Here is a 72,089-nt window from a genome sequence, read left to right on the forward strand (position 1 = left end):
GAACCTATTAAGTCCAACTGCACTCTACTGCACTGTAACTTGCAGAGTTCTTAAACACTGAAAACATCAAGAGATTAAAACATAACCTAAACCAAATGAGTTGTGATGAATTCTAAAAGTGTTTCGTTTTCAAAAACTCCCAAATATACTTTATAACCATGTCATAATGAGGTTGAACAGATTTTTTAGCACTGCAAACTTTACCTTACTTTATGTGGGGCCTTCAAAATAAAAGCCTCTCATCTTGATGCCCCAAAAACAACTAAAAATGCCATCAAATGTGATTTTTTTGGTGACCTCTGGTATATACTATATTAATGACAACAGTCATGCTATATCCTCTACATCGTCACACTCTTGTCCCCAGACCCACCCCTACCACTGACCCCATCACCATGAACCTCTCAGGGCCTTGATGTGGTCCTGCCCTGAAAGATGAATGATGTGACTGAGGATCCTCTGTCTACCGAGGGCTTATTGGAGTTGATGGGGTCTAATCCTGAGATTGTTGAAACTCTACATGTTCAAGCATGTGTGTGCATGCGAACGTTGTATGTACAAATGTAAGGGCATTTGTGACCTCTGAGCGTGGCATCAGAAGGCGTGGTCCACTTGGTCTTAGCAGTTTGGTGTTAGCAGAGGGTTGTTGTGTGGTGCTGGTTCAGAGGACAGGAGCCTAGAGGCTCCATAAGAGATAGCTGTGAGGAGTAACAACTGCAACCCACAGTGCTTATTGTTCCTGACAGGAACCACACTGGGGCTGTGAGTTTGGTCACAGCCGCTGAGAACATCACCACATCACGATATGGTTTTGTTATTTTGACCGCTGCAACTGGCGACTGGAGCCTGGAAGCCTTTTTCTGGTCGGGGTCAGAAGTCTTGACTGGATATCAGCGGTAACTGTGGATCAACTATGACTGCAGGCATTCATAAAAGATTTGTGGTCATATGACCATGAGAATAGCTTTGCTAAGAGAAGAGATGGTTCGATGTGTGTTATGTTGGAGTGAGAGATGGAGGCCTTGTTAAGAAAGACAACCACGTATGACTTAAAATCAAAATATAATTTGAAAACATTTTCTAACTATGGAAGATTGAGAAGATATATACGTACAAAGATGCAGAATCCAAAGAATCCTAAAGGAATCACTGAAATAACCAACAGATATGCCTTGAGACAGTGTAAACTCATGTTATTAAAGGTCAGCGTAGCATTCACAGTATCAGATGATCTGTACAGACCATCAAGGGCCGTTCACACCAACAATGATGAACCATAACAATAACAATGTGAGCATCCATACTGATAACATTGTGTAAACTGTGCTAACAAGCACATGCTGCACGTTCCAGCTGTGTCGGCAGCTTAGGAATATGGATACCGATAACAAAAAGAAAAACAGAAGGATATAGGTTTACAAAATTCTTCAAGGATGAGAGGAGTTAGAAAAATCCAACACTGTTATAAGAGTTTTCATCATGAGACAAGGTCAGTTTGATGTTATCCTTGCAATCATCAAAGAGAACATCAGTAAGAACACACTAGAGTTCAGAGACCCCATCAGCACATAAGACCATTTGACAGTATGTCTCAGGTAGAAGGACATTTTTTATGTGTAATTTAATTTGCAGCCTAATATTATGATATACAAGTGTTAAGTCAGTCAAAGGCTATACCCTGTAAATTAAGGTGGATTTTGATTGTCTGTCAGTGTTTCATCACATTGCTCTGATAGTGATCTCAATGATATGGTCACCAACTGTTGTTATTGTTATAGTTGAATGATTTTTAAAACTATATATTTATTGTTAAATTTATCATAATTGTTGTAGACAGCCTCTTCGCTCCAGCGTCACAGCCAGAATTGTCTTGCCATGTATGGAATCATATATGTCCAATAATCTTCCATTTTGGGATGTCAGACTACAGAACTCGAGGAACACTGACTTCAACTGATGCAGCACAAATCATTACAGATTGAAAAAGGGATTCTGCACTATAGGGTGCAAACCAGTGACCCTGAGATGCAAAGTCTTGAAATTAATCTTTGCTTTAGATGCCAAGAGAAGATGATGTGGCGAAAGTGTCTCATCTGTGAGTGATTCATTTCTCACAGCAATCATTTGTAACAGGTCTGAAGAAATCTTTTTATCTACATAGATTTGTAAAAATAAATGAATAAATAAATAAATACCAGAGCAAGACCAGAGCATTTTACCAGGGTTTTATCAAGACATGAAAGCTTATAAAGTGGACTTGATATATGCGTGTGTGTGTGTGTGTGTGTGTGTGTGTGCGTATGCGTATGCGTGTGTGTGTGTGTGTGTATGTGTGGCCAGTTGAGGTTCCAGTCAGTGTCCAGAGCTGAGGGGAGATTTGGAGGTGCTGCTGCAGCAGACAGACTGGTGGAGATTAAAGAACTTAAGATAGACAGACATTCATAGAAGTTCAAAGGCAGGTTTTTATGAGAGGATGTCTGAAGATTGCCACCCTCAGCACCACTTAACAGACACATAATTGCAAAAATAAAGTCATTATCTTAACATGCTATGCAGCCTCATTTACAGTGTTGAAAAAATGAGCAAGTTAATTAAGGTAACCCCACTTTGTTCCATAACAAATCAATATATTTCAAGATTCTGTTTTAGAAATTCCGTTGTTTTCTTTATGTGATCATTTTTATTCTGTCTGAGTTAGATTTCTTAATTCACTGGAGAAACGTAGAAGAGTTTTTTGTTCTGTTCAGAGAATTTTTTAACTTGATTGCTAAAATGAGCGAGATCGAGATTTCTACAGCACAAATATCTCATATCTCAATATCTATTCCTAGCGAGGTGCATGTGAAGCCAAATCCGCTGTGTGTTGTTGTACCTCTATCTTTTTGTTTACTGTAGCAGATGTTAAAACATTTCAACCGACATAGGGTCATGCACCAAGTTACTCACACAACACTAGAGGAATAAAAGCCACAAAACAGAGACATTATGGGCATGAAACACAGCCTAAATGCTGCTTGTCATGACCTATATTTAGTTTCAAAGGGTAACTCTGTCCCCTCTTATCTCCCCCACTACATGGTGACTGCATGCGAGCCCTGAGTGCTTTCTGAGAACGGCCCTAGAGCCCCGAGAGCCTCCTCTTAAGTGACTATCTCCATGCTCTTGACCCAGCCGTACAGCAACATGTAGATAAAACTATGGCAACTGAAGCATGGAGGCAAAATGTGTCTCTTGGAAAAATCTTCCAAACTCTTCACAAAGTACAGTGAAAGGTTTTCAAGTGGTTTGTTTTGGTTTCTGTTGAGGTTTGAATGATCAATTTTATTGATGTAATTGTGCTACAAAACAGGATGCAAAATATAGCCCATGAAAAAAACCTTTTACAAAATGCACAAAAGCACTGAAACGAACAGATAGATGACGTGCATTACATCTGGACACTGTTAAACACCCACATCAGCACCTTTGGGTGATGTTGATGCTCCCGCTGTCATTTCAAGGGAGCAGAACAGCAGGAGATGCAACTCTCAACTGCGTATATTCATTAATTTCATACCATTTCTTCTTGCACACAATCCTGATATTGTGTCTTTCTATGACGTATAAACTTAATTTTATTCTGTTGCCCTTTGACATGACATCGTAGAGTAAATGCAGGTGTTACCAATTATACTAATTGAGGTTCTGTTCCATTCAGGCCAAACAGAGTTAGGGTGCTGCTATTGTGAATGTTGGCTCAGTGGAAAGGCTCGGCTACACTAAATGGAACAGGATCTGAATTAGTATCATTGCTAATGCCCATGTTTACCCTACTATATCAATATGGCTGCTGTGAAAGTTGTATTATACCGTTAAACAGCACATGATGACGCTCCCCCTGACATCTTTGCGTGCGCCACCTGACTGTACTGTGCAAGATGTCACTATTCAAGCATCATGAGTTTGAGGTTCTCACAAAACTTAGAGGATTTACCTTCCCACTGGATCTGCAAATTTGCCTATTGGGGAATCTTACAATCATTAGTCCATATTTAAGAAACTTCCCCAAAAAGTTAGAAGTCTGATTCCAGTCTCCAGCTTGTCTGCTTTTGAAAATGAATGAAAAAGATCACATATACTCTCAAAAATGAATAGAAAACTGCTCTGAAGGTTTGACAGCCCTATTTCAGCTATATGGAGACCTTGCCAATACCTGTATCAGATTTTATTTAAAAATTTTACCAGAAATGATACACCATTAGTTATCAGAATAGGCCAGGGTGGTTTGCACTGCCTCTTGTTATTGTATGTAGGACTTATCTGTATTAATTTAATTTATTTTTCTGACTACTACCTACTGATTTTGAGTAAGATCCTCTTCTAGTTTGTGTGGGGGCAAAACAGGGAGGGGATTTAAAGGCATGCTTTTGTGAGTTATAATGAGTTGTGTTTATTCTGCAAGTCTTGTTAAATCTGAAATTTGAAAATAAATATTACATAAAATAATTATTATATAATTATTACTTTTGGACAGGGAGTCATGATCTGGGGGCAAGTCTGAAACCTGCTCTGACAGCACTTATTGCTGCATCATATTGAAGCTAAAGGCCATATATTCATGATTAATTTCTCTTCATCGCATTGACCTGCACCCATATCATAGATTTATATACCAATTCTGCTCCCTCTGACCTACAATTATCCTTAATGAAACCAGGAAGACACACAGCCTTTTGTGTTTCTATGTGTCTCTTAAGTGCGCGTGTGCATGCACATGCATGCATGTATGTTTTTCCACATTCTCTCCCTCCCCTCTCTTTTCTTTTTAGCTCCTCCATGTTACTTTTCAGCAATTGAAATCAAGGTAATGACTGGGCAAGGAAAAAGAATGTTCTTTCAATAGATAATTAGGGAGATTGGTTTACCAGGGCCACTCAAAGCCTTTTCAAATGCAGGGCTGAGGCCAGGCCTTGTTGTCTGCTGAGCCCAAAAGGCTCCCAAGAGAGGCATTCGCCTTGGCTTCATTTCTCAGAGCAGGTGCCTGGCAGGTAGTCAATGGAGACGGCCAGTTGAGATATATAAGAGACCCATCCCCCTGAACACGGGGTCAACATCACAGGTCAGGGGTCATGAGCAGAGGTCACAAGGTCAATGTTTAGCACACAGGACTGGCCAGATGACTGGAAATGCAGTCAGCTATCAGTTCTGTGACTGGATGTGTGCAGGAAGTGGAGGTACACTACAGCCGATATCTCTAAAACTCAGAAACTCACACCAAAATGATCTAGATGGATAAATACCACTAAAGGCCAGAGAAAAATACCTATTTTTGATTTGGGGGTGAACTGTCCCTTTAACAGCTACAGTGTTTTGTTCCATTTATTACAGTTCAAAGCACATGAATGAGTTTGAATGAATGTTTCATTAAGCTTGTAAACTGGCTGAAGCTTGACTGAATTTTGGTATTTGTGACAAAACTGTGCCATGGAGCCGTGTTGAAATCTCAAAAAGTCAGGGAGAAAGATTTAGTCTGAATATTGAAGGATTATAAGACTTAAAAGTGGATTTGTTTTGATTGTACAAATCCATTTGACTCGTCAAACACTGGCCTTGATTTAATGTGCTCAGAATGGCTTTTTGGTAAAATAAAAAGTAATGCAGCAAACTAATCATGTTTTGTTATGCTTACTTTATTTATCTAGGGCAATCAGTTGGTAACACCCACAAAGAACAAGTAAATTTCACTTGACATTTTTAAGTTGGATCAACTTCATTTTTAAATAGGAGTCACTAACTTTTAGGTAACTTAACAAATGTGCTGCAAAAAAAAAAATGAGACAACTCCCAATTCCAAGTGAACTTACTGCAATAGATTTGTTTTAGATTTTGCCTGAAATCAAATGGAATGTAATTAGTTGCCTTAAAATTTTTCTCAACTTTTTTGTTTTTATAGTGTAAATAGAAAGTAAACATAACTCAAGACTTATAGTTATATTTATATACCTTCTCCCATGCTCGGTTTCCTAGATAATATCAACTTGTCAGATTTTAGAGTGTACTGTTGTTGATTGACAGTTACCTTGTCTTTCATCTCTATCTGAGTATCTTATATGAATTTGGGAAGAGCACATTGATTTAAAAGAAAACACACTTCACTTATTGTGGTGTGTCTTGTAATTTCGCTTTAGATGTCTTAACTGACATTAAGAAATAAGAGAAAAAAATAATTTCTCAAAAAGATGAAGGATTTAAAAAATTGCAGAGTAGTTTTTCAATTAATCAAGTGACCTTGCTGTACTCCTACTGTACAACTCATAAAATGAATTTGATTTATAAATATTTTTTTATTACTTAAACTTCTTCTTTTTTTTCTTTTTTTTTTTTACAGTATTTTGTATAAACTAAAGTGCAGCCAGAATTGATTGATTCTTACCATCGTTGACGTTCCCACAGATTCCCATGTCATAACAACAGCTCCGACAGCTTCAGGGGAGCTTTTTTTATTTTACATTAGATGGGGTCTAGTGGTCCCAGTTCACAAATATGCCCAGAATTCTTCCTCATGACAAGAGCGCTGCAGGACTGAAGGTCAAAGGTGACGTGCACTCTAATTTCTAATTAAATCTCAGTGTGGAAAAGTGATCTGTCATTGCCCATAGGCTTCTATTGACAAGGGCTCAGCCTCTATGGCTTCACACGTAAAGGAATCAACCCCCTCCCACCTTAATGCCCCCAACCAACCACCACCGCCCCTGGACTCCAGCCACCTTGGGCTCCCTGGCTGCACCCCAAGGGAAACACTATATAAATGTCAATGTACTGAGAGACTGCTACTGAAGGAGTCACAGCCATCACATAGACAGGGGAGGCTCTGTCACTCTAGTGGTGGTTCCTGGAAATGCAGCAGTGATTTAGGGTCAGATCTTCTTACATAGCAGTAGACCTGAGCTTCTGCGATATGTAACTGAAACTCTGTTGGGTTGGCAAAATGTGCACACCCTATCTCTGCTTGGTGTGCATGTACCCATACACATGTAAGGGAATGATTACAGATAGTACTACACTATACAAAGACATTTCCCTGTTCAGGTATCTACAAGCCATTCTCCATTTGCATTTGTGCCAATAAGCAGAGCAACATATCCGATATGCATGTCAATTTTTCCCTTTCTAATCAAATAGAAAGCCTGTGAAGTAAATATCTATTTTCTTACAGCCTGCCTGTTTACAACTTGGGGGAGCGGCTATATAAACAGTGTGTGGCAAATGAGGAATTTCTTTTAACATATCGGACTGGCCAGCATATGCTAGATATAGGAAACCCATAGCGTCAGTGGCTCCATATTGGCTGCAGAGGTCAAAGGCTAGGGAAGGTCAAAGGTGTCATCCTCCTTTCTCATCATGAAGTGCATTAACATCTTCTCCCTGTCCCGTCTTATCCAGATGGCTGACCAGGCCACAGGACAGATGCCCCCATTTTAAAATATCTCAGGGATCCAAAACGCACCATCGAGAATAAATATGGCTCCATTTTTAGGACATCATATTTCAAAGGAATATGGATATGGATACGGGTGGATGTAGGGTGCATAAGCCCAGGCTGCGTTAAAGCATGCCTTAATTGATTCTTGGTCCAACTATAACAGCTTGCTCTCTGTAATTTGTGTTTTAACTATTAAAGATGGGGTAAGCAGTGTGTCTTTTTTTTAAACTTTTTTCTTTCTTTTTTCACCATGTAGCCTGATGCAGGAGCTTCATGTGGCGCTGAACTGAAACAGAAGAATGAATCATCAAATCTTCCAAACAGCCAGAACTGATTCAACTGATAAAATTCAGAGTTGGGCACAGGTCGGGCATAATGTAATTCTAGATTGCAAGGAAACTAGATTTTTTTGTTCTTCTAACAGTCTAACAGTGAGCTTGTAGATAGCAAACACTTTATCTCATTCTCCCCCTCCAAACATGTGGGAGAAACTATGTTGGTTGTGAAACTCGTCTGAAACTGCGTCCTCTGTACGTATAAACAGTTCATTTTAAGGTAACGAAAACACTTGATTATACACTAATGAAAAAATACTTCTGAAAATTGTATACCATTTCTGTCATATTTTGCTATAATTCTTACACACAAACTGTTTTCCCCAAGGATAAATAAAAAAATAAACATCAAAGAACATAAATTTGAAAAAATGTCTGAACATTACCATGGTCGTCACATAGTGTGCAAATGTTAAACATTTTTTGGCTATGATACTGTTGTACCACTGTTGAAATCAGCAGACTAATTAGGCCAGGTTGTTGTTGTTGGCAGTAGACCATGATCCGTGTTCAGAAAAAGGACCTTACCAGGGGGAAGTGACCTCACTTGTGTGCCTAAGTAATTAAATCACAGGATCTTGGAGTGCATGTATGGCATTCTTCCACTTTTTGTGTGACTGTGTCACATGATAGCCAAACCCACATGATTGATGTTGTAGAAAATTTGGCCAACTGGTTGCTTTAAAAACTGAGCAAAAAAAATCTAAAACTTAGTCCATCATCACCACTCATCATTTAGTGTCCCTCTTCAACCAATCAGCTCAGTTTGTAAATGGACGACTCCGCCTCTCAGAGCCTGTCATTATTTTTACAGCACGAAAAGTCTTCCAGGCATGCTCGCAGTCAAACGAATGGAGCCCCTCCAAGCCAAATAGACCGAGGCACCCTGCTGGGAGCTTTGGCTTGGCCCACATGCAGCTTCTCAGACACACACACACACACACACACACACACACACACATTTGTGTTTGCAGAGAGTGACAGTGACTCATACACACTGTCTCATACACACATCCAAACACACACACAAACATATATGGCACGCTACCCTGCCCGGAGACCTCTGACTTGAACCTGCTGCTCTCACTCAGCAATACATAAATCACTGGGCTCTCAGCAGCACTGCTGGCCCTCAGTGCCATGCTGAACTTGACTCCACGGGAATAAAAGTCCGTAACTGGATACAAAAACTAATCCAGGCCAGAGACAATTGCTGGCATACGGAGGCCCTGGAGGTGCTGATACCCCCCTGTGACGATACGCCATCTCTGTCATGAGACCTCTGACTCCTGCACTAAGGCGATGCAGGCCTGCTAGGTGCTACTGGGCAGAGATCAGAGAGACAGTGGAGAATGAGTGAGGACATGAGGGAACGGGGCTGATGAAGACATAACCTGTCAAGTCGCCCTCATTCTTGGTCTCGCCATCTGGTTCTCTAAATATGCCTCCTCTCCCAATCCCCACTGTGTCAGGTATAATGGAGAAGTTACAAAACTAAAAGGCTTATTCAACTATTTGTCATTTATGTCCCCCACCCCCCCACAGACACACACACATCCTTGTTTTACTATCTTTGTGGGGCTCATTGGCCTAACGCGTTTCTTAGCCCCTTACCTTAGCCCTAACCATCACAACTAAGTGCCTAACCCTAACACTTATCCTATTCTAAACCTAAACCTAAAAACCTTCAAGCAGTCTGAACCTTCAAGCAGCCCTTTAAACACAAGAGTAGTGGACGCCTGTTTTTTGGACCCCACTTACTTATTTACTTATGATACTTACTTACTTTCTTACTTATAGTACTTACTCACTTACTTACTTATTTACAGTACTTACAGTACTTACATTACTTATTTAGAGTACTTACTTTCCTCTTTACACAGTATTTTTACACTTCAGTGATGTCTTCCACCACTGCACACAAGGGGCTACCCTGTACAATGAGTACTTTTACTTACTTACTCATTTACTCACTCACTTACTTACTTATTTATATTTACTTGTTTACTTACTTGCTTACGCACTTGATTGTATTTTCACACTGTGGTATTGGTTGGCTTTCTCATGTAAATAATCAGAGTTTGTCATCCACCACTGAACACAGATAATTCCTGTTTGTTGTTGTTGCTGTTGTTTGTTTTTTTAAACACTGCTAAGAACTTTGGGATAATATTATTGGGAGCTAATGTCAGAGAATTTGAACAACATGAAATCACATAAATAGCTGCTAAAACACATCACAAGTAAGTATATACACCTGAAACATTCTCCATGAAAATATCAAGGTCACTGCAGAAACAACTAAAAAAATTACTGAAAACAAACAGTGTGTGTGCTGTTTTGGGAATAGGTATTGTGTTTCCGAGACACTGGAATACACTGTTAAGCTTTCTGGAGGTGTTGCTTAATTTAACAAAATATCAAAGAAAGCGTGTCAATTTGATAAACCCAATTGCTCGCAGTGATTTATGGGCATCTGAGTAAGTAAGGAGTGGTGCTTTTGTTTCTGTCCACGAGATTTATGAGGCTATACTGAAACACAAAACTTCATTTGGACCTCTCAGTTTCCTTTTGTTGCCCTGTTAGTCCAGTTAAGCTATTGACAAGCCAGCACAACAAAGCCCTAACAACACCCTGCTGTAAATAATCCAGCAGGATGGCCTGTAATGTGGCAACCTCCCACACCACTCCCTAACCGTCTAACTGGGTCCTGCATCACGCTCTAAGCCTCTGTCCCAGTCCACACTCACAGCTACAGACAGGCCTGACACCAGCTCTAGTAATACAGGAATGCCTCTGTACTCTTCTGTCCTGATAGAGTGGCCACTGTTTCACTGTGATAACATCAGGCACCAGGGCCTGCACAGCCACGGGGCTCCAAGACACACTTTTATGACTTGAGTATCTGGGACTGATATCTGCAGCCATCAGCTCAATACACCTTCATCACATACTTACACAGACACTTAGACACACTCTCTCTCTGTCTCACAGAGTACACACACACACGCTCATACACTTATGTCTATACTGCACACATAACCTCCCTCACTCTTACTATTTACTCAACCTCCCTTTATTTTCTGTGCAGACAGACTCATGTACACAACTGAATGTTTGTATTCTGTAGAACAAATTCAATCTTCAGTCAACTTGTACTTAATTTGCCACAAACTGTGAAATTACTCCTAATTCTAACCACTTAAACCTAACCTTGTAACTTAGATTTACTCATCAACTTGACCCAAGCTCTAATGCCTAAATGTAATAGCGGAACAAATGCTGTATTTAAGACCAGTAACCCCAAACTAGTGCTGTGTGATATGGTAAAAAAGATCATATTTCAATAATTTTTGACAGATATTGCAATTGCAATATGATTCAGAATTAGAGGGAATTAAAGATTCATGATATTGGATTCTTGCCAAGATCCAATATGCTGATATTTTCCTTCCAATACAGATATATGCAGATTTTTTTTTAATTGCAGACACATCAAGTTTGTCCTGTGGTGACTTAACATATTATTCTGTCTACTCTTACCATGATGACCCACTGACAGATGCAGACATATACATACAATACAATGCTTTTCAAAATAATGTACAATACTTTTCGAAATTAAATACAGTGCTTTTCAAAATAAAATACAATGCTTTCCAAAATGGACAAAATATGAAAACTGCTGCTGACAGAAATATCGTCATTTCAAGCCTTAAAGGCTTTAAAGTCTTTATCTGCTGAAACTGAGGATGCAATGATTAAAATGTGCATCTCAAATGGAACGATCATTTTTGTATCACAAGTTTCATTTTCACTGCAGAGACATTTGTTGGGTTCTGTTACAAACGAACATGTTTTCTTACATCTGGAGAACAAGATTTGTAGGACAGGACTTTTCTGCAGCACTATAGTGTTTTATTATAATGCGGTTTTGTCACACATTTTACTCTTATCAAAAAATTTGCAGCTCCTGAAGTTTGGATATTGTACTCACTCATACTGATATTTCAGACAACTTTGTTGATGCAGGACCACAAAAAAAAAAACAAAAAAGGTCTTTCCTCATATCCATCATATTATCAGTGTGAAGGTATTTGGTCCTCACATAGATAACATATCAAAGCACACACAACGTGGCCAGACTAAGTCAAATAGACTTCAAACTGAGCTAAACTGAGTGTAGCAGAGCCATATCACATGGAGACAGAAAAAAACAGCAGGGACACTCCTGATAAAACTGACTTTATGTCCACCTGGTTAGGGGCCATGTTAACTGAATTACAGTAAAATAATAAAGTTCTTCATTCAGTGTTATTTACTGCTGTGTTTGAAGAACTTCTATCACATTAGCACCACTGTTGAAATGTAATATAATCCAATACTGCGCTTTTGTACAATTCTGTGGTACTTTCTACATTGAGCACTTTTACTTTAATACTTGAAGTATATTTGTCTGATCACTGATCACTTATGTTCTTTTACTTAAGTAGTATTTTCAATGCAGGACGTTTACTTGTAACAGAGTATTTTTACTGTGTGGTATTAGTACCTTAACTGAATTAAAGGTTGCATAACCATTGTGTTTGTCCTTTTATTAATAAGGGTTTCAGAAGTGTGTATCTATTCACATTTAATTTTATCAAACAGAATTGTATTGTAAAACAAAAAAGATTTTGAGGGTGATGGAAGAGTTTAGCTGCTAGAATAGAGTCATAAAAATGAGGAGAGCATTAGAAGAGAAGGTCAGCGTTGAAGAACCTGATCAGCCGACATCATAAAGCAACAACAATCAGAAGAAGATGATAAACTATCTGAGGAGAACATAGCTACAGTTGAACTCAGTCTTACACTGGGACCAGGTGATCTTCAGACCGGTGAATTGTGCTGGATAAAGTATTCAGATCCTTTAGTTCAGTAAAAACACTAATACACACTGTGAAAATACTCCACTACAAGTAAAGTCCTGCATTTAAAACCTTACTTGAGAAGAAGTATGTAAATATTATCAGCTGATATCAGTATGAAAAGTTTAAGTAACCACTGTGCAGTAAAATGGTCCCATTTCAGTAAAAAGTAACTGGACCTGCCAGGTAAATGTAGCGAAGTAAAAAACTTAAATACAACTATAGAGTAATATAATATGTATGTCATTTGAAAGTGGACTAAGTAAAGTACTTGAGTAAATGTACTTAGTTACATTCCACCTACTGGAGATGACAGAAGCTGAATGTGTGGTTTTGGTCTTTTACAAACTTTTAAATAGTTGCTGTTTTGTGAAGAAAAGTGGGTGACACACCTTAAAGTAGGTACTTTATATAAATCTGTCAAAGACAATTAAACACAGAGTCACTGAGACATTTATATACAAAAAGTAAATTTTAAGGCACAAGATGGCAATTTTTAATTAATTAATTTATTTATTCTATTCTTATTTTCTAATAGGTTATAGTGTGTTTATAATTTTCCTCTATTGCCTGAAGGTTTGTGGTATCAGATTTCTTTCATACTTATTGAGGTACTTTTTGCTTACTTTAGTCTTTCAGCATAAATTGTAAAATGAAATATATTTTTAGAAAGGATTTGCACAAATTGAAGTAACTTAACTTACCTTAACTTAACTTTTCATATATTAAAAGACACTGGTCGGATACCTTATGATTTTTGCCTGATTTTTACTATAACTTCTCCAGGAAAAGAATTTAACCAGCCGTCAACTGTCTGTGATAAAACATTCTAAACTCAAGGTCCACTTAAAAGTGTTTTCAAGAGCTTCAGACCGTAACAACCATGGTCTCTTTCAGTGAATGATCAAGAAAAAAAAACTCCTTGCTTACATTTTTCTGAATTTTTCAGTAAAGAGTTACAAAAAAGTACACTTATTTTTCTTTAAGGTATGCCCTTGCAGGTGTTTATTTAAAATCGCTGCTTTTGGGACGTATCCTCAGTACTGCAGGTCTGTACCAGTGTACATTTGAGCCTCCTGCTTGCTGTGGATGACATTTAATAATCTGTCTGACTGTTTAAGCCACATGTCCAAGCGAACTACCCCATATACCTACTTGAGGGATCATGAGATGATGAAAACAATGCATTATCTAGATGTGTATATGAGTCCGTTTTATGTACAGTATATCCTCTTTGTTGATGCTGCACATGGGATTTCCAGATGCTTAGTATGCTGGCAGACCTACACTTGTAACTGTTAGTAAAAAGCATCCAAAATGAGATTTAAGTCAGAAACTAGACATTATATGATGGCTGGATTTGGGGAAAATGGACTTCATACAACAGCTGCCATAAAAATATCTATAAAGACAAGTATGAATTTTGAACACTTTCATCTTGTACACAATTCTGACAAGTTTATTGCATGGACGTCATTTTCTAATATGCTTGGCTTTTGGAAATATATCTATCATGGAAAAGGCTCTGCAGTGGTTGCACCACATGATATTTGGTCGCACAACATGATATTTTCAAGTTCAGTGAAAATTTAACAACTAACAGTTTTTGAAAGGTTAAAGTGAGTACAGAGGTTGCAAAAGTATATTCATTATTTACTCAAGTCAAAGTACAGATACTAGAAAGTAGAAATACTGATCCAACTTCTTTACTCAAGTAAAAGTGAAAAAGTACAGGCTCTGAAATGTACTTAAACTATAAAAGTAAAAAGTAGCCCTCTGAAGGGGGCTGTTTCTGTGCAAAGTTAATTGAACCTCACCTTTTCTTCATGGTTGAGTCTGCCTCCTTGTCCGTTTTGTCTTGTTATGCCATTTTCATCTTGCTACATCTCTTAGGTTATTTTTAGATCTGTCGCACTTGTGCTGAGTAGCACTGATGGATACACCAGGGAATCGCTTTTCTATGTGTCTATGATGTTGGTATGGTGCAAAATCATTGAAACAAAAGTAATGAGCCTGTTTTGAAAATGTAAGAAAACTGGAGAAAGGAGTAGAAAGTAAAGTTAAAAAGTTGCCAGAAATATAAATACTCAAGTAAAGTGCAGATACATAAAAACTCTACTGAAGTACAGTAACAAAGTATTTGTTCTTTATTACTTCCCACACACAAACTAAGCCTTCGTATAATAATGCTTGGCTTGTAAATCGGTTGCATCCAGTGGATGAAAAATGTAAGTTCAACCTCCGTCACTATACCGTCTGTGTGGAGACACCACAGATACCCTTTACTCCTCTTTGACCCAGGAAAAGGCAGCGTTTGTGCGTTTTGATGGACAGCGCCACTCCAGTCTTTCACATTGATGGCCAGTCACACAAACAAAAAGAGGGATGAGATGAGTTTCTCAGGGGAGTGAGGATAATAAAATCAGGGTGTCTGTGTGTCCTGAGCGGGGGCCATATTTGATGCTCTAACAGAATGAAGGTCTTTGGCGGCCCAGCCTGACAGTCTTTTAGCTAAAGCAAGCAGATTTCTTTGAAGCCTGGCCACCTTGGCTGAAGAGCCATTACTCCCGGGTTTTTCTTTACATTAACCATGCTACAGCAGCGGCACAAGTGCATTACAGGCTGCCGCCCCAGCAGGGCCCAATTGTACTCCCGCTTGTTAAATATTACCCCAACAGAGCTTTTGATTTTATTGTCATTTTTTTCTCCCCATGCCGCTTATCCTCCTCCCCTCCCCCCGATCAGATTAGGATCGATTGCTGCATGGCAGAGCTGGCCCAGACATGAGGACCAGAACAACGCTACAGCGTGATTGTGCTCCTCAGGCCCCGCCTTGGAGACTATTCAGGCGACTAAATAGAATGATTTGCCCTTAGATGTCAAATTTCCTCCGAGACAAGGATGTCAATACCAATTAGATTGTCTGCAGTTGCCTTAGTTACGCCAGCCAGCCCCACGCCACCGCCGCCGCCACCCCAACCTCTTTTCCTCTAAAGATACACTGGCTCTCTTTTAACATCTCACTCACATCTCTCTTTTTTGTAGGCAGAGTGGTGGTCTCGGCACCAAGCCTTTAGCCTCAAATCAGTTTTATGGCTGGCGCTGTGCAGACATTAGGCTAACTCCATTAGCCTCTCTGAAGGAGATGGCCTGAGGGGATACTGAGGGGCCAAGATGTGACTGGGTAGGGGTGTGTGTGTTTGTGTGCGCGTCTGTGTGTGTGTGTGTCTGCATGGTGAAAGGGTGAAGGGGTAACATTGTCTTACACAGTCTTTTGGCATCTCCTTAAAGGTCACTGTCTGCTGGTCCGAGGAGGCAAAAGCCCACTGGAGCAAGAACATAAACAAGAAAGAGAAGTGGGCAGAAAATGGATTAATGAACAAATGTAATTAGGAGAAAGGGAGGATGGAGAGAGTGGGAGAGAGGACTCTGTCTCCACTTAGGATTGTGGCTCCTGCAGGCGCTTAAGTGCTAACATGACAAACAGATGTGGCCATGGCCAGACATAGGGCTGCACACTCAAGCACACACACATACACAAGCATACAAATACACCTACACATACACAGATACATGTGTGTGTGTCTATACATATACATATATTTTCTTTTCATAACAGCAAAGTACTGTTGTTGTCCAAAAAGGTTGGAAACTGATGTAGACTTTAACAATGTGTCTTTTGAAAGCTTGTTATATTATCCATTGTGTCAAATCATTTTTTCTCCTTAGGCCTGGTCCTACAGTGGCACTTGAAGCTTACAAATAAATGCAATGGAGTAGAAAGTGTATTATTTCCCTCTGAAATGTAGTCGGGTGGAAGTTTGAATGGAAATACTCACGTAAAGAAAGAGTAAGTGAACACTGTACTTACAAGCTCGAACTGAACAGGGCAACCTAGTGAAAGCAAGAAATACAGCAGCAAAGGGAAAGTTGATAAAGCCACAACTGTTCCAGCATGTACAGAAGTAAACACACATTCTTACGGACCATTAGATGTAATTACAGGTAGCTTTTGGAACTCAAAAGGTTGCTCTTACTAATTTCCTACGCAGCTTGCTTTCTGTTTTTGTAAAATAAAATTAAACAGATACAAGTCTACATTTAAAGTCGCTATAATCAACAAATTTGTCATGTTTAAGGTACAAGAAAACATTTATAAAATTCTGAACAGATGGTCACAAATAGATTCAGAGACACTTTGCTATACACCAGAACCTGTGAGCTTATGTTTTCAGCCTTTGATCTGTCTGTATGATGATAAGAGCTCTGTGTACTCAGCTGTCCACTAGTTACAGCTTAAGTGTCTTTGTGAAGTCACCTCGTCTGCATTTCAGCATGAAACTGCTGCTGGTGTGTTGTTAAGAGCATCCTTGGTGCGTGGATTATTTTGCTTCAATTGATATTCACTCAGACATTTTCTCAGCTCTCACAGCAGTTGTTACATTAAATATTTGTGTCTGGGGGCAGCATTGATTGTTTAATAAGTGTGTAACTTCCATATGTTTAGTTTACATCGTTGTTGCTACAGGAATATGAAATCCTATACGTTCTTTTCCAGGTTTCAATTAGCATCTACAGTCACCATTAACTACTGCAACTGACTAAATCAATACCTTCCCAGAAAGCATCCAAATCAGCGCAAGATAAAGTCATCAGCTCTGTTTTCACTTCTCTGCCATTAATTAGGGTAGACTGGGGATGGTTGCAACAGGGGATGGTTGCAAAATGTCTTATTTAACCAGTCAAAAACATGCTAGAGTGATGGATCTCATATTGCACATGTCCAGTTAGATCCTCTCCCCACCAGGAAGACAGACAACACATTGAACATCTGCTGCTGCATTAAAAAAAACAACAATAACCTTGTTTTAGAAGTGTGAAAGTCATTTTTTTCATGTTTGTTTTGCCATAATGTCCTGTCCTTTTTGACATGTTAGCATGTGTTACAGTGACAAGGATAGGTGGGATAGGTGCAACAAGTTGCTGCAGCTGTCCCAAGGCTCAGCAGCCATATCAAAATTATACCTCACAACAGTTTTCAACATAAACTGGTCATTGTTGCAGTTTCAAACACTAAATATATCTTCAATAAAAGTTTGTTGCATTGCAAATAATTCCATTCTTCCTGTTTTATAGTGAAACATAGAGAGATTGAATAGCATCTGCAATATCTGCAGATTGACTCAACGTAGGCCTATGTTCTACACATAAACCAAAAAACCTCGGTAACTCTTATTTAATAAATATTACTAAATAAAGTAGTAGGAGAGTATTACTGTAAGTGTATTGAGACAAAAAGCAAAAGTTAAAGCTACTACAAGGAACTTTCATATTGTGTTGATTTTGGAGGTCCCTGTGGACAAAAGCACTAGTGTTACTACCATCATAAGCACAAAACATGACAGCAAAAATAAAATAATCTGAGTAAAAATGTCCTCCTGCTTCTTTTTAACATACTAGTCACTTTAATATTGGCAAACGTAAACATGGGCTTGTTTCATCTGATTTCAAGGGGAATCTGACCTAGTGGCAACCAAAACCATCAATACAGAAATAGATTCTCTTTGATTGACTTTTTAACTTATGTCAGTCATATAGAGTCATCAATAATAGACTGAGAGTGTTTAATAACCAGTTAAAATCTCCTTGTAATAGTTTTAATTAGTGGAATTTAATGTATCTTAACATGTTGCAACTGTCCCCTGGGTTAGAACATCTGATTTCTTCCATTCAAATAAATATTGTGAAAGATGTGTCATATGAAATCGTCTTTGAATGGTAAGGGTAAGCAGACGAATTTAAGTTACATAATATATAAAGATTTGGTTGGTCTAGTCCAAATAGTCTCTGAGTAACTGAGAAAAATGCAAAAAGTGTTGCAACTGTTCCCAGCCTCCCTCTACAGTTAACCATAAAAATGTTTTTTCAGAGTATGCCTTACAATCTTAGAATACTTCTATTTATATGTATGTTAGATTATTAGATACTGTTACAAGGTTTCAGGCAGTATACTTCAACCTGAATCACTGGTTGAAATGTTTAAGAAAAAATGAACTTCCAATTTATAACACAAGCCGTTTTTCTCAATGTAATGCACATGCTTGTCCGTCTACTTCTTGTCAAAGGCATACTGTGTACAACCAGCAGACACCGGCAAACTAATGGCTGTGAATCTGCTTCTCTCAATACCTTTTCTCCTCCCTTTATCCAAGGGCATGCATCGCCACACAATCAATCCAGCAGCGAGGAATGGAAACAGGACTTTTTTAAGTTGGTTTAACCTTGCAGTGACACCTATTGTAGATGCTTTGAAATGGTTGAGAAGAATAGTTTCCGCATGGTGGGATCTGCAATTAGGCGGCACATCTGCACCGGCAGCAGCCACCCCGGCATCCCCTCAACCTCCAGATCTGGCATGCTCAGAGCTCGGTGTTGGTTGGCAGCCAACACAAACAGTTCCCACTGCATAACTGTGAATAATTTCATGAGATGAACTTCAACTGGGCAATTAGATGGATCTCAGCTGTGAATATTTCAAGAGCGCCATTGCATTTGACTTTCCGATCGATAAGAAAAGGGACAGATTGAGGCAACAAGAGAGATACAGACAGAGGTTGGCAAAAGCACACGCAATCTTTACTCAGTTAGAAGTAATGATATTTGTGTTATAAAAAAGAGATTCTGGTAAAAGTAGAAGTACTGATTCAACAATCTTTTTATGTAACTGCATCTTTTTTTGTCTTGTTTTGTCTTTTTTGTCTTATTTTTATCTTGTTATATCTATTTTGTCTTTTCCATCTTGTTCAGTCTTGTTCAGTCTTTTTCATGTTTTTCACCTTATTGCATCTTTTTTGTCTTGTCACGTATTCTATAATTTGTTATGCCTTTTACTTAATTTTTAATCGTTACAACATTTTCATATGGTTACGTCTGTCATGATATGCACTGATGGATACACCAAAGAACAGTCTTTTCTGTGTGTTACTTTCACATCCATTTAGGTTGAAATGGGTCTTGATTTTGTGAAGGTGGCATGCAAAGATGCAAAATAAAACTATTCAGTAATTCCTCTCAAATGCATTAAAGATGGTCAATGTAATTCTGGAGAGAGATTGTTTATATTTCAACTCAACAGCCAAATAGATCCTCCTTCGTTGCTCCTTCAGAAGATTTACTGTACGTTTTGCTCGCTCTCCCCTTCCCTTTGTTCTGTGCAAAGGCACAGAAGCGCGACCTGTTGCTGATCGGCTGGAATAGTGTTATGTGACTCAGTCCAAGCCACTTTTTGTTTCCCATTTACAGTGCCAGAGCTGGAAACATCTGATTTTTTATTTTTATTTTTTTCAGAACATACACAGAACGGCGAGCTACAGAGCCATGAGGAGAAATCTGCTCAATTTGATCAAAAAGGAAATGCAAAATGTAAGGAGTAAAAGTACAAAAGTTGACAGAAAAACAGATTCTCATGTAACGCACAGATACGTGAAAACTTTACTTAAATACAGTAACAAAGTATTTGTACTTTCCACCTCTGGATCCAGATACAAGTCACAGAACGGGAGGAGCAAAGAGGTGGAAGAAGTGAAGAGACAAAGAAGGATAAACAGGGAGGACGATGAAAGGAGGGGAGGGGAGACAGTGACAGCCATGAGACAGAAATTTACAACCAGATCATCAATTAACCACTCCAATCACAATGGATCAAGCCATTAAATGTGCATTTCTTCTAAACGACCTCCTGACTGACAACGACTGCAGATCATGAGCTTGTATTGATGGCTGTTGGAACACTGTGCAGTCCCAAAGTCTGAGAAGTTCACTGTTTGTCAGTTAATTCGGCACATGCGGTCAGGAACAAAACAAATGTCTGCCCTCTCAACTTACATACGTCTCATTAAATGCAATCCCGTTATTTCAAGCTACAAGACTAATGTCTTGTGCTCTCAAGTTGGCATGTTTACCTTGCTCTCCTTTTTCGTGTGCTGAATAAGCACAGAATGTGACCATTAAATATATTGCTGATGGAGAGACAAGGGGAGGGAAACATCAATATTAAAGTGAACTGGAGTTACTGCTGGCTGTGTTACGTGATAGGCTATCCCTGGATGATGTCATCTCCAGGTTAGATAAAGAATATGGGATGAATTTACACCAGTAAATTTTAAAGGGATAGTCTGTATTTTTTTTACATAAGGTTGATTGAGGTACAATAGTACCAATAGTTAATGTATGTAAAGTGTATTTCAGCCACCTACAAAAAATCTCTTTAAAGGTATAATATGTAACATTTCTGCATTAAAATGTCTAAAAGCCACACATAGGTTCTATATTATGTTGAGTTGTGTGCATTATTACAAATGTTTCTAACAATAATTATATGCATAGAAATCCATAATTTATTCAAGGTAATGTCAACATTTCTGGCTAGCTGTTGCTAGCTAGTTGCTAGCTGCTAAAATTATGGGAAAATACAGGATATGTTTGATATCTCAGAGAGTGAAGACAGAAGATAACAAATCCTATGATTCAATTCTACTTTACAATGCCATCAAACTATGCCTTTTTTCACCACTTTTCCATGCTGTCAGACAGCCTTTTTTGATGCACAATTGCCAAATATTACTCTCTCCAAACCAACCAGACTCCTTTGGCAAAAACAGTAATTTTACCTTGCAGAATACAGGAGGTCCTTGTCTACTTCCTTGATCAGTCAGTGGTAGTTTGTGTTATTTTGTGACTTTGGGTGAAGTTCAGATTGACCAAAGTCACACAATAAAACAAACTAACAGACCAGCGGCTCCTGTGTTTTACGAGGTAAAATTACTAATTTTGCCAATGCAGTTGGAAAATGATATTTGGATTATTTATTATTAAGGCAGTTTCCCACCAGAAAAGGTTGTCTGACAGCCAGGTAAAATGATGAAAACATTACAGATTTAGCAGACACTTAAACTGATATTACTTAGCTTCTTACACCAGTACTCCTGATGCTTCTCCAAACTCAGGGTGTGCTGGCCACCATCTACACTATGTACCTCATACAACCCCACTTTAGAAAAATCAGAACTATCCCTTTAAGCTAATCTAATCATGTGATTAAACAATGTTTCTGTGACTTAACAATGTATATTTGAACAACCACTAATGCTCAAATACAGTGATTGTGATTTTTACACTTATCTCCCTAAATCTCTTCAAAATTCGAAACAGAAAACAGATATTCACATACTAATTATCATTGCAGTTAGCCTCTGTGTTAACAAAAAGAACCTTAAGACATGGCATACTCCATAAAATCCTACTTTCAGCACCTCTGAAATTAGACCTAAAGTCCCCCCAGAGGGGCTATTAGACGATAAATCCCCACCATTGACCAGGTTCTGCCCTCTGCTTGCTCATGACTGACGTCCAAACCTCTTTGAAGTCCCTCGCCACAACAACACCAGCACCACTTCCTCTCCACTGGAGAGACAAAATGTCAATTGCCCCTTTTAGGACACCAGAAAAGGGCAGGAGGAGAAGGTTTAGAGGAGGAAAAGAGGACCCACACAACATTCAAAACAAGCCAGATGTTTTTGCGTCCCATGCTAACATGTGGAGACATGCGCTTGCCGTGGGCCTGCATTAATGAAGGTAGAGATCCATCTGGGGTGGTTGATAGGTATAAGGGGATGCTGTGTGATAGGCCGTGGCACATACACACACTCACCCGGTCACATGTGCTAGCAATAAGTTAGCCTCACTGCCACTCTGGACAGACAAACAGATGGAACTGGGCTGAGGTTGCACTGCTGGGACGGGAATATTCCTCATTTTGGCAACAAAAGAAACAGAAGAAAAAGCCTTAGAAAAGAAATGCTGCTGTTGGGTTACAAGAGTGTACTTTTGCTACTTTTTAAAGCAACAGAGCTTTTCTTTTTTATGCTTTTCATAAAGGTTGTAGAGATGGGCAGAATTCAATCAAATGTCTCTAAAATATGTGTTTAATTACTTTGGAGTATTTTATAATTTGTATTTGCTTGGTAGAAAAAAATAAGAGGCAATTTGTAACAAACACTTTACAAGTTTGTATTTGTATTTTATATTATTAAAGTAATTTATTTTAATATGTCATTTTATTCCGTTTAAAACATACACAAAATTGAATGTTATTGTCCAACATAATGTCAATAGATGAAGTAGGAAATTTAGGCTTGTGTTGTGCTGTGTGTTTGTCATTTGTTGATGTTAGCGGACTTCGTTTCTGAGTTAACGTTTGCCAGCGTTGCACACTGTTGGTGTTATACTGGAGCTGAAGAGAGGTAAGGCACTCAGGAGCGACTATGTGCACAAACGTCACAAAGTCCTTTATATAAAAATGAGTCTGTAGGCTGTTGTATTCAACAGAGAAAGTCATGGAGCATCTCGTTTTTCAAGCTACATCAAAATTCAGTCACACATTGGCAATACAAAGTGATTAATACATGTCAGTTGCTTCACATAGTATATTTAAGGTTAGACCCATATTGAGGTTTCTAAATGCCTAAAATGTGATAAAAGTTTGTATGGAATGTATTTTCACATGTTCAAATCATAAATTACTTGCATTTTATTTAAATACATTTTCTCATGTCAGCCTTTTGTATTTTATGTTGATGCATTTGCTGTGAAAGTATTTGTAATTTGTAACAAGAAACCTGTTTTTTATGTATTTGTGCTCTGGGTTGAATCTGGTGATGTGATACATAACCTTTAATATTATGATTATGTTTTACCTCAGGTTTTTAAGAAAACGCACAGTATAGTGTTTTACTGTTGCTCCGAGGACATTTTATCTGAGAATTGACACTTCTAGTTAAAAAAATCACTGGGCTTTGAACAGATTACAGTTATTATCTCCATAAATTCTGTTGGTTTCACTTTTAAAATAATTAATAGTATTATATAATGAATTTTCTCATTCCAGTTGCAAAAATAGAATAAAGTAGCAGTAATTATAATTTAAACCTCTTTTAGCACTTACAACTTGTAATAGAGTAGAATCATATCAAATACTATTAAATATAGCTATATATACATATAGTTTAATTGGATAATTAATTTAAGTTAATTTATCTTAAAATGATTCAGACATACATTTCATGGTTACTGTGTGCCATTAAGTATCATTACCACAGTGCTTAAAACCTACTATCATTTTTTGTCTGCTCGTTGAGTACTATTAATGATGGGTACTTCAAGGTTAATATTTAACTTACTCAGATATCTTTAAAAAGGGCTGCCTATTAAATCATAATGCTATTTTTATGGACATGAATTATGGTGATTTAAAATTCATTATGCAATTCTCAGCAAAGAAGGTGTCCCACTTCAACCAATAGAGTTTGTGTCACGTCAGCCCAACATTATTTTTTTTAGTGTACTATTAATATTGTCCTCTCTGTATTATCACATCATCACATTTCCATTGAGTAAAAAAATAAATTAGTAAGTATTAAGCTAAAAAGTTAAAGCACAATTTTAATGGTAATTATGTGCTAAAAGCATTAATTATTATTAACTATTATTAGTTGTCTTAACAACTGACTTTACTTGCCTACCTGCACGTCTGTCTGACCGAGTCTCTGTTTTCTTTGTTGGACTTGTTGATTTCTGAAACATTCAAGTCACAGAAGTGTTAAGAAGGGGATTACTGGGCTGCGCTGGTATTACATTGGCTGTCAGAGTTTGTGTGTTTGGCTGTATGTTTTGGTTAGCAGTGCATTTCACAGACACTTAGAGTAATTAGGGATCAGTACACAGAAGTTACAGTACGTCCATTGTAGTGTGACTCACATCTCCGTCATGACACTTCCGCTCCCGGGCATTCAGCAAAGCGTGCAGAATATATGTCAAAGCTCTTCACATTTTCGACTGAAAAGCAAAGGATGTAAATAGTGAAGGATTAAGCGTTCATAGATATTAGCATTTCAAAAACAAAAAGAGGAGAAAGAAGTGTGTGATAAGCGGAGGAGTGGAGGAGAGGAAGGGGGAAGAGAGTAAGTGAGGGTGAATGGAAATGTAAAGATTGCGTGGAATGCTCTTGGGTGAACTGTAAATGAACCCCTAAACCCCAGTCTCCACCTGACGAAATCTGTTCTTTGCCCCGACACACAACCACAAAGAGCTTGCAGCCAGCGTGCAGGAACGCCATGCTAAGATCACAATTACCTCTCCATGGGCTTTAAAAATAAATGTTTCCATCCCAGGAGAGGCAACGGAAGTATTGTACAAACTGAGAAACTTAATATGTTTGGTATTTTATTGTCTTGTTGATTGCTTTTAGAGAATATTTGCAACCATGATACCTGAAACATACACTATGGTTTCAGAAGGTTAGTGTTGACAAGTTGAGATTAATGTACGTGCATATTTTGGAAAACAACAAGAGGATAGAAATATCACTCAATAACAAAGAGATAAACATTACTCTTTTGGGATACCCCTCATAATGTAAGAAAACATACATGAATTTAGTGGAATCAACTTATCATTTCTCATTATCTTAATGTAAATGTGCAAGTTTTATTTTTTCAATTTAATTAACCCAAAATTTCTAGAATTTATGTTCAGGACACTTAAGAACATGAATTCTTCTAACTTCTAGTCTAAGAAATACCAATAGTTGTAACATTTCTCGATGGTCTAATGACATTATGTTTAACACCTCTATGGTGTGTTACTACGTTGTCGACTTTATGATCTCTCCCCAGCTGTCATCAGTGACACACATTGCATTAAAAGTGCGACTGAACCGCAGTAATGATAACCACAGTTGCATGGTTAGAATGGTATTTAAGCACGCTAATGCCCTGTTTGTTTTCCTATGTGCTCTCCCAGTGGTGCTCTCAATCCAGTGAGAGTGTGTTGAGTGCTGTGATTGGTGTGTTTTTGTCTGTGGGTGTATGTTCAGAGACACTCCCTCTCCTATGCTGGGCAGGTCTTTTTCTCTCCGTGTGTGTGTGTGTGTGTGTGTCTGTCTCCCTCCTTCATTCAGTCACTCACTTTCCCTCACTCACTCTTTTCTTTCCCTTTTTACTTCCCCTCTTAATGTCTGCTTGTTTCCTCCTCCTCCTTTCTTCTCCCTCTCTCCTCCCACAGGGAGCTGTGTGCATTCCTGCCAGGAGGGGCGGAGGTGTCTGTGATCCGGGCTCGATAAGGACCAGGCCTCCCCTTCCAACACTACCCTCCCTCGTGTTCACCCTCGCCCTCACCCCCTCCCTGGGAAAATGGGTGCACCCTCCTCCCTGGCAGGGCACCGGCTCCCCTTTGAGTGTGCTGCCAGCCGTGGCAGCAGAGACTTAACATGATTTGTTTGTCTGCTGCTGCGTGTTTGCACCAAACCCTAGCGCCAACCCCCATTATTCCTGCCGGAGATCCAGAGGTCTGGTTAGCTGGTACAGATCTGGAGTGAGGCTCCTGGAGGCGGGGAGGGGGTGGAGGGTTAAAGGGGTGTTAAAGAGGGTGAGGTAGGGGAGGTGGGGAGAGATCAGGGTTAAAATGAGTTTGGAATATGATCCACAGGCTGGAAACATTCAACATTTCTTGAAAAAGTCTGGCTGCAAAGAGCCAGACTCAGCATATATGAGATAACAGGAAAACACACACACGCACACACGAAACTCTTTCACTAATCACTCAGTTCGCTTTCGCTAAAGATGGAGGGTTTTCCCATTCTTCTTTTTTTTTTTCCTGGTGTTTTGTAATTGGCTCGCTTCCTGGTGCAGTGGCGGACAGCAGGCACAGCAGCGGCTGCCCAGTCGGCCCATTGATCTTTCATCAGCCCATAGAGTTAAAGCTGAAGGCATGAGGGAGAGGCTGGAGAAGGCAGCCCTCTCTTTTTATGGCAGCCCACTGGAGCCTGCCTAGGATTGTTCCCCGTTTCCTCAGATTGTTTTTCATTTAGCCAGGGTGCAGCGCTGTGCCGCTCTGAGGAGTTGAGGTGAAGTGTCGCAGACATTTAGAGGAGCACGTAACAGCTACAGTCTGGGTAGGTGGATACAATGGTATAGCAGGCCTCGTTTGCTGATAACATTTTAGTTTCTGTGTGTGTTTGGCTGTGTATGAGTGTATGGGGTGTGTGACTTCTCGATGGCATATGTCTCCCGGTTCCAAAGCACGGATTAAATGACTTACAGGACTGTGATTAGGGAGATGTTGATGGCAGTTGATCTGTAAGGCGACCACTCAGCTAATCAAGAGAGAGATTCATGGTTGGTAATAAACTAAAGTCAAGGATTGTCAGTGGTGCTGCACAAAATTCTGGGCCCTATACATAAGCACAGTAAAAAAAAAAAAAAAAACATCCAGGAATTTAGTGGAATCAACTACTCTTTTCTCCTTTACTTAACATAAATATACAAGTTTTATTTATTCAAGATAATTAAACTTAAAATTTATAGTATTTATTTCCAGAACACTCCAATACTTATAAACATGGGTTATTTTAACTTGAAGTGATGAGTAGAATGAATCTATTGTACAATGTTCAATCATCTCATTAAATTAAGTTTCTAAAGAAACCTGATCAGCATATTGTCTACCAGTGCTGAGACAAAGTAACTCCAGCAGGAGCAGCTGCACCTGTAAGTTCTTTGTGTGAAATCAGGAAATGACTTTTAAAAAAAATGTCAAAGGAAATCATGTGTGTTTGTAATGTTTATCGGTGTGACTGAAGAGTTGTTGATTCAACTTAATTTCTTAAGCTTACTGAACGTATTTGAATTCATATCAAATGCATTTAACTGGAAAAGTTGCAGCTTGTTTTTGCAAAATCAGTTACCTTAAATTTTAGTGTTGACCTCCTTCTTCTCTTCATCTATGTCTCTCATTGTACCTTTTGTTTTTTTTCCCAGATTAAATTGAGCCTGCAACTGTACGCATGAATCTGTAGTGGTTATTAGAGTAGTCACTAATGAACTGAAGCTAAAATAAACAATGTGTACACTCATATAAACATAATCCCTCTTAATTATCACTTATGATGCACTAAAAGTGTGTGGTGGTTGCTGTATCCGCAGAGATCCTGCCCTCTGTCTGTATTTTCCTGTTTTCTTATCATTTTCCTGTGCTCGTGACATTTTACCAACTCAAATCATTGGCATTTAACATCCTCGGAATGAGACTCAGCAATTACCTATCTTTCTGGTGCATTTATGAACAGCTTGGATATATAATACTGATGTTTAAAGTAATAATAATTTATTAAAATAATAATAATCTGTGATATGTACCATATTTTAGTAGCCATCTTATGAGCTCACTGTATTAGATGTGCTCACCTAACCTATTCAGTTTCCTTTCTTTCTGTCCCCTTTCTTTTCTTTTTTAGTACGCCAAATTTCCTTTCTTGGGGGAAGACCTGACTTTGCAGTGCACGCTGATGCCCCACCATCAGCAGTCATTCAGCTTGATTAGCTGCGTTTAGAGATTAATCCTTGTGTGGGGACAGACTAAACCATTTTGCACCTTTTGTAAGGGGTGAGAAGGGCCTCAGGCAACCTCCAGCTTCTCTTCAGATGCAAAGTTCAATCTCTCAACCAATTTATTCATCTAATTTGAACTTGATTATTATACTAATAACTTCAAAATTAGAAATCGCTAACAAAACAAACTTTTCATCCCAGGCTTCTCAAGGGCCCTCCTCCCTTTGGTGCCCAAGATAGTCAGTCCACCCCCCCGCCCCCCCCTCCACCAACCCCACACAGTGACGCCCCTCAGGATAGTTGTCATTTAGAAGTATATTTTGCAGTGCGAGTATATTGAAGAAATAAGCTATTTCTGGCCTAAAAGACTGGCAATAAACTCATGAGAAACAGCAGCACCACTAATTTAGTGGAAGAGATACATTAGACTGTTATACTTGATAATATTTCTCCACGGACTCCCAGACTATTAATCAAAACCACTTCACATTAAGAAAAAGTAGCAAGAGCTCTTAACACAAATCAAATTTCACTTAAGGGACTAAAATTACCTTCATCAATTTGCATGAAAGCCATGGCAGTAGTCAAGACATCCATGTGATATCCAATCAGAGGCTCTGATCAGTATGTGGGTGTGGTCCGTTGTTATTCCCAACAGTATTCCATTGATCGGAGCTCCAGCAGCGCTGAGCTGCAGCAGTCATGCAGGCCCTGAACTTGGTCATCTAACTGATATGTGATATTAGGATCCTTCTTCGATGCAGCTCCACAGGGATCTGGTCAGAGGGAGAGGGAGAGAGAAACAGACTTCATTTCAGCAGATCAATTTTCACTGGACTTTGAATATTTCATGTAAGGAGTCTTGCAGCAGACACACAGATGGGCTACATAACTGGCCAACAAGCATGTCCAGTCATACATACAACTGATTGTGCATGCTCACAAATATGCACACACACACAACTTGATGACACTGGAAGTTTTCCTTTATTTGTGCAAAAAAAATCATGTTTTCCATCTGGGTTTAAATAAGCAACATTTTCCAAAAAAATAAGTAAGTACAATATATAGAGTCAAATACATATAATGCTTTTCAATCATCATTGTGACCGACTAGGAGTGTTTGGTGGTGGACAGAAGTGGACCACCTTAGCATAGAAAGTGTGACCATAATCATGACTCTAATATCATTCATATGAAAATACAAATTCATTGTAATGCTACAAAAAAATAAGACATGTACCGTTTGCTGTGTATGACCGTGAGAAGATGTTGCACAGACACACACACTCACATGGCCATTTCACCCAAAGGGCCGGGTTAGGGGAATTGCGTCTGGATCATGTTTCTAGTCCAAGTGAACATGTGGTCGATGTAAGGCTGTGATACAGACTGAACCTTGGTCCTAGAAGTGGCACACACACACACAAACATGCTCAAAAAGCTTGTTTCTCCACATGGTAGAGCTATACCTGAAATTATTTGTTCAGTTGTGTATTTTATGCATTAGATTGATGTGTCCTTTGTCATTTAATTCCCACTAAATGGCACAAGATCATAAAAATTTAGGGGTATAAATGTCAGGTAATTCTAAAGAAAAATTTAAATTATACCCTGTGTAAAATGGACAGTAAATCTATCAGAGTATCAGCAGAAACAATACAGCAATAACCCATGCCTGACCCCTAAACCTTCACCCACAGAAAGGATGTTGTTTCACCGACTGTCTTCAAATACTTTCCTCTCGGAAAGACATCAGTGGAACCAGAGCTTGTCAGGCCCTGTATTTGTTTATTAAGTATGCTCTTGGACTGGCTTACTCCCAAGATGGCTGTAACTGAGAGATTTGTTCATGTAGGCATTAGGGCTGGCTATCAGTGGTGAATTATTTATTGAAAAAAATCTCCCCTTCCTTGACGGATGAGAGAATATGTAGAGCTGCTGCTCACTGACTCTGCCATGTATCAGAGGAGAGATGAAAACATGATTAAGCGTTCCACACTGACAATGAATTTAGGGGAGAAAATGGGCAAAATGTCTATTTCTGGAAACTGGAAATCCCAAAATACTGAGAGTGAAAATGCGGTTATAGAAATACAATGACATGACAGTGAGGGAGGCACCCAAATCCAAATACGTTTTAGAAAAAGTCAGCTCCATTATTACCTCAACAGACTGAAAAAAAGGTTGCATCTGCCTTAATCAAATGCTGATTTAATGCACCAAGACTGTTCAACAGAAAAATATCTTTACTGAGTTTCTATTTCAGAACAGAATCTTTCTATTTATTAAGCTTTTTTTTCAGTTTTGATTTTTTCAGATAGATGAAAAGTGAAGTTTGAGGAAATGCATTAATATTTTTCATAGTTAATTATATGCCAATATTCAATTATTTTGCTTTGTAGGCACAACAATTGGATTTCCAATGAAAATTAGGTTAAAAAAATAAAACATTTTCCCAATTTAAGGTGACTTCTAGTATGAACCATACCCACATCTGGTCCTCTATCTTAATACAGAAACAGAGACAAATAATTTTGTTGGCTGAACGTCTTTGTGCAGCTCCAACGGCATTATGTTTGCCACTGATAATCCGTTGTTGAGTATCGTAATGTTCTGTGAAAATCAGTGAAGACAGGATTTAAGACACATTTTGATGAATATTAAATGATTTTATGTATAAGCATTAAATATTCAAATTGTTAAGTTATGATGTTCATTAGATATCATGTTCTGTTCAGCTCATTACAGTATTTCTGAACTCTCCCGAAGCTGTGTCAGCCTGTCAATGCCTCCTTAAAACGTTTCAATGTTATATTTCTAGAATAAATGTATTAAACTTCAGTGTGTATATTCCACTGACAGGAATGTCAGGGACTCCAGGGGGAAGAGGCAGTGGCTGCAAAACATGTGCTGATCCTGTAGGACCCACTCCTGATTTTGACTATGATAAAATGCAGAAAATAAAAATAAAAACGGACACAAGTCGCCCAAAATCAGACAACTAGAAATCCAGTTACCGTGGATATCTCTGCTGCCAGATTTAAATCACAAATGATTTGCTCAAATCAGAATAAATCACATTTGGTAATTTTCTCTGCCCTCTTTATTATGTTAGTTTTTTGTAGTCTGCGGCAGTGAAAGGAAGGGAGACAGGCAGAGGGGCCTGGCTATTGTCATTCAATAGCCAAGCCATTTTGGAAATCACCGCTCTCGATTTGCTCCCGCTGCCTCCCGCTCTGTATTCCCTTATGGCTGCACTAGATGGAAGGCTTCCTTTTATAATTTCCAAGTTGCACATACGCCACCACCGACCTCCCTCCTCCTTCTTCTCAGAATAACATACACATGTCAAAGGCTCGAGCTGAATGATTGAATGAGTCAGTGATAGACCTACGTAAAAAACGGAGCGATGGACTGACTTTGGATAGAATCTGCAACAGCAGGATGTATCTATATTGATCAAACTATTTAACCTTATTTAAAATTTTACAACAAAATAGAAGTTGGGATCTTTCTGGATAATTTACAGCTAGAGACGTCTATATATTGGTGTTTAAGCTAAAAGCTGCTCCATCACCAGACGGGACTAATAATTGTGATCTATGCCTGCTCACTCAGCAAATAATCAATCATGCTAATTTAGTGTGTTTAAACAGGGATTTTGTTAAGGATTTACTGAGAAGCCATTGTCTTACATATAGAGGAGTACCTCTTAAACCAATATATTCAGGTGACTTTATCTGAAATAAACTATAGTTTACAGGGGCCTTTGGCAGTTCCAGACCTAATTTGAATAAAATCACTCTGGCCCTGTGACCTAAACTCATCCAAATGCTCTCACATTGTCACACAAAGAGCCGCTAAAACGGGGCCCGTGACCCATTTTGTGTCTTGGCCCATATTTCAAGAATAAAGTAAACTATCAGTGAGTCAGCATCCGCACTAAAAAGAAAAAAAAAAAGCTGATTTCAGAGAAAAAGACCACAGTGCAACACAAGACAGCTGAACAGACACAAAGACTCTACATAAAATCCAGGATATTCACGAAGGAGATAAGTATGTAGATGCTGACAGCCTGATGACTTGAGAAATCGCAGACCTGTTTTACAGCAACCCGCATGTTAGGATTTTAATTTGCAGGAATCAGGCAGAATCTCCACACTGTCAGTCTCACACAGCGAGAGGGATTATTCTCATCAACAGGGCATGAAATCTACTGGCTGACCACTGGACACACTACCTGCTTCAAGCAAACAAAGTGACCACCGAAGTAATGTGCCGGTGACTGTGAGTGTGCATGTTAACTATATATCACTGCGTGAGTCACAAGAAAAGGCAAAAAAGACGACAAAGGCATGTGTGTTCCTCGCAGTGTGTTTTTTTTAACCCCATATGAAATGGAGCAAACAGCCAGTCACATGTATTTGCTGAAAAATATACATTTTGTTACGTCATTCATATTCTGCTAAATATTTCCCACACATTTTCTCTTGATTTGAACTTTTAAAATGAAAGCAGGGACTATTTTAACTATTGTGCTATTTCTCCTCAAATGGACTGTCCACCCTATAATTAAAAATACATAATTCTTGAAGGAAATACTTTCTTTACACCACAGAAAGAAAATGAAACCACAGAAAGAAAGTAGTTCCTCATGAAAGTGCTCACAACAACATCTGTGCATTATTTTGATTAACCGGGTCTGGACAGACATATTGCTTTTGAGTTCTTTCAGTGTATGTTTTTTGGTGCTTTGACCTCCACAAGCCAAGTGCCATCTAGTTCAGGGCTTTTCAGTTTTGTAACTTAAACCCCACCTCTGATTGCAAAAAAGTTTCCATCCTAAATAAATGTGAAAAAAACTTGACATGACAAAAAAGGAGAGGGGGGTGACAAACTGAGTTGTGACAGGATTTCAACACATTTAACACACTGCATGTGGTTTCAGCTCAGCATCACTGCCTGTCATTATCAATAAGCAAACTATGCAGGATTTTTTCCCAAAACAATACAATAATAGTACCTCTCAGTCATCACCCACGAGTGTGTGACGCCCTCTGCCCGATGCTTTAAAGATGTCTGTATTTGACACTCTGAGAATGACACTCAGCAATCAACTATCTTTCTCCTGCGTTTACAAACAGCAACTGACAAATCTCACTAATTCTGAGCCTGCGTCAGGGCCATGCGTCCTCACCACATGCATCGTTTCATTTTGCGTCACTGTATCCGAGAGAACACTAATAACACTGAAAAAACAGGTTAGCCTCTACCATTGACAAATATAGAAACAGACAACATCGAAGCCCCCCAAAAGTGAAGTCAAAACGTCTTTTTCGCCCCCTGGTGGTTGGCTGCAGTATACGTCATAAATCCTGCCCCCTCCACTTTAATAGATAGGACATGGTCCAAACTAAAACATCAAAGTACACATCATATTCATTATTCCAAAAGATGGTTGTATTTAAAGAGATGTCACATTAACACTTGTATGTATTTTGCAGTATATCTCATCACTGATACAATTAGTCTCATGTCTTGATCAGAGTTGTGAGTTGTGGGCCACAGAAGATTTTCAGATTGGGCTGTGGCAATCTTAAGTTTGAGAATGGCTCATCTAGATGGATAAATAGTGCTTCAGGCAAGAGATAAATATATTTTTGGGATTTTGAGGTAAATTAACCCTTTAAATGGGATACTATCTACAACAAGCTGACACAAAAGTAACCTGTTGAAACACAGCCTTCAGTAACTGTTGTTAACGTGCATGTGAACAACCATCAGGTGTCTCCAGTGATGATATTCAGAGAAAGTACAGACATGTCAACCTTGTAGGACGGTGCTTAACAGCACTGTAGAGAATGCTGGAGGACAGGACTGAAAATCGAGATCTCTGCGCTGATTACCATGAAGTAATGCACTAATGATGACACTGCTTGCACTCGAATGTGATGAATTGATTTCACCAGGTTGAGAGGTTTGGGAGCAGACCTGTACACGCACCTTATACTTCAGCCAAAGGAGTATTTTAAGGATACTTGAACATGTTGTAACACCATACAGTAATTATAGCAGAGTGTGTAGTCCTATAGGTAGACAACCCTCATCACTTCTGAGAAGGAACGTTGCAACAGGTAAAACAGGGGTCAAAGGAAGCTGGTGTATTGCTGATTTGTGGTGTTGCTCAGTGGTTTTTAAAACTGAAGTTTGAGGATGGACAGAGGTCCTTGAGTGGGCTGTAGGGGCTCCCCAGCAAAAGGAGGAATAGAATAATTCTAGAATAATCTTTTATCACATTTTTTGGAAGTTAGAGATCTTCTGACATCATTTTTTTTCCTTCCTGAAACCAATTCCAATACCTGAACTTTGTATATCAGTCAAAACCAATTTGATACAAGTGCATATACATACATACATACATATACACACATATATATATATATATATATATATATATTTATTTTATTGTATTTTTTTTTTTTTTTTAGCATTTTAGGTGGTATCAGAGGTCGCTACCAGAATGTCAACAGAAGAAATAAGGTTGGCTATTTTTAATACACAGTAATTCTCTAGTTTGATCATTGATTGACTATGAAGTTTTCATTATCTTTAAACCTAAAAAGAAAAAGAAAAACTTACTCAGAGGGAATTCCTTAAGATAAAATCCTCTCAAATTGGGCGTCCGTGATCTAATGTGCATTTACTGTGGGGATCCTTCGCATGAAAAAGTTTGGGAACCCCTGATGTTGCTCATGACTGGAGCTCCAAAGATTAGTCGAAAAATTGATGAGTTGTCAATTAAGTTATCAATTAATTGTTTGAGTCATTTTTTCAGTAAAAGTAGTAAAAACTCTCAGATTCCAGCCTCTTAAATGTGAATATTTCCTGGTTCCTTTGCTCTCAAACTTTGGTTTATGGACAAAACAAGAAATTTAAGGTCATCACTTTGGAAAACATTACATTTTTCACTATTTTCTGGTATTTTACCAAACAGGTACTCATCAAGAAAATAATCAAACAATGAAAACAATCGTCAGTTGCAGTACTATTACAGACTTCTTAAGTGAGCTATCTGAATTATGGGAGAATGAATAGACAAATATATTTTAAACAAGCTCTCCTGTTGCATGTCTGAAAGCTCTGGAAGAAGGAGCTCTGCGGAGAAATGTGACTCTTCATCTAGTAACTAATGTCCCTCAGCAGCCTCCCAAGAGTCATCCATAGCCGCAGCCATGACATCAAACGCTCGTCAGTATTTACATGACCGGGAAGTGTCCAGAGGAGTGTGTGTAAAAAATAAAAAAAAGAAAAAGAGAGAGAGAGAGAGAAAAGGATGACCAAGCAGAGCCACGCTCGCTGCTGCAGCACATGACTGCAGGACGCGTCCTCTGCCTTCGGCGTGGAGTTTGTGCGCCAGGCGCCGAGGAGAATAATCTGTTTACAGTGTGCGCGTTGATGGTCATTTTTTATGATGTTGTTTAATCCACAGTGGACGAGGAGGGGGTGGCGGGCTGTCTAGCACAGCCCCAGACAAGCTGGCTCCAGTGGCCATCTCTGTAGGCTATAGGCTTCTCCATTTGAGCAGAGAGACAGGTGTAAATCTCTCCTGCGATCTTTACTCTGCACTCTCTGCGACACTCACCTGAAGGTAAATAAATGGTTTATGACCAAGTAAATGAACCACCTCTCTGGGGCTTGTGGGTTTGTGCACAGGAAGAAAACGCCCCCGGGGTAGTTGTCATTGTCATGCTCTGAGTTGTGCCAGCATATGTATAGCAGCTTTTAAAGTTTAAAGCTTAGGAAATACAATCGTATCTTGCATAATTTAAGAACAAATGGAAAACCACGTGCTTAATAACAAGTTTATAAATTCGCTGGTTATTTTGAATAAACATTTTAACTAAAGTGACTTAAAAATATGTGAAAACAGCAGAGTATTACTGCCACGCCAGAAAAAAAGGAAAGATCAGTATCACGATTTAAAGTGATAAGTTTTTTTTTTTAACAAGATATTTTCAGATTATTATGACATACAAACATATCACGTTCTAACGTGATATAAAGAAACGTTTCTTTATTGTCACAAGAACAGTTTCTTGATATTTTTATATGTTATAATAAAGTGAAAATATATTGTTATGACGTGAAAACACATCTTGCCAAAAAAAAAATAAACTTTTCACTTTATAACTGATACTGATTGGTGTTTTTCTTTCTGGCGTACGCCAGTAGTGTCCATAATTATAAGCTTTTCTTCTAAATTAAAAATAGAGTGGGATGTGCAGAAATTTACATTTTAACGTTTGTGTGCACTAAAACTAAGTCGACATATGTAAACTTTAACATAACTTAAAGTGCAATAAAGTTGTTAAAGAAAGTGATAGGTGATTTTAGGTGAATATTAATTTTAGTTGTTTGAGTATCTATGTGTGGACACTGGCACCCGCAATTTAGCGCAAATGGTTTTTAATCCCAAAAGGTGATTTCAGTATTCCAGGATCACATCGCCACATTGTCAGGCGGCACCTAACGTCACGCAAAGTGTGTGTATGTATGTATTCCTGTGTGTGTGTGTGTGTGTGTGTGTGTGTGTGTGTGTGTGTGTGTGTGTGTGTGTGTGTGTGTAGGCCTGGTGAGAGCAGGAGAGAGGGGGGCTATTATACCAAAGTTCTACAAAGTAGGTCTGTGCCACTCTTGATTAGGGCTTGTTCCCAAAAGATGGTTGCAGACATGAGATAATGAGGTCCTGTGATAACGCGGGTCTCCTTTAAGTTTTTCCCATGAATCGAGACTGTCGCCAGTCCACAAAACGACACTGTGCATCGGCACCACGCTACTCACTTCTCATTTGTCGAGCACAAAAGCTGATCCACCCCAAATCCGCACTAACAAACCAGGGGCCGGGAGCAAATCATATAATGTTCAATCGTATTCACTTCTCCACTAATTAACTGGAATCCCACCTTATTCTTACATACAGTGACCAATTAAACTGCCATGTATGCCAAAGGTCTCCGGGGCCACAGCCGGTCGCCAGGAACATTTGTGAAGGTCTGCGGCTTCACTATAGGCAATGGATCTTATTAGGTGGATGACCTCAGCGAGGAAAGGTTACAGACTTTTTCGCTGCCCTCGGTTGGAAAACTAAGATGTTTCCTAATCGGATTTTAATTGGTTGGTTGGTGCTTGTGTCCTCTCGGTGTGTGCAGTGGGATGAATGTTTGTATTTCAGCGCGGATCCACGAAAATTGAAAGCAAGGATGATAGATGGAGTGATACAATCTAAAAGTATAATAAGTAGGGTAGACCGGGGATGGTTGCAACAGGGGGCCGTTGTAACAAGTCTTATTTCTCCAATCAGCAACATGCTGGATTGATGACACTCAAATTTGACAAACTCAATCAGACCACCAGGTAGACAGAAGACACATTCAACATCTGCTGCTGCATTTAATGAAATAAATCATTTTGGAGGTATGATTTTTTTTTTCCTGAGCTGACCTTACCTTTTCTGTGCCAACTGTTTTTGTTTTATTGCTTACTTTTTTATTTATTGTTGTGTTTTATTACTGTATTCATATTGTTTACTGATAGTGCCATTGCTGTTTATGTTTTCTGATAAGTACCTACATGATTCCTACTGTTTGTTTGTTTTTATCCTGTAAAGCACTTTGTTTTGAAATGGTACTGTACAAATAAACTTTATTATTTTTTATTAATATTATCACTGAGTTCGAATAATTGTTTTGTTGACCGCTTGCTGGCATGGTTAGCATGTGTCGAGGCTGGTGTGTCTTGCTAGCAGGTGGTGTTTCGTCATGGCTGAAAAGTTAAGCAGCCATATCAAAACAGACCACACAAAAGTGTTTTTTTGTTTTTTTTTTACATGTACTATCATTGGTGCAGTTTTGTACAGCAAATGTTTAATAAAAGATTGTTACTTTGCAAATTGTTCCATCCTTCCTGTCCCATACAGAAATATAGAGAGATTTACCATCTGCACATTGATTGGTAGGCATAGGTATAAATAATTCTATAATATTACTGTATGACTAATATTATAGTGAAACAATGTGTATTTTCAGTATACTATTGAGACAAAAAGGTCAGATAATGCAACTGACCCCAGGGTTGGGGTCAGATGCATCATCCAACCTCTTCCTTTCAAATAAATATTGTGAACATGTTATATGTTTAAATGAGATGTAAGTTTATTATATAAAGATTTGTCCAGATAGCCTCTGAGTGACTGAGAGAAATGCAAAAAATGACGCAACCGTCCCCAGACTCCCCTACTATTTCATAAAGTTTTAAAATAATATATATAGCCTCATTTGCAGAAGTAAAATCAACAGGTGTTAATAACACCCATTATAGTTTTTTTGTAAAGCAGTTTTGTCATTTTACATGATGCATTTTGTTCAAATAGCCTCTTTAGTCCACTTTCCAAAGTTACAATAGACTAAAATTAAGTTATGAAGGTGGACATAACCACAAATGACCATCATTTCAGCACCATACCCACCAAACCCCGGGCACACACACATTTTTTCCTACTTTCTGCAGCAGTTGCCCAGATTCAGCCTCCTCCTGTGCTTATACGAGGTTACTGCAGAATCCTATAAGTTAAGCCAACCAGGTTCATCTTACGTTCAAATACTCCCCCTCATTACCCCAAAAACGTCTTTATGCAAAACATCTGTAGGGACTTCAATAAATGAAAGCACAGCTTCTAACCGCATCCTACTTATTTTTGATTTTCATGTGGTTTTCGTGTATTGTCTAACTTCGTAAATACGGCCGGTCTCATATTTCAAATGTCACAAGTCTCTGACGACTTGCAATTTGAACATGAAAAAGCAGCAAAGGCAAACAGCTAGTAAAAAAAAAAAAGAGGAAGAAAGAGAAAAAGGTGGCTCTGAAGCTGTCTAACTTGAGTCACATTAAACTCATAATGGATCTAAAGAAAGAAAGAAGGCTTTTATATTTATTCCACGTTGAGCGGATATAGTTCACTGTAGACTTTGAGATGGCAAACTGCTAGTTTAATGTCAAATCTAATAGACTATTAGGCTAACTGGTGTGCACAGTAAGCTTTTCAGTTCACACACACCATACAAGCCGGCAGCAGCGTGCACCAATCCAGATAAACCTGTTGACGCACAACATCAGTTGCTATTTTCTCCTGCACAAAGCAAAGAGTAAACTTTATCTTCCTGCAGTGTAAACACACAGGTATTTTTAAACATGATTTTAAAAAAAGCATGTTCAGTTTCAAAGTGTTGTCTAAGTGAGAAATGCGTGAGTATTAGGGTTATCTGAAAATGTTTTAATATGTCTATTAATATGTATTTTAATAAAATACTTTTTTTTTATTTTACAAAATGTTTGCAAGAAAATATTTTTCAACCCCTAAAAACATGAAGCTATGAATATTGTAAAAATCTGATTTTTTTTTTAAGTTGTGACTTAGTGAAAAAAAAATGACAAAGAAAAAAACAACAACGCCAAACAACTTAATGCAAGGCTCCACACACAGAGGACTTGAATGCACACATTTACAAGGCATTATGGCTTCACCAGTTAACGGAGGGATCCATCCATGGCGCAGAGAAGCATGTGGGAGATTCAATTGACCGCACTCAACTTTGCCGCCGCTTGAGCTTTGCCGCATACACTTCAAATTGTTGTTCTCGCTACTGACAAAACCGTTAATTCACCCAGAAACGGGAGGTCAAGTTTCAGCAGGAGCAGGAAAAAAAAAAGAAAAAGAAAGTAGCCGGCAACAACTTACATGCAGGAACGTCTGTGTGTCAGACAGAGCGCAAAGGTTTGTGCACACAAAGAGCCCCGAGCTCTGCTAAAATATTCAGCCAACATCATAAACGACTGACACCTGTTGCTTTTATTTTTCTATCAGCGTTTGAAAAAAGGAAATCAAAAGAAGTCTGAGCTTTTGCAGATATTTCAAAACTCATACATTTTCTCAAAAAGTGTCTTTTCTGTTAAAAATAATAAGTGGTACAAGAAGTCTGACAACAATAATCTTTTGGAAGAGACATAAATAATTGACATAAATTAATATAAATAAAAACCTGCTTACATAGAGTGCAAACCTAAATACTGTCTTTTCTGTACTTAAAGAAACTGAATTTTTAATTCAATTTGTAAAACAATCTGAATACTGTTTTACGCAAAAAGTAGAATTGTTCTTTTAGGTCTCAAACTACTCTTAAATTAAGTCATTATTTACCTCTTAAAGGCATACGAAGCAACATTTTCCTAAAGGAAAAACACCACATAAACTCATAAACTTATTGTCTTACAGTTCCTTATATACATTGTCATGTTTTTTGAAAATTGTAATTAAGTTTGAATTAAACATAAACATAATCAGTTTAACTGCAGAAACCCTGCCTTCTGCATGTATTTCCTTATTTTCTCATTACTTTGCTGTGTTTGTGACATTTTACCAACCCAAAATGTTGGTGTTTTTCTGGTGCATTTACAAACAGCTCAGACAAATCCTACTGATTCTACCTTTAAGATAGTAGCCCGAATGTTTTACCACTTCATTTAAAAAAATGACAATAAAAATAAATGCTTGTCACAAAAGTCTGTGCTGTCTTAATTCTTTAGCTCCTGCTTCACCTAAAACAGAGTACAACAAATCTTAGTGGGACGAGGTGCAGCGAAATCCGCACTGAAAAGGGTGGATTATGGGCTCAGGCCTGCACACAGCACCTGTAGGGAGTGGCTGGAGGATCCTTCTCAAAATAACTCAGAAAACCCATCTGAGCAGGTCTGCAACAAGGTTGAACAGGTAAAAATTAGACCTCCTGAGGCACAAATCCAGGAAGACCTGGCTCACCTTGAGGGGAACTGACACATATATGAGTTTTTACAAGGTCATTTAGGGATGGGGGATACTGCTGTTTATGTAGCAGCAAAATTCCTTTAACTGCGTTTAAGGAGATCCCTTGAAGCCCCAGTCACAGATATGATGTGGTGTATCTGTAAGCACGATGCCTGAAACCTTCCTATTTCCTACACTGGATGTCTTCATAGTACTTAGCGTGGATTTACTTTAAAGATTGGTATTGCACTTGATCCTTTTACCTCAATCACCATTCTGGGTAACAAAATGTCTGATTGTGGGGCAGAAAGACATAAAAGACATGTATTCAACCGTCCCGTCAGTGGAAATCAGTGCTGGTTTCTTTTACCCAGCCTTTCAGACTGCATGGCACTTGCTTTTCCGCCTATGGTTTTCCATTTCAAAGCCCTATGTCTCCATGTAAATACCAAAACACAGTAATCCAATCTGACCCCATTGCAAATTTTCCAGAAACTATTGGGGGGTAGTTGGGTTGACATGAGCCACACACTTATCCCACTTAACCTCTAGAGAGAAGCCACCCTAACCCCTCAGCCCAAGATTCCCCCGGTGGAGGAATGCACTGCTTTATACCACTCTCCTCTTTAAAGCAGTGCGTCTTGAGGTTGGATTTAATGGCAAAACCTTATAACTTCGTGAGACTGTAAACTCAAAGCAGCACAAAGCCGATGCCGATGGTGAGGAGGCTAAATGGACAGCAGATATCCACGTTAGGGCACCTCCCAGCCCGCTGCACAGTGCAAACCAAAACACTTTTTGATTTCAAACCCCAAATAGTCTCTAAATGATGCCTCTCAGGAACATAGCGGGAACATATTTACACTGCACTAACTTGATGACAAATAACCTGAGGATTCTTCTGGTTCCCATTTGCTATTGTTTGCTTTGTAGCATGCAAAACTGGTTTCAGAAAGATTCTCAGTGTGCAGAATATAAGGGGAAAGATACTTATCTCCCATGCTGGTGAGTGGTGGCACGTAAGGCAAGCTAAAGACTTTTGACACATGGTCCACATCTGAGGCATTTACCACGAGCATCTTGATCACACAGCTTGTAGCTGCAGAGAAAGCCTGACGGCTGTTTATGGGGTTGAGCAGACAAATCCCCTGCATTATGCTCTACAGGTGATGCATGCCACTGGACTGGTTTGTTCTTATAGCGCTGTGTTCAATGTTTACCTTCAAAAAGCAGCTGTTCACAATCCTTACTCCATTCTATGGCAACAGGTGATAATGAGCATAGCTTGTTTTACGTGAATAGGAACCATTAAGCGAGCGTTTAGTGGGCTTCTGGCCAGACAATGCAATGAAAACTTATTCATAAACAAAAACATAAGATCTTATGATTTCTGACTTAAATAGGATTGTAGATAACAACTAAACACATGCAATTTGGACATTTTGAATGTACAGATGTGAAATAATTGTAATAATAAATTATATTTTAAGTCACAGCTCAGGTCTAAGTAAGGAATAATGAAAAGCAACAAGTCATTTTTGTGAAATAAACGCAGACAGCCCTGTAGAGTTCATATTACATGGCTACTTCCTAAAAAAAAATCAATAGTTTGACCATTTAAAAATTTATTTTATTTATTTAAAAAGGATTTTTTGTTCCTCCACTTCACGTTGTGGCTCTGCATCACCCTGTCAGGGTTTATTTTGCAATAATGACATGCTCACTTTACACAGTCCCACTTATTAGACTGATTCTCATTAAAATCATTAATTCGACAGAAATTTGAATGTAAATATTATCTTATTGATTTAAAATGTCTCAGTTGCTCCTCCATACCCTATAATCAGACCTCCATCCATAGCAACAGTCTGTTATTCATAGCAACAGTCTGCAATTCAGAAATAATAAAAAATAATAATATGGTGTAACTGTAATCCAAATCAAGTATTTAACAAAGTACAGTAAAGAACTGATTTATTATAATGTGTGATAGTGTACAGTTTCAAAACATTTTATGAATTTTATAACTGACTGATCTCATATTACTTGTTGCACAATGAACAAATCTGATTGTTCTTTAAAATTTGTGTCAGATGTGTCTGTTGTTTACAGAGTTTAAGATCAGGCCCGTATAGTATCAGTATGGCCATATATTTAGGTAATAGATAAAAAGCTAAACAGACCATTTTTCACCTTTTCAATTGCCTCTGTCTTAACAATGTGGCAGTAACTTAAAAGTTATGAGCCTGAGTCACTGTTGATGAACAACCTCAACCAGGGGAGCAAATGTCTCCCCAACACACGACCATTTTCCTTGTCAATCTGTAGTCAATGCGCTGCCATCAATAAGCACATCCCCTAATTAACTAAAATTGTTTTTCATCAATACCCATAACTGGCCAGCAGAGGAATTGATGAGAGCAAGGGTTGACTTGGCTAAAAATCCCTGACAGGGACAATCCATCGACAGGTAAAGAGTTTATCATTCCTGCAACCAATTGACTAAAACATGCGTGTGATTCTGGAAAGTGCATTTTACAATCTGTGCCCCTTTTCGGGCAATATAGCCTCCATGGATCAATGTTAGCCCCGTCCAAATCTTGGAGGTAAATAGTTTACATGTAAAAAGTCATTATGCTGTCAATTGAATATCTCCCCCTCCACTTTGTGTCGGGATGTCCATAATGAAGTTTGTAGTCATTATAGTAGTTGAATATACTAATCTTGTGATGTTTCCTTTCCCTATCATGTCGTGTTAGGGTTGATGACTCTCAGCAGACAATCTCCTCCATTCAGGAGCGGTGCCACCAAGTCTGTCCTTGCTTATCATTAACAATCTACAAATAAACAGGACAGCACACATTACATCACTTGCAGCTCCGTGATCAATTCCAGGAATGTCTTTGAAGCTTTGCTTAATGAACCTACACAGTGTAGCTGTTGTGTGTAGTCAGGCTTCATAACTCATGACCTTAATGCAGTTTTTCCTCGTTGATATTATTGGGAGGTTCGCAAGAGTAATAAGAATATTCAATAAAAACGCAGAGTGGGTGCAGTTGAGATTAAATGCACAGCAGAACCATGTGAAAGGAATTGCTTTTTCCACCTAAATGCTTACGTGTTACGACACAGGGATACCCAAACTTTTTCATGTCAAGGACACCCACAATAGATGCACTTAAGACTATGGAACTCCAATTTGAGAGGGGGTTTTGGGGGGGGCAGTTCACCTCAAAATCAAAAATGTATATTTTTCCACTTGCCTGTAGTGCTATTTATCTGTCTAGTTGTTTTTAGTGTGAGTTGCAAAGTTTGGGAGACATTAACTGTAGAGATGTCTGCCTATCTCAAATATAATGGGACTAAACAGCACTTGATTTGTCAGAACTACAAGAAGAGACAAACTACTTTATTTCTAGTAGAAAGAAAGTAGATTCTACTGTAGACACATGAAACTGCTCACAACAAAGTCTGTGGATTATCTTGAGTAACTGGGTCATGATTTCTGGAAAGAGACACTGGTGTTCAGCTTTTCATATATTTTTGGTGCTTTGAGCACCACAAGTAGATTGCCATCTAGTGCAGTTATATTCGAGAGAAGGCAGACATCTCAATGGCCAATATCTCCAAAACTCTGCAACCCACACCAAAACAATCTAGATGGATGAATAGCACTTCAAGGAAGAAGAAAAATATGCGTTTTTGATTTGGGGGTGAACTGTACCTTTAAGAAATACCTCTGGGTAGTTTTCATTTTAAATACAAGTTTGAAGATAATAATATCTTCATAGTCAGTCAGTGATCAAACTAGGATCACTATAAATTACAATCAATCAAAAGCGTCAGTCACCTTTCTTGCCTTTTTGAAAATGTGATAAGAGTTAAAATATCCCCAATCAAGGACCCCTGTTGGTCCCCAGACCTGGGTTTGAAAACTACTGTTCTTCGAGGATAACTTAGTAGACAGCACTCCATGATGCTTTTACATATCAGACAAGTTTTAAACACAAGCTGTACCCTCCATACTGCCAGAAGTCACCCACCCACCCACGTTGGAGTGAGAGATTTTAGAGCCTGTCCAGTCAAATATACTGCCCCTTTTGATTTTGATATGCATGATCTCTATAGATGTATAAAAGGGAAGCGCTGACAAAGTTGGCTTCATCAATCAGTAGTGTCAGCTCAGACCTTTTTATAGCCTCCTGGACTCCCTGAGAGCCCTAACCCTGTAAAAGTTTATATAGTGGTATTGACCATTCTCTACTTGCTTAGCTAATGAAGCCAGCTTGGCCACAGAGACTGAAAAGGCTGCCGCAGTGTCAACACTGCTTCCTATTTGATGACACCTTCCACTAAATTGAAATGTGCTGCTAATGGGGTTGAGTGTTTAAAGAAGAATAAGCCACAGTAATTGACACAGACCTGACCTCACTCAAGCAAAGAGAAGGATGGAAGCAAGGCCTCACGTAGGCTGAAAGCAGCACCTTAACTTTGGGGCTTAAACTATGTAAAGGTTGAGCTGCTGCCTGCATGGCTTCAGTTACTGGAGCTGTGTTAGATTTTCATTCACTCAGATGCTGCTGTGGCTTATCAACAGCTATCGCATTTGTTTTCTCTAGCAAATCAATAACATGCAACACATAAGCCGAATATCCTTGTGTATCTCCCCTGGGGAATAAGCTGCATATGCATGCAGACCACTCCACTTTACACACATAAGCACATATACATGGACACACAGGTATTAAAGGGGCAGTTTTCAAAGACAGCACCTTGTCATCTAACCAAATCCATCACAAAGAGGGCATTGTGACATGTCTAACTCACATCATGATAGACAACAATTGAGCTGTAATGAACAGAACATGCATGATATGGCAGCAGAGGCTTCTCACTAATACTTGCATGCATGAGCAGTGCTGAATGGAAATTGTTGAAGTAAATGCTTTCAGAATCAGAATCAGGTTTGTTGCCAAGTAGGTTTTCACATACAAGGAGACTCCCAATATGAGGTCTGGGGAATTTACTCAGTATTTCGAGCCCCGAGCTTCAAAACAATAGATGCACGCTTCCACATATAACAACTTGTGCAACAAGTAACCTCCATCACGCCGTCCAGTGTTTCAAATATCAACAGAATAGATCCTTTGCAGATGCATTAATAATGCCCGACTTATGCAAAATATTGAACGCAGCACGTTGTCATGATTCAGTACAGGCCTATATTGTCTCTTTTGTGAGAATTCACTCTGCATGGTCCCCCCCTCAAGGACTTTGAGATCCACCAACGCTTCGTTCCCCGCCTGCATCCACGGAGACAGACAATTGACTGAGAATTGATGGTCAATGTTTATCCAAGGTGGCCGACTGGCCACAGCTCTCTAGTTTACTTGTGAATTTGTGGTTAAATAGCGTTTTAGGGGGCAGTGAGAGCGGGGCTTTGTCTACAGTGTGCACATCTTTTCAGACTCTTAGTGAAGTAATGGTAGTGAACGACTGCACACTTCTAATCGGCGTTTTAACCGGCTATAAACTCTAAAAGCTTTATTCATACCCACGTCTTAAGCGTAAAAAATATATCACTGATACAAGTCCGTGCCTACATAATAATTTATATAAGAACATTATGTCAACTTTATGTAACAGGAAACATTTGTTCAAATAGACTTAAAGATTAAAATTATTTATCTACGCGTACTTGGAGCAGCCCGTGCAAGTGTGACTAAAATTTAATTGCTTCCTAGATACATTGTGACGGGAAAGCATGCTGTGTTTGGCGCAAGAATTGATTAAAAAAAACAAAAAAAAAAAAAACAAACACAAGCATCAGTGAAGACATCCCCATAGACTCTGCTCTTCTGCTTATTTGCTCGCAAACTTGTGATGTAGGTACGGTCAGATCAATTTACAAAACGCTATTTCACGTCAAAAAGAGAATATTCACTCGAGTTGAAAACGTTTTGCCATTCAGCCAAGAGACTTAATCAGCTTTTCATGTTCAAGTTTCATCGATATCTATTTTTTTTATAATACACTGATTCATAACTGATTTCACTCACAATGACTCAAATCCAGATTTAGACAAAAGAGGAAAGGGTGTGTAAATATACAAAAATATAAGAAATTAACTTTACAGCCATTAGCAGTCTAACAAAATTCAATAAACCATATAATAACAAACAAATATTGATCATTCTTATTAACATTACATGAAGTTATCATCGAGCGCCTCGTCCCGTCACCAGCTCACATTTTCCTGAGCTATGATTTCAAAGGAGGATGTTACAGGAAATGTTGGCTACTCGGCTGCTTCTCGGAGCTGTAAAATCTCTATAAACTTACTAGATCGCGAATTGAATAGTGTTGTATCATGAAAATAAATATATTTATTAATAAACAAAATGTTCGCGATGTTCAAAGCATAATAATAAGTGTTGTGTTATGGGACAGAGAAGGAAGTCAACAGCGCAACAGATCATAACATCTCGCCGACAAAGCGTGCCGGTTCCCCGGCTTGGCTTGTCTCGCTCTCTCCCCTTCGCTGGGTCTCACAGACCGACCGACCGATAGCGCAACTTCTCTAACGATGTTGGCATATTCACACAACACTGACTGGGGCAGGGTGGTGTTTCACGGCAAAGCCCTTTTGAGTTTCCAAACACCTTTTTATAAGTCTGAAGTCTGTCCCCTCCACCCGACCTGTTAAAACCACGCCTACGCAGCCACACAATTGGTCCGAAAGCGTCAAAGAGCCAATCAAACGGAGCGCTGCTACTCGTAACATGCAACACATCCATACAGTATGAAGCCCTATGGGCCACAGAGGCGCTAGGAAAATCACGGAGCTGGGACCTTACCACCTCTCTCTCTCTCTCTCTGGCCGTCAGCGGACTCCTTTCTCTGCACACGTCTTTCTCTGAAATGTGTGTGTGCGCGACAGAGAGAGGAGGAATAAAGTGTGTGTGTGCGTGTGAGGGTGCATGTCCGGAGCAAGTAAAGGCAGGGGGATTATTCGGCGCTATCGAAATATTTCAACACGTCGCCCTCGCTGCAGGACTGAAGCCAATAAGAAGGAACGCATTTTAACAGGAATGCCGATATTGTAAACAGCAGCAGAAGAGAAAGAATGCACTGCAGTCAATTAAGTGACTCACCCGAGTTGGTTTAATTCGACTAATGTCCGCAAGCCAGCGAGGCACAGAAAGGTGTCCGATGCGCGTCAGCCTCTGAAGAAAATCGTTCTTGCAGCACTTGTGAAGAATAATGGAGAGCATTTTCAGACTTCTCTTTGCAGACTTTTGATCAAAATCCAGCAAACGGCCGTAGAGGTTTCCCAGCAACTTGTGAAAAAATAAGTGGATGCTTATTTCTGCAGAGTTGAAGGAGGAATTTCCAAAGCTTATCAACTTCAGCTTCTTTTTTTTCCCTCTTTATTTTGTTTTTGTTGAACGCAGGCTTCACTGTTGTTAAAATACTGCTTCACATCCACACGGTCGTCTACATTTGTTGCCTGCACTTGGATGAACTTCCTGATGAGAGATCCAGTCATACAAGGATCAAATATGGCATATCATCCGTTTATACCTCACCGGGGTCCGGAATTTGCCATGAGTGCAATGCTGGGTCACCAGCCTCCTTTCTTCCCGGCTCTGGCGCTGCCTCACAGCGGCTCCCTCTCTCTGCCGGGCGCCCTGGGAAAGCCGATCATGGACCAGCTGATGGGAGCCGCGGAGACCGGCCTCCACTTCTCTTCGCTGGGACACCAGGCTGCGGCCGCCCACCTCAGGCCTCTGAAGACTCTGGAGCCTGAGGAGGAGGTGGAGGACGACCCCAAAGTTCACCTGGAAGCCAAGGAGCTCTGGGAACTCTTCCACAAGAGAGGCACTGAGATGGTGATCACAAAATCCGGAAGGTAAATTTGATTTTTGAAAGTGTTTGCCTGTGTGTTCATCCTAAAAATGTAATGTTGCATATTGATTACTCATAACGGATGGATATGTTTTTTTTATACCTAGATAAATATTTACGCACTTCACTTTAAGTTATATCTATGGCTGTACATCTCTAGGCCTACAATTCCTCTGGACAACTTCTTTATTCAAGCCTGTCCATTAGTCTAATTTATGTTATTAATTAAACTTAGATAGCAGCATAATTGTCTCGCATATGACATTTATTACTCAATAATACAATATCTCTACAAAATAAAGCCACAAAACAATCTAAAGATATATACTTTTTAGCTTAATAGAAAAACTGAAACAAAAAAAAAAAAAAGATAAAAGTCCTACTTCCTCTGTGTTCACACGACATGCAAACTCTGTGGTCTGTGGAAAACTTAACATGATAATAAGCTTGTCTTTAATGGTAGGAAATCGGTTGTTAGCTATTGATTTATTAAATAAAAGAGGCTTGTAGCTACTGTATTATTAATATTAAGCCTTCAGTTACAGTAGTTCTCAACTTCATTGATCTATAGGCCTAATAATATCCTCATAGTAAAATTTGGTTGGTTTATAATCCTGTTCTTAATTTTCATGCTGGTTTACATTGACGGATTACGCCATTGAAATGCAAACTTTGAGTGTGTGAAGCTCTGACTAAATTATCTTCGTCATCATCATCACACTGACAGTATACATGCAAAGATGGCTGCTATGTCGGTGTGTAGGCCTTTCAAGGCGTTAAAAATCAAAACACCATCCAAGCAGCCTTGACGTGTTGCTTATAGCCTAATCGAGGATAAAGCAGAGGAAGATTATATTTATTTTATGTTTATATTCACTCGGATTTTTATTTTTCGGCTGACTTGTCTTGAGCAGATGAATTAAGAGCAGGCTGCATTCCATAACTTATCAAACACATGATGCAACTCACTTTTAAAAGATATAACAACTGGAGTGTGTATGTAAAAATATCCCAGCCGTTCTTCTTTTCTATATTGTTGAATATTTTAACTCCATTTTTATTCTTCCCCTACATCAGTGCTGATCATGTGTCTTCCTTTGTCACAGGCGGATGTTTCCTCCGTTCAAAGTGAGGTGCACTGGTCTGGACAAGAAGGCCAAATATATTCTCTTGATGGATATAGTTGCAGCCGACGACTGCAGGTACAAATTTCACAACTCCCGCTGGATGGTGGCGGGCAAGGCCGACCCCGAAATGCCAAAGAGGATGTACATTCACCCGGACAGTCCGGCGACTGGTGAACAGTGGATGTCAAAAGTCGTCAATTTTCACAAACTCAAGCTGACAAATAACATCTCCGACAAGCATGGATTTGTAAGTTCAACTAATGTATGTCAATTTTCCTATTTATCAACATACCCTTTTAGTTGTAGCCACATGTCTTACTTAATAATTGGCATTTTGATGTTTTTATTTGTATTTTATTTTATTCAAGCACGGGAAGCCCCACGAGAATTAAGATGTATTTTTAGGAGGATCTGATCAAGATCGTTATAAAATATAAAAAATACAAATGTCATTATCGTATTTTTACAATTATTGTAATTATTGGGCAAGTCAGTGAAGCCTTTACCTCCCTAGACATCCCTGGATCTCTAACCATGTTAATGAACTGATTAAATATCCCACCAAAAATAATTTATATTGTGTTTTTTATGATTATAGCACATATTTATTTAAGAGATTTAATTCATCCTAATGACATGACTTCTGATTTCAAATTAAAAGCATTTAAAAAATATTAAATGTAAGGATATATTCTGTAAATATAACATTAATAGTGGGATAATTTTTTTTTTTCCTTTTCTGTGATTGTATTTTTTTTTACAGACCATACTTAACTCGATGCACAAATATCAGCCTCGATTTCACATTGTGCGGGCCAACGATATTCTCAAACTCCCGTACAGTACCTTCAGGACTTATGTTTTCCCTGAAACGGATTTCATTGCAGTGACTGCTTATCAAAATGACAAGGTAAGCACAATTATTGCTCATGGGCTTATCCTTTATATCCTGAATATTTTTCCAACGTATAGCTTGTGTGTCCCTTTTTTGCCCTGTCAGACGCGCTCTCCTCGCTGCCTTTCATGCTCTGCACCATTTTGTTGTCATAAAATATGAAAGATGTCATATTTGTTTGAGCCTGGTGAGAGTGGAGTATCATAGTGAGGGGGCATGATGTTGCGAGTAAAGTGGCACATTCACCAGCCTGTGGTAGGAAAGTAATAATAATTCTGAGGAATGTTATACAGGTTGTCTTCCTTATATTTAATCACGTGGAAAGGATTTGGCACAGACCCACACTCACTCTCCCCCCCCTCTCTCTGCATGTGTATATGTGTATGAGCGAGAGTGTGTATGTGTGTGCGAAACTAAAAGGGCTGGGGGGTTGAGAAACGAGGAAAAAGAGGGGCAAAACTGTGCGGCTGAATGGAGAAAAAGAAAAAAAGAGGAGGGTGGGTGCGTTTGGTTGTGTCAGACTGTGCTGCATGGTAACGTTTTATTCTCTGTAAGACATAAAAATAATGAAAATCATCTTCTCCACTCTTTGATATTGTTGGGAAACGATGCCCCCCTCCTCCCCGCCATGTGCAGTGACGGAGACTGAGAGGAAGTGGTGTGGGAGTAAAGTTTTGAAAAAGTTTACACAAAAAGCTGCAATTTTTTTTTTTAGCCTCGTGGAAAAACGTGCCATTATGAGGACTCGTGTGCTCTTTGTGCGCGCTTGTGTGCCTGTGTGTTTGGTTTTATGTGTGTTTGCCTCCAACCAAAAATATGTTACTGTTTGAGATTAAGCCTGTTGGGACAATAATCTGCATGTAGTGTAAACTTGCAGAAATTAGCCACAGGTTCAGTGTCTTTACCTGCAATTGTAAAAAAAAAAAAAAATGCATTGAATGAAAACACTGCAGAAAAACTGAAATTTCAGTCGCTGATATTTACGCATTATTTTCAGATAACACAGCTGAAAATTGACCACAATCCATTTGCCAAAGGATTCCGTGACACGGGCAATGGAAGACGAGAAAAGAGGTAAGACAAGAGGGGAAATTTTCTTTGGGGAAAAAAACAAAAAAAAAACTTCAGATGCCTTTAGATGTATACACAGAGACATACAGTGATTTCCGCGGATTAGCGTCAAAAGCCTCCATATTAACCCGCAGGGAGCCTGCAGCTCTTCACACTTTCTAATCAAACAGCTAACAGGCTACAGTTCACTATAACCATTAAGTCTTATACGGAAACTGCTAATTCACTTGCTAATTGTTATTTCTTAATTATTCATTTATCCTAAAACTTAGATTTTTTTTTAAGTTTGCCTTGAAATGATAAAATGTGACATGACAAGACGTTGGCCTGCTAAAGCAAAGCTTCTATAATGGATTTCGTATTCTCATCTGCCGAACAGGTGAGTCAGTCCTGTAGTCAGGAGCTTCGTTATCTCAGGTGTCCCCTCCATAAATACTAAACTTCCACACCAGCCATCGCTCTGCTGCTGATGTTTCTGACCTGATAAACTGTGACCACCACACTTACCTGCATGGTACTGACTGTGTGCACAGGAAACAGCTGGCTCTGCAGTCCATGCGTTCATACGAGGAGCAGCAGAAAAAGGAGAATGGGGCTTCAGATGACTCCTCTGGAGAGCAGGCTCCCTTTAAGTGCTTCGGCCAGGCCTCGTCCCCCGCCGTGTCCACCGTGGGCCCCCCACATCTGAAAGGTAGGTTGACAGACCCCACACAAGTCGCTTGTTAAAGTCGCAAAATATCTGTTGTGGCAAGATTTTATTTTATTTTTTAATTTTCTTTTTACAAAGCAATGTGCTGTATAACAATAGACTTTATGGATGTACAGTGGTTTTGGTTAATGAACCGCTTTTAATAGTAGCTGATCACTCATAATCATCATCACACTGGAAAAAAATGTTAGAGCAGTCGTCTTCATGGGCTGTCTTATTGAGATTAATAGGAAAACATCATGAAAACATGAATATGGTCACTTGCCTGCCCAGAGGCATGATATCAGTCAGCCACAAAAAATACAAAATAGCAAAATTAAAAATAATAATAAACATACATGCTAATGAATGGCAAAAATTGTTGTAAAGTGATGAGAAATAAACGTTATATCTTTTTTTCTTGTGGACTGACAAACGCATTGTCATGCTGGTAACCAGTATGGGCTCCTATAGTGCAAACAAGTGCCAAATGGCTGATAATGGAGGTTATCATTTTCATGATCAGTCACTGTGCAGAAACTCAACTAAAACCTCTTGCTCTGACAGATTTCTGCGACAGCGATGAGGACAGCGACGATGAGAGCAAAGATGGACACATCAAAGATGGTCCTGACTCCAGTAAGATTTCTACGACTACGGAGGACGGGAAGGATCATGAGGCGAGCCCAGCTAAGGGGCACTCCTTTAGTAACAGTGACACTAGCAGCAGGAACCGCGACAGCGGTCCCAGGACTGAGAAGAGTCAGGCAGACTCACGACAGAGCCCCATCACCGTCATCTCCAGCACCACCCGCTCTGGAGAAGACCTCAAGAGCCCGAGTCTGGAGCAGCCCAAAACGGACGAGTGCAGGCCGATAAGCAAAGACAGTTTCATGCCTTTGACTGTTCAGACTGACAGCCCGCACATAGGCCACAGCCACTTGCATAATTTTGGATTTCCAACGGGCCTAACAGGACAGCAGTTTTTCAATCACCTTGGGAGCGCGCACCCGTTTCTGTTGCACCCCAGCCAGTTCAACATGGGAGGTGCGTTCTCAAACATGGCTGCGGGCATGGGGCCACTTTTGGCAGCTGTGTCCACGGGAGGGGTGAGCACCATGGACACGACTAGCATGGCATCACCTCCGCAAAGCTTGACGGGAGCGCCAGGCCTGCCCTTTCATCTGCAGCAACATGTCTTGGCATCACAGGTAAAACCTGTTTTCTTGGGCCTACGCGCAATGAAGCACTAGTTGGGTTTTACTGTATACAGCCGTATAGGCCTTGGAGGCCCATATGCCATATTAAATGTGTCAGATACTGTGATGTCCTTAATGTTGTCAGCATCATGTTAATGTGCGTCTGTGTGTGTGTGCGTGTGTGTGTGTTATTAAATATACTGTGAGAAAGAATAAGGGTGTGTGTGCACCCGTTTGTGTTTTTTTCTTTTCTGCCAACTAGGTTAATATTCAAAGTTAAGTTAGGCAACTGCGTTTTGACTGACTAGGCTATTATAGACCCCTTTTAGCCTAAACCACCTTTTTATTTTCTCTTGGCATTGTTGTTTTAGATATTAGCCAAACTATCATTTATTATTGAGTAAAAACAGATTTGAGAGACAGAGACCACCTTGCAACAGCTGAAGGTGTTATACAGTCTTTTTGATATGAGCTCATTAAGCCTGTTTTAGAGCCACAATGGCGAGTATTAAAATGCCTCATTGGCTCAGAGAAGGCAACATTATGTTTTAATAGACAACAAATTTGTCCTTTTCTTCCATTTATTGTCAAAACATGTGTTGTTGCTGCAAGTTCTCTTGTTTGATTGCAGCAGCAGACAATGGGACTTTTTATTTGCATTACAAATTCTTGAAAAAGCACCAAAGCTGTTTACATGCTGTGTGGTAAAGCTTTGCTGCAGAATATTTTGTTAGGGCGATATTTGTGTGAAAAGCTGTGTGAATGGGAGCATTGAAAGCACGACACACTGATTGCCTAAATCAGATCTAGGCTACGTTTTGGATCAAGTTTTGTTGCTCGTAAGCCAAGTGTCAGGCGGCTGCATTAGCTTTGTAACAAGGCATTACTAACGTCAGTGTGTGTGGAAGAAAATTCAAGTGAGGACAGTCAAAGCAGGTCACTTTAAATCATTATTTTCACGCATTTGTTCCGCGAGATTAATCCAAGATATCAAGATGAAGCAGAAATAGCAAAACATTACTTCACCATGCATTTCTCATCGATTTTTCCTCCTTTGTTGCACATTGTTTGTTTTAACTGTCTTATAGCTGGCTCACAATCAGTCTCTCGGTTTCTCCGCAGGGCATTGCCATGTCTCCGTTTGGCAGTTTGTTCCCATACCCGTACACGTACATGGCAGCAGCCGCGGCAGCCTCCTCCGCCGCCTCCTCCTCGGTTCACCGGCACCCTTTCCTGAACGCAGTGCGCCCCCGACTCAGGTACAGCCCCTACTCCCTCCCCATGACGGTACCGGACAGCACCCTCCTCACCACCGCCATGCCTTCCAGCATGGCCGGCGGCGGGAGCGAGCTGAAGGGGGACGGCATCGTCCCGGCCAGCCCCGTGTCTGCTGTCACCCTGGATTCCACATCGGAGGTGACCAGTCACTCGTCTACCATTTCCTCCGGCTCGGTGTCCATGTCCCCAAAGACTTGCACGGAGAAAGACGCCGCCAACGAGCTGCAGAGCATCCAGCGCCTGGTCAGTGGACTCGATTCAAATCAGGACAGGCCACGGAGCGGGTCCCCCTAGGAGTTTTTTTTTTTTTTTTTTTTTTTTTTTTTTTTTAAACACACCACCACCTGCTTCTCGTTTCGTTGTTGTCATGATAAGTGAAAAGTGTTGACGGTGATGAAGACATTAAGGACACCCTCGTAGATTCGTGCAGGTTTAAAAAAAAAAAAAAAGAAAAAGAAAAAGAAAGAAAAACACACGGACTGTTGGACGTTTTAGTTTCTGAAATGCACTTTGGTTAATACACATCTGATATGTATATTTTTTTTCTTTTATTTTCTCTTTTGTCTTTGTTAAATTAAACAACACTTTTACATTTGAATACCGTACAAGTATTGAAACTGAAATGTTGGTATGGGTGTGTGACTTTACAGATTTAGGAGAAGTTGCTGCTGTGTCCTGTCTCCTAACTTTATTGTACCTACACGAAGAGAAATGTGTTTTAATATGCACTCTGAAATTGATTTGACTTATTTGAATTTCACTACCGTTTAACCTACCTTATAAAGACTGCTGTATTTTGTTGTACACTATTAATTGATTGGCCAAATGTTGCATGCTCCCAACGAATGTTATTTTAACACTAAAAACTGAAACGAAAAGTATGAAAAATATTCTGTTTTTGAATATAATTAACACATTTCCATTTGCTTAAGTTTCTTATTAATTGGATTATGAATTTTCCAAACGAAATTGTTTTCTTCATGCCTTTTTGAAATCAGAATAGGCCTATTGTCATGACTGGTGCTTTATGGCCCAAGCATGCGGAATTTAGCCCAAACAGGCAAAGGGAAGCAGAAATTGAAATATTAAAAAAAAATAAATAAAGGTAGTATTGATTAAAGGTGTACATAGGGATATATAAAATATTTATGTAATTATTTCATATTGTTATTGCGTGTAAATACAACGGAGTAGTTTGTTTCTAGGGATCTGTTCTTAATTTATTGTCGATATACCTGTGTAAAGACAGTTTGTGGGCTATTATCCTTTTGTTGCCATCTGCATTTATACCCCTCTTAAATATGGACTTTATTCCTCCCTAAATATCCACTGAGCTAGTTATTCACACTCATGTGCCATTGTATTTTCATTTGTTGTCCCCGTGTGTGAAGTGCTACTGTTTTTAAAAACGAATGAAAAAGCGACAACGCACTGCACCAATGGCTTGAAGGAAAAAAATATTTTTTTATTTTTTCTTTTTTTTTTTTTTTTTTTGAGAAGAGCAAAAGAAGTATCGTTTAAGTGTGACAAAACGTGGACTATTTTTCTGTTATTAAAATACTTTTTGCGAACCTGATCGTAAAAGTGCCGCATAATCGAAAATATGAAGGTTTATTTTGTGTTTCTTAAGTTGTCAATGCGTTATGTTGTATTGGAGTTATGTCTAGTTTACAACATCGACATCGTGTTCTTGAAAGTTTCAATAAAATATTGAAATATCTTTTTCTGTTTGTATGTTTACCATGCTTTATCCCGATTTAAATAAGAACGAATTTCATATTGTATCCTTTAAAAATCTTAAACGAGCTGATTTACGGCCTGCGCTGTTCGCACATCTTTACATCTTGTAAAAACAAACAAAAAAAAAACACTATGGTTTTTGGGAGATGAGTTAAGTCTGTTTGCCCGCTCACCCCACTTCAGTAAAGTCATGAGGAGACAGATATCTGTCCAGGCTGCGTTCAAAGAATCCAATTAAGATAAATGAGGGCGAAGCAAAGATCCTCTCAGCTCCACAGATCATACCTGGGATTCCTGGACAAGGGACCGGTCACTAATTGAGTTTTGTTTTTTTATTATTATTGGTCTCATTGGCATCAACTACAAGGTTGAATTACTATTACATATAGTATCAGCTCAAGTTGAGAATGTTTACCGTGATAATGGGAACGAAGAAATTAAAACACGCATTTTTAAAAATTAATTAATTTCTTAAAGACATTACAAGAAGTAATATTTATTCCACTGTGAACTGTTCAGGAACATAGCTTTTTTTTTTTAATCACATTGACCAAATAGTAATTTGAGGTCACCCAAAAGTGATAGCTAACCATGTTTTCTGAAATGCATCACAGCATGCGGTTTTCAAAGTTTTGTGGAAACGTGACAGCACGAGGAGACTCAAATGAATTACTGATGGGTCTGCATCTCCTACTGAAGAAGTTTCTTTAGGATAGAGTGCAGCCTGAAAAAAAAAAATTCCATGATTACTCTGTCTATTGCACCTCGAGTCATGAGTTTATCAACACCATATCTTTATTTGTATATTGTCTGGTTAATGTGTAGCAGGCCTGGCGCTAGTGAATAGGTGTAAACATGACACAAGCTGTCTCAATTGGTCTGTCTTATTGCTCACCTGGCGCCTTCGATGGGCATATCTTCCATTTTATTGCACGGAAGGCGACAATGCGTCTGTAATCAAACCAAGATACGACGCCCCCAAGCGGCTACAAGGCTGGTTTATTAACAGCAACATAACACAACAAACCAAAGGACAGATCCTGGGTGAGATCTCACTGCAGGGTCACTGATAAGGATTGCATGACTGGTCATACAGCTACTGTAAATTCTCTTAATGTGCTGCACTTAATATCTAATAAAGAATTGCGTAATCATTCATCTATTCCAAAGCAACTGAGACTGGAACAGTCTACAAATGTGTTTGAATTAAAACCAAATTGGCTGGTCAACAACCATGTGCGTTTAATGGCCTGATCCCACAGAATGAACCACAGATATGACTGCAAGTTCTGACACAAATCCCTAAAATAATATCTGGAAGAGGAGGAAGTAGAATAAACTCAATGACACCATTCAGTCGTTAAAAACAAAACGTAGTGTATGCCAAACGTGTATTCACTACTATTGAGTTATGGCAACTGCCCCGGGATATTGCCATATATTTTTCAATATATGGGCTACTAATTGTCAAAAAGGTATTTTACTATAAGTATACGCATTTTGATCTGCACACCTTCACGGATTCTGTGTTTATTGTGGCCTCGGTTTGTTGAATGGCCGTGCCTGTGTTGAATATTTGCTGCTTTACAAGTTTTGACCCTGTTCCCCTCCAGTCAGTCAGAATAAGTGTCAAATTAAATAAAATGTGACATTTTTAAATTTATTCTCAATAGTCTTGATTTATGGCAGGTTTGTCTTCTTGGTGATGGAAAAAGTGTCTCGTGCGTCGGCCTGTGCTCACGAGGTCTGATGTTAATGTTGGATTGACAGGCCTGTCTAACAGGTTGCTTTCCCTCAAGTCACGGGTCAGTTGCGCCATCTAGTGGCGGTAAATCATGAATGGCTGGAAAAACTGTTCTGCTGCCGCTCCTTTTTAAACTTCATTCCTGAAACTTCTGACTTGAAATCACTACAATTATTAAATGGAAACTATTTATCTAATAAATCCATTATTCTGAAGTTTACCTCTTCCCTAAATACTCTAACCAGACGCAGTGCCACTGATTCCCCCAAAAGATTCAGTTTCATATCATACTAAAAAAATAGAATGCAAATACGACAATTAAACACGTAATGAAAAAGCCTATGTGTAGCTAAAATCTTTAAAACATTTTACTCAACTGAGAATAAAAAGGAAATAAATGTTTAAGCCATACTTCCAGCCATCTACACTAGAATCTACCGGAAATACTTTTTTACCACTAAAAAGAAAGTAGTTCCTACATGAAACTACTCACCACAAGGTCTGTGGATTATCTTGGGTAACTGGGTCATGATTTTTGGAAGGAGACACAGCTTTTTTGCTTGTTTGTTTGTTTCCTTGCTTGCTTTGAGTAACACAAGCCAAACCCCACTTAGTCCCATTATACTGGAGAGAAAGCAGACACCTGATATCTTCAAAACTCTGCAACTAACCAAAAAATCTAGACGGATAAATGGCACTACAGGCCAGGGGGGAAAATATGTACTATGGTTTTGGGGTGGACCGTATTAAAGGGTTAAGACAAAATTCTCTCAAACTAGTCTGTGGTCTAATGTACATCTATTGTGAGAGTCCTGACCTGAACAAGTTTGGGAACCTCTGTGTTCGTACAGACTGTAGGACAAGCTTGCAGAAGAAGAAGTGTCCATCACCAATGACCTCTTTGCAATAACTGTGTCTCACTTATATAAAAATCTAAAAGTAGAATAGAAATTTCACTGAGTGAAGTTGAATGTATTGTGGTAAATTTAGCAACAAATGCTAGTATTGTAGATGCTTTCTACATCATCAAGTTGCATTCCAAGAATGTGTTTGAACATGATCCCTAATACGAGGAGTAGATCATAAATTACACTGGGGGTAGTAGGTGAGTCTGTATGTGAATGGGGGATGTTTAGCCCTTTACTTTTTATACCATATTAAACATATTTCAAACGGTTGCATGCATTTTGATAAGTAATTCTTGGTCATGAAACAAATCCAGCAGGTGTCTTATAGCGAGTAGGTCAAAGATATTTTAAAGCAAGATTATTGTGCGGATGTAATTCCAGCTTCTGAAGTTTAAAAGACAAGGATTCTCCAGTCCAAAATGAAAAAATGCTTTCAGTGCCTCCTTTGGCTGTTTTATCTTCATCAAAACACTTGAAACTACATCAACACAAAAGTCGGACTGGCCTTTAGAAAAATAGAAAATCCATTACAGTGACTTTCACAAACCACATACATTTGCTGGAAGAATTTGCAATATTCAGTACTACGAAACTGTACCATAAAATTTTATAACAGCACTGACACTTAATACTTACATATATAGAAAGATAGTAAACTGAATTTAGGTGCATTCAGGAATATTTTTCTTCTATGTACAAATAACAATGTTGAACGAATCCATTGTAAACTGACGTAACCAAAGGACAGTACAGTGTAACTGGCTAAGACTACCTTTTTAAGAACAACAATGAATTAACTTTTAAAACTTTCCACTGTTGGATGACAATTACAGGATTATAATTGTTATTTTATGAATGAAACAATAGGTTACAGATACACAGAACAGAATAAACACTCCTGTACATGCATTTATGTGTCCTGTTGGGCATTTTTAAATCTATCTATCTATCTATCTATCTATCTATCTATCTATCTATCTATCTATCTATCTATCTATCTATCTATCTATCTATCTATCCTTCCTTCCTTCCTTTTGGGTTACGTGTCTACGAATGAATGAATGTTTAAATTAATTGGTTTCTGCTGTTTCTGTTTACAAGTGACCATCATAGTGGTTCTGTGTAAAAATATCTTTGTGTCATGCCCTTTACAAATACTGGTTAGAGGTGGCCATAAAACACTGTCCAAAATAAGCAACCTCATGCAGTGCTGCGGGGAAAAAGGAAAGATGTCAGTTTCCCCGTGATATCATTAGGAACAAACATTATGCAGACCCTAACGACCAAAAGACAAAGAGATAAAATGGTACTGACAGATTGAGAGCACTCATGTTTTGATAATCTGTCTTCTTTTACATGGAGGCCTTCATGTATTTTCTATTCCATCCTGCTTTCCCTGTTGGTTGAAAGTTATGTGAATTACGGTCACGGTGGTTCCTCCTTATATGATGTGGCAGCGCACTCTAGTGTCCAAAACATATTACTACAGAAAAAAATCTGAATGAATAAAAAGCTTTTCAGAAGTTGGAGTTCAGAAAGTTTGAATGAGAGGAGTAGTGGATGTATAGGGGTGTGATTTTTCTGCTTTTCTTTTACCTTTTTTTATCATCACTTTAAAAAATCCAGGCAACTTTACAAAGGAAGATGGAGGTTTTAAAGTTCCTAACGTGCAGGTAAGGTTGGACAGCACATCACCACTGAGAAGTACAGCCTAATGTTCCAAAATGTGTGACTGACTGAAATGTCTACGTGATACACTGGAGGAAAAAAGTTGTATTATTTGAATAAGGAAAAAACAACAGACATGGTAAAGAACAAATTAACTCAATTTGAAGTCAGATGCATTGTGGGCATAAAGAAAAGAAGAAAAAAAAAGAATGGTTCATATACTTGATCTCATATATTTATTTTTTTCATTTATTTTTGGTGGCGTTGTTACAAGGTAGGACTAGTGGACAATAATGCCACCTAGCACATAAGCGCTGGTCACAATCTGAAGGATCATTCCTAATCTTCTATCTTCTAACATTCCAAATCTTTATTTTAAAAAAGGAAAAGAAAAAATGTACACTGGAGGCAAGCTTACAATGTCCAAGGCCAGCAGATAAGTTACATAAAATTCTCCAGCTCTTTGGTGAAAGACACAGAGCTTTTAAATATTGTAGAGTGCTTTTGCAAAATAAAACTATTGCAGCCCTTAAACTGGTCTGCAAAAGAGATTTGTGGGTATTATTTGATGCACATGAATGGAAGGAGATTTGCAGCCATTCCAGAATAATGTCAAGAGATCTGAGGGTGACGCTTCTTTCATTTAAAGTGTAGTTAGCTCAAAGTGTTTTCTGACTTTCCAAAACCACGTCAGCACATGATTCAAACTGCTGTTATACAAGATGCAACATACGAGAGATTTATGTCATTATACAGCAAGGTTGAATAGTGAGATTTTAATGTCAGGCGGATACTTCTGTGTCTCCTGTCTGACAGCAGCACGATGAGCAGGCTGTGGATGAAGTGGGTATTGTCTTTTAGAAATCATTTGGGTTTCTGTTCACCTCACTGACAGCGCTGATTCTCGGTAAATGGGAACCAATGATTTCCTGGGTGATTTTGATCACCTGCTGCAGAGTTTTCCTGTCCTGATACATGTACATCTCATGCAAGTTTGTGATGTTTCCAGTCAGGATGCTTTCTCAATTTCAATTGTGATTGGATGGAAAATAATTCTCAGGAACTAGAAGACAGCTGGGGGGCGCCCTGTCTGGTACTGGGTGTCTGAATTTGGAGAAGTAGCTACACATGAAAGACAGGACAAAAAAAAATCTGCTCAAGTGGAGTATGCATATTTGTTCCGTAAAAGGAACTGTTTTTGATTGATATTTGACTGACATGTTTGTCTTTCGATGTTTGAATGCATTAAAAGTTTTATTTATCCATTTAGTTTTCTTTTAAAAAATACTTTATTTCCTTTTTACCTAGAATTATATTGCCCCCTGGCAGCTGCTTTATACAGAAGACACTCTTTATGCAGGCTGACCTCTCTTGTTTTTGGAGTTAAGAATGAGAAGTAGCTTGAAAAGAATGTTTGAAATGTCATCCTTTGCATGACTGATATGTATATTGGAAAATAAAAATTGTTATATGAAATGCAAAAAGAAAAAAAGAATCAAAATCACTAATGTATGCATGCATGCCAAGCTCAAGATATTCTATATTGAACTACAAAAGATTTATTGTTATGGCAAATCTATGATTACAAATCCATTTACTGACAAAAGAAAACGGTCTGTTATCAATGTCTTGTGAATATTGCAACTATGATGATTATTGTAATTATGATTTATTATGTTTTCATTGGAGCAGTTATTTTTGCAGCTCTTCCCAAAAAAAAAAAGTGGACAATGGGTACTCAGTTACTACGTTATGTAAGGTGTTGCCTGAAGAAAAGAGGCCTGTGCCGGGAAACAACATCAAATAGAAGGTGCTAATGAAACCTGTGGGTGTCAAAGAAGTTGTGGAATGAAAGCATGATTTCTGTCTGTTTGTTTTCAAGGAACAAGCCCGGGAGGAGTAAACCTAACTTTGTTGTTATGAGAAGCTGCAGCTCAATTTATCACTTCTGAGGATAAAGTTACATTGTTCCGACGCATTTGCAGATCACCGACATGCCTACCTGTCAGTCAATGAAATGCTCAGATTCTGTTGCTGTCAGCCCTAATTCTACTCGGTCATGATGGGCTCCCCCGAGGCTGTCAAGGTGTGTTAAAGCTTGCTCAAGGACATGATAGTGCAAGATCTGTTGTTTCACATCAGTCTACATCATATTACAAAATGTAGTGGGAAACATTTTTGTCTGGGATGACACCAGCAGCTGTGCCACATCATGTCATCTCCACACAAAACTGAAATTAAAAGCTAAATTACTGTTTGTAGTCTGTCCACAGATTCAACTAAACGTCTTCAGCTTTAAAAATGTTCATGCTGGCACTTTAAGGGTTCTGTGCAGGTCCCTTCTGATTCGTTTCATCCTTCCTGGGAATAATTATCCTTCAGTCCATGTAATTCTTGCTTACTTTAAGTAGGAAGAGTAGAGGTAACTCAGTAGAGTGCAGATCTCTGCCAGGCTACAGATGGTGAAGCACCTACTGTAATGCCACTACAACTGACAGATGCAGGTAACAGATCTGCAAAGTTCTGAATAAAGTTTCTCGTATCGTATAGTCTTAGTTTTCTTGCACACAATAGTATAATTGTATTCTAATGTGCATCCTCGGTTCACCTAACTGAATAAATTTAAGGAAACAATAAACATTATGATAATTCAAAACTTCTAAATTTAAACACTGTTATGTATTTAGGACATTTTGTTATTTATTTAGTGCATTACAAGGAACCAGGCATCTTTACAACAACATAACAGATCTATCTTTTTTGATAAACTCACAAAAGGTGAAATTCCAAATAATTTCCACTTGATGTTGCTGAGATGCAGATGCATAGCAGAGATGGCAGCAAAACTAACGAAATTGGGAATTTATTCATCTCACATTGTAGCTAATTTTAGTGGATCATAACATACAGGGTACTGAATTAATCTGCAGATGTTCCTGTTTAAGATGAAATAAAACTCTTCCATGGATGTCAGTTTTTTAGCCATGACAAAGGCGAAAATATGGCCTGCAACAGATTAGGTCAATCTCATTTTTAGCCTAGCGGTTATGCAGCCCTACCAGCCAGTTAAGAAGAGTGAGGAGTCAGCAGTTGGTAGAAAGGCTTTGCACATTTTTTCAAAAAAACTGACAGGTCCTTAAGCATACAGTCTTAAATCTAAACAAAAAATATTAGGCTAATTGGTCCTGTAATATATGAGATTACCTGCAGACACAGACAGTAGCTCCAGCTATGTTGGTCACTCAAACATGCACACACATGCAAGGATATTGAATATTATACATATATTTCACCTGTGGATCATAAACAAAAAAGTATTGCTTCAGGGTGCCAGATGTAAAGAAAAATCTCTGTAAATAAATACAGGCAGCTTGTCTTTAGTATCCACAAGTTGATCAACATGACCACCTGCTATGAATATTCAAAAACAGCAGTATTGTGTATTTGCATGTAAAATGTTTAAAAAAAAAAAAAAGTAATTGGTTTTCTTTCATAAATATTCATACGAGTAGTAAGAAAGAAGCAAGAGTAATCCAAATTTATTCAAACACATACATGTATGCATGTAAATTAATCTATTAATAAAATCTGAACAAAACTTGTACTTACATGGAGCTTATTTTGTTGATTATGTGAGGATATACTTGTTATGTCATTAGGAGCACTTTCAGTTTTCCCAGACATGTCCCTTATCACAAGTGTAATTTTTTGATTAGTGTAGATGCTGATGTGGAAAAATTCTTTTTTATATTTGATGAATATACCAGTAATTGTTAATGTGTCTTCTTGTTTATGTAAACCATGCAATAGAATCACCAAAGGAAGATCAAAGCACCCGACAAACTACCAAACAAGACACCATCTTTACAGCATCTTTCCAATAAAATGACCACTAAGAATTACAAAAATGGTCCAGAACCATTATGGTTACTAATAATACTAAATTCTCTTTGTTAATTTTAACACAACTTTTTCAATCAAACAGTATGTAAAGCTGCCATTTGCAAACACTAAAAGATTGCCAGATGTAAAAATCAGGTCATGTGTGGTATGTCGTGTGAGGCATGATACATTGTTTGCACATGTAAACCCACTGCTACTCCGTTGTCTTATACTAAATGGGTTCTTTACATGCTTTTCACTCATTCAAGTTTCTTAAATAGCAGCCCAAGTCTGGCCACAGGATCCCTCCTTCTAAGAGAAGACGTTTAATCTCTACCATCAGCTGGAAGTTTAAATGAGCTGTGGGGAATAGGAGAAGACAGCCAACTCTCCTTTCACAGACCTAATAGTCTCCACCATCAGCAGCACTTCATACACAACCACTGGCTGGCAGATTAGAAAGAAGGCTCACCACAAACACAGATGGATGCACGCACCATTCTGCTAGTGGATTCAAGTCGTATGCATGTGCTTCTTTTTAAAGTACGCTAAGTAAATGCACAAATTGTAATATATACAAATGCATTCACACGTGATGACCTTCTAATGGGTAATGCAGCAATCCATGCACACATATGCACTTCTTTTAAGTTGGCTGTAGAGGGGTGTATGACAGCAGCTTTGGTCACACCACAGTCACTTTATCTTTGTAAATTGATATCACATTTCCAAGGTCTCCTTTTTCTTAAAAAGCTTTCTGGTTGTTTCATACACACTCATCCATCATCTTTCCATAGCAGACAGTTGAGGGCATAGAAAAATCCAAACCCTCTTCAAGCAGAAAAATCAAAAATTGTGCACAGAAACACAGGTGGAGCCCTCTATAGGCCTCCACCACACTCCTCTGCCTGGCAGTACAGTGAATCTAAAGAAACAATCCTGAACCCAAATACTCACTGGTTATGTTTAGATGCAAAGCACTGACAGAGGAGCCAAACACAAACAATCTTGAAGACATAGTGACCTTTTAGATCCAACTACTATACACTCCTCAACCATGATGGACCAAACCCTGGCTAGACATGACCACAAAGAGGTTTTTGGAACATCCCACTGAAAAAAAACAAAAAAAAAACAAAATATAACATCTTTCAGACATTATACAACTTGGTCTACAAATCCCATCAACCAGGGTAAATGAAAGAGAAGGGCCATAACAGACTAGGGATGCAATAATTACTGATTTCATGAAAAAAAAAAACAACATGGTAAAATTCCAGATGATAACTGTAACATTTACATTTTTAATTATCATTAAAATTGCTAAGAGTGAAGATGAAGCTGAAGATGATCTGGAAAACAGCAATTCATGAGAACAAATAAGTGAGGATTACAAGAAATCCATTCAGAGAAGCTGCCAGAAACAGTGGCTGCAATGCTTTGCGCAGTCATTATAGCTTGTTGTGTAAGACCGACTGAAGGAGACAAAGATTCTGAACAGTGCGAGGGTAAAGGTGATTAAATTCTGCAGTTTACTTCATTTCATGCGCAGGCTGACAGAAGCATTTGAGGCAGAGTAAGGAGCCAATCGCAGCATCCCACCTGCTTTAACATGAAGGAACATAACTCTCCACCTTGTGGAGGCAATCACTGACCCAGATCCCCAAAACGCAAATACTCTCCTGAAAGCCCAAACACATAAAGGCCTCTACCAGACAATGGAGTCACCTGAAAGAATTTGTGAAACTATTGGCTCCATTTATACAAGCAACAGACCTCAAACAAGAGGAGAAAGTGGTAACCCTCAGTGTGGCTCTCCCATGTGTATTCTCACTTAACAGCCACCTCGTAACTTGTTCTGAATATGACTCATCACCTGGATGTTTTAATGAAAGCACTGCAGAAGTCACTCCAACGGCATTTCCAGGTAATCTAGGTAAGGCTAAAACAAGATGGCGTCACATCAGATACAATCAAGAATGAGGTGGAGACAAGAATAGGTAGGTACACTACTGCCAAACACATCATCACATTATGCACACTTACCCTTACCCATTTAAATGAGCAGTTGTTGGCACTGTTAGGTCACTGTCAAAGAAAGGCTGAAGAGGTAGGCCTGGGTGTTCCAGTGAGTTGAGGACAAATGTATTACACTGCTTCCCGGGCTCTCCATTGTCCACAGGTCATGTCCCTCAATTTGTAGGAGGGGGTGACCTCTCATAACATGCACTTCTTGTGTCCAATGATACTATGCCACCTAGCCTTAAATATTGTTTCCTTTTCTGCTGTGTTTAAACCAAAGTTTCACCACCATTATAACAAGCCATGTGAGTAACACATTTATTGGAATAAATTTTGTCCCCTAAACAATACATCCTCTTAGGTTAACAGAAAACCATAAGGATAATAACCAACCTAAAATTATCTTAACAGTTAACAAGAAATGGTACTAGCCAAGGGACCTTATTAGGGCACAGCCTACAAATAATTCTTGCAATTAGTTTATGAGTCCTTTGGGATGCAGCCCTCAGTTAGCCTGTACTGCCCTACTCAACCCTTTGCCTCTGTCCTTTAGTCCAGTGGGCTTGTGTTTAAGGCCACTGAAGAGAAGGTCATGTTAGATGAAATGCATCACCAAGTGGGTGTTGGATTTTCTATGTATCTGGATATAATAGCTGCATGCTGGTAAACAGGCTGCTAGGCTGTTCCCAGTTTCCACCATTGCACCATTTACAGCTGATCAGGTATACACAGTTGTGGTTGAAATTGAAAGCTTTGCTTCAGATGGTATGAGCAAACAGAGAGGGACACCTGCTTACATGAACCTGTATGGACAAGCAGGCTAGCTTGGTGAGGCTGCAAACATTATCCATCATAGACTATTTCAGAGATTTTCTGAGGCCGGGATGCTGCCATACCAACAGGTAGTTGTTAGGCATGGCACTCTGCCCTCAGGTTGACTGCCTGTTTTAGTTTGTTATGTCTCTTGTTCATGTTCACTTCAGTATGATAAATTGACATCTGATACTAGACCTACTAGGACTATTAGTGGGCAGCCCTGTACGTGATAAAGTGCAACACAGGGCAATTAGTTTACTTTTTAAAATTGTGCCATTGCATAATTAAGTTTGTTTCATTCACAACCTTCCATTTAATGGCAAAGGTCTGTAAATGTAAAAACTAAATTTAATCAATTCTGTAACACCTTTAAGTCTATGGAACAATGTTAAAATGCCATTTAAATACCAAGATTTGGTGCAAAACCAAATAAAGAACTGAAACTCCACTTGAACAGCACAACAATGGCAAACATGCATCTATTGAGAGATCTTGCTTATCAGGTGATTTTCCTTATCCCTCTGGAAGCTCAGTGAGGAAACTGTGAAGGTATTCAGTGAAAGCAGAAAAGACAGACTGCTTCTGCATGACAGCTGAAGTGTCTTCTCCAATCACTCTCAGCCTATCCGGATTGCCAACTTCAGTTGGATCCTGCTTTCTCTTTCTTTTCTCTGAAGGGTGTTGAGCAGCAGGATGACAGGGGGTCGGGGAGGGTGAAGGCTGTGGTTGGGTTTTGGCGTGACGAAGAGGTGGTGGAAGTTGTTGGCATTCCGGTGCCAGAGGAGACTTTTCTTGTGGTTGGATGTTGGGCTTCCCTGGCAAGTTCCCTGGTCTGTCTCATGCGGAAAAAGTTAGTTAGTTAGTTAGTTGGTTAGTATAATTTTAATGGGTAAGGATATTTAAATACTTAATTAATTAAAATTTTATTTTCCAATGTGGAGTGAGTAAGGGACCTACCTGGCTGGGTAACCAAATGTGGCTGCAGCATCCCCGCTATACACATTGCACCAATTCTTCCTCACACAGACAAATTTATCAGCTGTTTCCATTTTCTTTATCCATGGTCAGAGGAGTCGCAGTTTTATTCCAAGCATTTTCTAATACATTCCTCCCTGAATGAAGAGAGGAGCCATACCAATGCATACGAACATGTTCATCTGGAGCTTTGTCAAATGTGGTCGAATTGAGCAAAAGTGAACCCAAAGAGGAGTCAACTTTCTTTTGTTGTTTCATGCTACAACACCTGCAAGCTGCAATGCTTAGGCTTCACCTCGTGCTGTGTCATGTCGCAATTTTCAGGTGACACACTCAAGGAACACAACGTGTGACACTGATCTTGCATAGCTTGAAGCTTCTGCGCTCTTATTCTTGGATGGACCATGTTTCTGCCCTTAAAATACATCCTTGCATCCCCAGCAGCAGTATCTGGAGCTTCTTGCTCTGTTGTATTAGTGAAGACCTTGACCATGGCACTCATCATTTTGAGCACGGCCTTCAGGGCTTTTTCTCTGCATGCAGTGTGTGTCTCTGTGTTTCTGCAGTTGACTTACACAATCTCCACAGTGCAGGGACTCTTGACATTTCACAAATGTAATTTGTCTTTTCAAGGCTGTAAAATACACAGATCTGCTCTATCAGTTTGAAAAAGTAATGAAGCGCAGGCTTGATCCTGAACTGTTAAGTAAGGCCAGATTTAAAGCATAACTTGCAGGTTGGAGCCCCCAGTGAATTAAGTTTTAGTGAACTGATGCAGAAACTTGATTTTCAGAAAGAAATACATGTAGAGATTCAATGGAGACCCAGACAAGTATTTTGGTGAGTGAACAGTGTTAGCTAACAGCTAATCCTGTGTTCAGCTCACGTTCAAGTCACGTTCAAGTCCTATCTCACATTGCCTCACCTCCTATAAATCCACATACAGCACACTGAAGCAGCGAGAATGATAGCATAAGGGAGAGAGTGACAAAGGGACAGAGACAGAGAGAGATGGAGAGAGAGGGAGAGGGAGAGGTGAGAGCAAGGGAGAGGGACGGACGCTGAAAGAGAGAGGAAGGGAGAGAAGGAGGGTTGAGAGAGAGAGAAATGAACAACAGTTTTTGTTTGCTAGGTGTGTGGTCAGTGTCAGCTGGCAGTCAGGCTGCCATTTTAATTATAGAGGCAGCAGTGATGTCCTGCTTCTTCACCTGCACAAAACACACCAGGAGTGAGAGCTACTGCCCGCTTTTCTCCTCTCAGGAAAACTGTGGACTCATCGTTGTGCACAAACACACAAATACAAAATGATTCCACATGGTCACCAGAAGTGAAATCCACTGTAAAACTAACTGAAAAATACCAACACACTGAAAGATGACCGCTCAGACTTAGTACCATCTACTTCTGCATGTTGGTCAGAGGCAGACATAGGCACAGCAACTTCCCCTTCATATGTAATATGATGCAACACTAAAAAAAAGAAAAAAATAAGAGCCTGGCTCAAACACACCACCATTTCCTCAGATTTTTTGTCCTTATGTCCAAAAACTCTTAAATTAACGAAGTTTCCTTTCTGTGCGGAGTTTGCATGTTCTCCTTGTGTCTGCGTGGGTTCTCTCCGGGTTCTCCGGCTTCCTCCCACAGTCCGAAGACATGCATGCCAGGTTAATTGGTGACTCTAAATTGTCCGTAGGTGTGAATGTGAGAGTGAGTGGTTGTCTGTATCTGTGTCAGCTCTGCGATGAACTGGCGACTTGTCCAAGGTGAACCCCGCCTCTCACCCAATGTCAGCTGGGATAGGCTACAGCCCCCTGCAACCCCTTGGGAATAAGCGGTTACAGAAAATGAATGAATGAATGAATGAATTAATGAACCTGCAAGTTTCACTTTAAGCAGTGGGTGTAGACATGCACATTCAGAACTATCATTGTGTTACAGCATTCTTGATTATAGTCCTTCGTACTGAGCACTCATGTTGGCAGCGCCAGCATAACCTCGACCATGCGTGTTTTGGATCTGTTCTCTTGGAAGTCAACAACTGTTCTCTGCATCTCCTCACCTGTGATCTTGACATATTAGAGAAGGAGGTGTTTAAGGTGCCAAGTTTAAAAACACAATCATTGACCAGACATCTGCCTAAGGGGCTCCTTATCATGAAAATGCCTCAGCATTGTATTACCATCATCTGCCAAATGCTGAGGACACAGTAATAACTGAATCTGCAACTGTGTGTAGAAGGAATAGCTAGCAGGAACATTATTACCAATAGCTGAACTAATAGCGTAATCATCACTTACCTTTATTTGGTGAGATAAAATCCCACACCTGAACACAGCTTGTCCTGACCTCTTCACACGTCTTGCATAAATTGACAGGCAGATAAACTCCACTGGCAGTAGGGTAAAAGTGACAAAGAAAAAAGATACAATTAACAGAATGTCTAAATTCCTACTACAGTATATTTAAGGGAAGTATTAAATAGCTTACACCAAAAATAATACAGTGCAATAAACAATGCAAATAATCTCCAACTATACCATAAGTTGGCTACTAGAAGCATAATGTTGCCAAACACAGTATATCTTACGCACATTTCCTTACTGAAAGCTAGCTAGAACATGTGGCTGACATGAATACACTATCCACATTTTATCTTTATAAACCTTAGAAATATCTCAAATCTATGAAAATATGCATAAAAATGAATAAATGATGAACCCAAGGTTTATCTTTACATACCAATGATGCGTTCAAATGCACGAACACCAGGATAATGTCCGATTAAAAAAGGCAGAAGTTTTCCCCTGGCTCTGGCATGGAAAAGTGATCAGACGCCTACTGATGATGTCATCAGCTAGAGACACCATGTTATCTAAATGACTGCTATAAGAAATCCACCAGCAGAGGGTGCTAAATGACAACTAAACATACTGACTAATAAATAACTGGTAAGCAGAACACAGCTGTCTTCATATCTTCATTCAAATAAATTATGTTAGTTGATACAGGGCACCAACACCATGTCAGTTGTCAAGGAACTTACAAGCATTTGCAAGTCACATAATAGCTTATTTTTTCTTTATCTTGCCAATTTTCCTTGCTATAGTGGCTGAAAACAATCTCCCTCCCTATGATGTAAAATATGGTTTGGTCCATCACACA

General features: G+C 39.0%; 1 protein-coding gene and 2 long non-coding RNA genes across 4 annotated transcripts; 1 reads left to right on the top strand and 2 right to left on the bottom strand.

Annotated features, from left to right (window-relative positions):
• Positions 1–28,458: 28,458 nt before the first annotated feature.
• On the bottom strand, positions 28,459–52,640 carry LOC146308353 (uncharacterized). Its single transcript, XR_014772629.1, has 2 exons — positions 52,515–52,640; positions 28,459–28,923 (listed from the first exon to the last, which is right to left on the bottom strand). It is a non-coding gene; the product is annotated as an uncharacterized LOC146308353 (long non-coding RNA).
• tbx3a (T-box transcription factor 3a) lies at positions 47,817–56,892 on the top strand. Of its 2 annotated transcripts, none has more exons than XM_084746002.1 (7): positions 47,817–48,918; positions 50,021–50,303; positions 50,805–50,951; positions 51,934–52,010; positions 52,541–52,698; positions 53,263–53,906; positions 55,017–56,892. In XM_084746002.1, exons 1-7 carry the CDS (start codon positions 48,527–48,529, stop codon positions 55,464–55,466), a joined length of 2,151 nt encoding a protein of 716 aa, XP_084602128.1. In that variant the 5' UTR covers positions 47,817–48,526; the 3' UTR covers positions 55,467–56,892. The 2 variants fall into 2 exon arrangements, with proteins under 2 accessions (XP_084602128.1, XP_084602129.1); XM_084746003.1 differs by having other exon boundaries at positions 50,021–50,288.
• Positions 56,893–67,975: 11,083 nt separating this feature from the next.
• LOC146308355 (uncharacterized) lies at positions 67,976–69,815 on the bottom strand. Its single transcript, XR_014772643.1, has 2 exons — positions 68,910–69,815; positions 67,976–68,784 (listed from the first exon to the last, which is right to left on the bottom strand). It is a non-coding gene; the product is annotated as an uncharacterized LOC146308355 (long non-coding RNA).
• Positions 69,816–72,089: the final 2,274 nt, after the last annotated feature.

This window comes from Lutjanus erythropterus, chromosome 20, assembly GCF_056507025.1.
Source record: "Lutjanus erythropterus isolate fLutEry1 chromosome 20, fLutEry1.hap2, whole genome shotgun sequence".
Taxonomy (NCBI): Eukaryota; Metazoa; Chordata; class Actinopteri; order Lutjaniformes; family Lutjanidae; genus Lutjanus; species Lutjanus erythropterus.

Excerpts from the sequence above, each read along its gene's own strand:
- tbx3a (XM_084746002.1), top strand. The coding sequence starts at position 48,527 with ATGAACTTCCTGATGAGAGATCCAGTCATACAAGGATCAAATATGGCA. Across the intron at positions 50,952-51,933 it reads CTGCTTATCAAAATGACAAG|ATAACACAGCTGAAAATTGA; the intron begins GTAAGCACAATT and ends CATTATTTTCAG. Across the intron at positions 52,011-52,540 it reads AATGGAAGACGAGAAAAGAG|GAAACAGCTGGCTCTGCAGT; the intron begins GTAAGACAAGAG and ends CTGTGTGCACAG.